At 46.1% G+C, this 71454-nt stretch overlaps 4 protein-coding genes and 1 pseudogene across 4 annotated transcripts; 3 read left to right on the forward strand and 2 right to left on the reverse strand.

Annotated features, from left to right (window-relative positions):
- Positions 1–2648: 2648 nt before the first annotated feature.
- LOC136486539 (uncharacterized) lies at positions 2649–3367 on the reverse strand (annotated as a pseudogene).
- A 6878-nt stretch (positions 3368–10245) lies between these two features.
- LOC136487892 (uncharacterized) lies at positions 10246–10940 on the forward strand. Its single transcript, XM_066484989.1, has 5 exons — positions 10246–10257; positions 10346–10390; positions 10470–10724; positions 10810–10851; positions 10923–10940. Exons 1-5 carry the CDS (start codon positions 10246–10248, stop codon positions 10938–10940), a joined length of 372 nt encoding a protein of 123 aa, XP_066341086.1.
- Positions 10941–27551: 16611 nt separating this feature from the next.
- LOC136487535 (uncharacterized) lies at positions 27552–31815 on the forward strand. The gene is made up of 3 exons (XM_066484654.1): positions 27552–28015; positions 28611–30612; positions 30695–31815. The coding sequence occupies exons 2-3, from the start codon at positions 28656–28658 to the stop codon at positions 31555–31557; spliced, it is 2820 nt and encodes a 939-aa protein (XP_066340751.1). The 5' UTR covers positions 27552–28015; positions 28611–28655; the 3' UTR covers positions 31558–31815.
- A 2814-nt stretch (positions 31816–34629) lies between these two features.
- Positions 34630–36301, forward strand: LOC136487536 (NDR1/HIN1-like protein 13). The gene has a single exon (XM_066484655.1). The coding sequence runs from the start codon at positions 34891–34893 to the stop codon at positions 35788–35790; it is 900 nt and encodes a 299-aa protein (XP_066340752.1). The 5' UTR covers positions 34630–34890; the 3' UTR covers positions 35791–36301.
- Positions 36302–41756: 5455 nt separating this feature from the next.
- LOC136487893 (uncharacterized) lies at positions 41757–44760 on the reverse strand. Its single transcript, XM_066484990.1, has 6 exons — positions 44595–44760; positions 43123–43343; positions 42966–43037; positions 42436–42672; positions 42252–42329; positions 41757–42170 (listed from the first exon to the last, which is right to left on the reverse strand). Exons 1-6 carry the CDS (start codon positions 44707–44709, stop codon positions 41757–41759), a joined length of 1137 nt encoding a protein of 378 aa, XP_066341087.1. The 5' UTR covers positions 44710–44760.
- Between the last annotated feature and the right edge of the window lie 26694 nt (positions 44761–71454).

Here is a 71454-nt window from a genome sequence, read left to right on the forward strand (position 1 = left end):
ATCACATTTGAAAAGAACAACCTTGTAGTCAGTGTATGCCAGTTCTATTATATCTGTTAATCTGCCATAATAATTAACCACATCTTCTGCAATGTTCACTACACCACTATTTTGTGTCGACCTTGCAGCCTCACGACTTAGTGTGTGGAACCTGAAACCATTAATAATATAGCTGTTGTATCTCACACCATGTCTGCTCGGTTTGGCAGCCAAAGCTCGAACTTTTTTAGTGATTCCTAGTCCATCACCTAGGATAACCTGTAGTGAAGAAATTAATTATTAGATCAATTCATTCTATTAGACTCCTCGCCTAATAAGCTATTTCAGTTGTACTACCTTCTGTTCCAACCAGTCAGGGAAGTGCTGGTCTATCAACTTATCGATGGAAGCCAGAGTCAAAGTAGTTGAAGGACACGATTTTCCTTTCTCCTCATCCACAAACTCTCTACAACAATGGATTATTTGTTATACAGTGATGGCTTCAACATAATAAAAATTTAAAATAGAGTCAAGAGAAATTATAGTACACACTTGCGGAATTCTTCAAGTTCATCGCAGTGTCGCAACACGTATCGATGTGCCTGAATAAGAAGCTGGCTATCAAAATGGCTTACAGTAGCTTTTCCAATTGGTTCTCCAGCACTCTCAAACATGTACATATCTTTCATACTGCCTGAAGGTTCGGGATTTCTAGCCGGTCTGTTAAAACGAGTATCTCCATCAAGAAATCTAGAACAAAATGTCATGCACTCCTCCATGCAATACCCTTCAGCAATCGAACCTTCTGGCTGAGCTCTGTTCTTCACAAGCGCTTTAAGCCGAACAAAAAATCTAAATGAAATCATGAACACTTGTTGTTAGTTGAACAAATTATTGACAATAACCCTGCAAAATGTAATTACATACCTCTCCATGGGGTACATCCACCGGTAGTGAACGGGGCCACCAAGTCTAACTTCTTCTACCAAATGCACCATCAAGTGCACTGTCACAGTAAAAAATGATGGTAGAAAAATTTTCTCCATATTACAGAGTGTTACCACAATACTCTCTTGAAGGGTTTGTAGCTCATCAGTATCTATCACCTTCGAGCATAACTTCTTAAAGAAATTAGATATTCCAATAACTATTTCCATGACATCTTTGCTGGGGTAACAAGATCGGAGTGCCACTAGAAGGATGTCATGTAGTAAAACATGATTGTCGTGACTTTTTAGTCCAGTCAATGTACAATCTTTCATGTTAACACACCTAGAAATGTTTGATGCATAGCCATCAGGTGTTCTTAGGTTTTGGAATACTGAACAGAGAACCTCCTTTTTTCTCTAGACATGGTAAAAGGTGCATCAGGCACAGTTTGCTTTCCTTCATTATCTACCACAGGATGAAGATTGTGTCGAATTCCAAGTTCCACTAAATCCAGTCATGCTTTAAGACCATCCTTTGTTTTGGAAGGAATATCCATTAAAGTTCCAATTAAGTTGTCACATAGATTTTTCTCTAAGTGCATCACATCTAGATTGTGCCTTAGTTTGTTCTTTTCCCAGTATGGTAACTGAAAGAATATTGACCGCTTTTTCAACCAATCTTCTGGATTCTTCTCCTTCTTGCCATTGTTCCCATCTTTCTGTTTCTTTTGTCCTCTTTTACGCTTGGATTTCTGATGGCTTTCATCACCTTGCTTTCCTTTCTTTTTTCCTTTGTTATTTCCCTTTGTATTCTTTGTTGTGAGGTCCTTTTTCCCTAAAACAAAAACTCTACCTTCTAACATTTTTAAAATAGAAGTACCACTCATTATTTCAGGAGCAAGTCCAACCTCTACCATGCCATCAAACTGGTTCTTTTGCCTTCGATATATGTGGTTCTGCGGGAGCCACCTACGATGTCCCATATAGCACATCTTTTTACCATTCTTCAGGTGAAATGATTTTGTTGCTGGACCACATGATGGGCATGCATATGTACCACTTGTGCTCCAGCCATATAGGTAAGCTAATGCAGGAAAATCATTTATAGTCCACAACAGTGCAGCTCGCAGAGGAAATTTCTTTCGAGAAGAGGCATCACATGTTTGCACTCCTTTCCATAATTCTAAGAGCTCATCGATCAAGGGCTGTAAGTATATATCAACATCATTCCCCGGAGAATCCGGTCCAGGAATGATCATTGACAACAGTAAGGATGTTTGCTTCATGCAGATCCAAGGTGGCAAGTTGTAAGGAACCAGCATTACAGGCCATGTACTGTGCTTTGAACTCATATTCCCAAAAGGGTTAAATCCATCACTTGCAAGACCAAGGCGTACATTACGAGCATCTGCTGCAAATTTAGGATATCTACGATTAAAATCTTCCCAAGCTTCACCATCCGCTGGATGTCTCATTTTTCCGTCTTTTGTGCGTCCGTCCTCATGCCATCTCATGTCTTCTGAAGTTTTGGTAGTTGAAAATAACCTTTGGAGCCTCGGTATCAATGGAAAATAGCGCAACACTTTCGCTGGTTTGTTTTTCTTCTTAGGTCTAACTGTAGAACCATTCTTCTTAAAATCTTTCCAGCGAGAGCTCTGGCACACATCACAAAAATCTTTCTTAGCTGAACTTCCTCGGAAAAGCATGCAATCTTTGGGGCAAGCATGTATTTTCACATAGTCAAGGCCTAAAGCACGGATGATTCTCTTCACTTGATAATATGTCTTAGGTAGGTCTACATGAGGAGGATATGAATCAGATAGCACACCTAGAAGTCTTGTAAATGATTCTTGTGTCCAGCCATTTAAACATTTTAAGTGATATAAGTTTACCAAAAATGACAACTTAGAAAATTTACACCCAGGATATAAGCTTCTGTGTGCATCCTTCAAGTATCTTTCATATAGATTATGTTCACTCTCCTTAGCATTGTCATCTGCAGGATGCACATCCTCAGCTACAGTTTGTTCCATATCTGCAAATCCTGATTCAACATCTACTACACCTTCAGACATACTTGGTAGTGACTCAAACATTTCATTCCTGAAAAAGGCAGCTTGAAGTAGTTCTTGCATGCCATCTTGTACTGCAGGAGCCCTTGAGACACCCGAAGTAGGCAAGTTTGTAGTGTCAGTTGGCACGTCAACAAATGCAAATTGTGGACTTTCATACATCTCTCCATGATGAACCCAGGTCGTATAACCTTGAATAATACCATCGCATCTCAAATGTGTCCTGACTTCATCATGGCTATGGTTTAATCTGTTTTTGCATTTTTTGCAAGGACAAAGTATCTCGCTATCACGTGGAATGTCTCGGTAAGCGAAAGTCAAAAATTGCTCAACACCATCTTGATATGTAGTATCCTGTCTTGGCTTACTCATCCAACTTCGATCCATGACCCTCTAACAAGGAGTAAGAATGAAATGAAATCAATCAGTTTTTTTCTTTTGCAAGACATGTTCGAGTACGAAAAATAGTACTTGACTGGCAGCAACAAAATTAATTAAGATTATTAGTTTCTATGGTAGATGAACTAACTTCCTTAATTTGAGTACTCAAACTAACCATGATCGAGTCCAACTTGCTCAACCATGACTAAATGAAAACGATGACACAATTTCACATTAACACAAGGCATAAAAATATACAAAGTTTAGACATTTAGTAACAAGAAAGCATATCAGAGGCAGATTAATATCAGTAGTGAATTAAACCATACAATATGAGTTTTGAGAGTCTGCAATTATTCCACTTTAGAAAAAAAGAAAGTCATGTAGAGAGTCTGCAATTGCAAGTTTCCAGAACTCTCTCTGCTGCAGTTACGGGCAATGGAATATTAGCAGGTTTGATTACCCTGTGTTAAGAAGGCTCAGTTTCATGGTTAATTCAATGTGACCCGACGGTATATAATTTGAGCTATTTAGATTGCATCTTCTTTTGCCTTCCAAATTCAATTTGCTTCACAGACACATATTTCCCAAATTCACAAATAATTTTATCACCGGTTTTAATTCGAGCACATGTATCTACTAAGTAAACAGAGTAACAGACACACATATTCACCACTCACCAGATGGCCGCGAGATGCGACGGGCCGATGGCCGAAGGCTACCGGCGGCTTCTGTCGTCCGGCAGGCAGAGGCAGAGGCACAGGTGCGCAGGGTGCAGGGTGCAGGGGAGGGAGCTACCGCAAAGCCGACCCGCCGCCTCTCTGGTGCTCACCACGCTCCTTGTACCAGATCGAGAAGGAAAGAAGCGGCGCCAATCGAGGGGCTCGGGGAGTCCGGGGTCGACCGACGGGGCATGGGCTGTGATGCGCGGATATCCCGTATCCGACACGCACGCCACGGATACAGATAGGCCTCGGATAAGCCATGGATACGTATCCAGGCCATACTCAAAATATTGGATACGTATCCAGGCCGACTCAACCCTTGCTTATTGGGCTCGCCTACGAATAATTTTGTTTTTTTAATTGGCTAAGGTTTATTAATTTAAAAGACCATATAAAATTCAAATAATTCCAACCATAGATCGTACGAATTTTATAAGATTAAATCACGACATTATTCTAAATCAGGCAGCAGTGGAGAAGGAGCAAGTGGTGCAGCACGTATACAATACCTGTGCCACCTGAGCCCACATCTGCGCACATCCAGCAAGATTATGTCAATCAATCTGTTTCCATTGATGATCAGTCTAGCCGAAAGTTAAACAATAACAACTCTGAAAACAACTTTACATTGATTGACAGGTTCTTAGATACAATTTCGAAACCCATGGAGGCCATCAAGATGCTCATTGAGCAGGAAGCCAAGAAGCAGAAGACAAGCGCCGTCCAGAAGAAGGCTGCCGTGGCTCCGGCCATGGAGGCTTAGGCGCTGGTCATGAGGGGATCAAGTAATCTATTTTTGGTATTATGATCTATTTTTGGTGGAATTTATGGAAGGAAAGGAATCGAAGAACATTTTAGAACAAGTCGCTGCAGCCTAGTCAGGTGGCACTCCTTTGCAAAGAAGATATAGAGCAATACCAGTTGGCAACAAGATTTCATGATGGACCACAACAGGAGTAGTTCTAGTATTTGTTGGTCACTGTTCGGTTGGTCTAGTTTTGCGTTTTTTCGGCTTCAGGCTGTTTTTCTAGACTTTAAGTTGTCGTTCAGGTGGGTATTTAGTAGGGTTGTCGGCCGGTGTGCCGTGGTGGCGGTGAGCTTGGTCTCCCGTTGTTTGTTGTAATTCTTTTTTCTTGTTCCTTTTTGCTCGTCTAATAAAAATCCGGCAAATCTCTTGTCGCCTTTCTAAAAAAACATATTTTCTTGAAAATTTTTTTGCTATTTTTTTGAAAATTATTTCAAAACAATATGAATATTGTTGGAGATTAAAACAAATTTGGTGGTACTTCCACATATATTCGTTAACATATATACAAACAATATTCCAAAAACATGAAACCTATTTTGTATGAACGTAATTTCGTATATACGATTGTACTTACATCGTATATGTACATATGCATTGACAAAAAAAACTAAGTGTCAAATCATTGTCTTATTCAATTCGTCCCGTGCAACGCCGGCGCATATATCTAGTCGGAAAAAATTCCTTTGATTTTTAGGGCAGGGCGGACCTAATGGGCTGCACGGGTATGCCCTGCCATACCTGGCCCAGCCCAACTATGACAGTAACACTCTGTAAAAAAAAGGAGGACACTTCCTTCCTTCCACTGACTCGGCGACTCCTTTCCTGGCGCTGGCGGCGGCGGCCGGCGGTCCCCGTCCTCCACCACCACCGGCCGCCCAGCCGGCCCCTGATCCCTGCACGGCTGCGCCCTGCTAGCCGCTTCTGCCGGCCGGCCGCCGCCAGGCACCCGCGGCCCGTGCGGCCGTGCCCGTGCGACGGGGCCTCTGAGGCCGCAGTCCACCGTGGCGCCGTCGGCTTAGGGACCCGTGCCCGCGAGTCCCTCTCCCTCCCTGCCGAAGTGCCGAGCACAACTGGTGAGAGCACTGAGGAACTTGTTCCCCTCCATTCTACGATTGTACTTACAATCGTATACAATCGTTTATAATTACAATCGGAATTTCGTATGAACGTATTTTGTCTTGCCGCCTATTTTATAGTGTACAATTGCAAAAACTTGCCGTGTAGTGGAGGGCTCGAACATTTTAATTTCGCGCCTAAATCACCCCCACGGCGTGAGATTACGGAAAAAACGCATCTATTAACCTCCCCCACTCCTTCCCGTCTCCACATTTGCGAGACCGCAGCACGCGTCAGTGCGGCACACCCGCACCCCAAATTCCTCGACGCCGACGCATCAACTGCCCAAGGCCTGGCTGCTCCTTGGACGGCGCAGGCCATCCGCCGGTCATCGACTAGTCCTGATCTGCCATCGGTGAGCCTCTCCCCTCCTGGCCTTCACCTGATCTCCACTCTCCAGCGCCTCCTAGACCGAGCGACCGGCCAGCCAGTAGCCACAGCCAGAGCCAGGGCTCCAGCTGCCCAGGCCGTCCCCGCCGCTCCTCTCTGCTATTCTGCTTCCGGCAGTCCAGCCTCTGCGAACGCGCATTCGTACCCCGACCGGCAGCCTGGGTGCGGCCGACCGTCCCGCCCCCGCGGTGCCCGGTGCCCCTACTGCCTGCTTCCTGCTGCAGTATTAGATTTTGTCTCTAAAATAAAGTACTGCAGATTCTCTGATTTTCACATCTTAAATAGTTGCCGTATGCATATTTTGATCCATGTCCTTTTTGTCTAGAACACATTTATTTATGATAGATCGAAACATGTACATGTGAATTTAGTAGAATTTCTTTCATGAACATAGGACTCAACCTCAGTTATGAGCTCTGAACAATTCTTATAAAAAAGACAATTTTATTTCTTATATGAAAACATATAACATTGTTTATGATTTTGTTTGTATTTTAGTGTTAAACGATTTTGTATAAAATTGATCTAAATTTACTCCATGAAACATCTATTAACTATATGTAATTATTTGGCTCTACGATTTCTCCAAATTTGTATGGAGTAGTTATTTGACTCCTGGATTTTGTATGGAGTAATTATTTGGCTCTATGACTTCTCTTTATTCGGTTTTGTCACTCTGTGAAAATCTAATGATCCCATTGTGTAGATTACTAGAGCGCAGTCAGCGCTACAAATTTATACTTATCCATCTCTTTTTCCTGTCAGAAAGATTCATGTTCTTCATTTCCCCCTCTGTATGTATGGTTCTCACTGTGTTGGTTCCGTGCGACATCTTATGAGTGCACTATGTGATTTAGGATCAGCATTGAACCTTTTCTTGGTTATCTGTTTGTTGAGCAGCAAACTAAAACTGCTCTTTTGCAGTAGAAATCATGGCAAGAGGACCTCGACGATTAAGAAACTTGCACCTTGAAGCACAAGATGAAAGACATGAGCAACAGGAGCCTGATGATTTGGTAGATAATGAGATTGAGGAGAATTTACAAGGTCCTCCAGATGTTGACAATATATTAGCCCACATGCCAAACCGACGTGCAAGCCCAATCAAGATAATATGTAAGTTTGATTTTTGTTTTGGTGACACAACTAAATACAATGTCAAATAATATAATTTCATACATGTAGGGCCTAATGGACAGGTGCGACAAGTTTTAGGAGATTTTGGAGTCTTAGACTTATCAAAACTAAAAGGAGGAAAGGTAATTGTAGGGACCGATGAAAATGGTGTACCAAATGAAAGGTCAGCCTCTGTTCTTGGACAACACCTTGGTGATCTAGCACAAACACATACATTTGCGCCATTACACATTCAAAGATGGGACAATGTTCTATTCAATAAACACAAGGAACTAATAATCATGGATGTTGAGGTAAATGTAATCTGTACAATGCTAGAAAGTACACTATTGTTTGTTCCAATCATCAACTATTTACTTTTTCTTTGTACAGTCAAAATTTGTCTTTCCTAGACAAACGCTACAGCTTACAAGAGATTGGATCTTAAGAACTGTAAACAATAGGTGGCGAGCCTACAAATCTAAGTTGAAGAAAGAACATTTCAATCCTGAACAGAGATCTCTAGAACAAATTATACAAGGTAGACCAATAACTGTTAATGAACATCAGTGGAGACCTCTTGTTAGCTTTTGGTGTCAAGAAGCACATAAGGTGATATCTTTTTATCTAACATTTACAAGAAATTTGAAAGAAAGTAATGTAACATTTGTGCTTTACAATTTTGCTATGTTTACAGAAATTGTGTGCAACAAACTCTCGGTGTGCAAAAGAACAGAAGAATACGCACACAACGGGGAGGAAAAGCCATGCTAGACTGAAGAAAGAGATGGTGATATATATTCTAACTGTTGTTATGTGTAAAATTCAATGATCATGTAATAGAATTGATTGGATTCTCAATTTTAATATCTTGTGCAGGAAGATCGAAGGAAAGGAAAGGTTCATAGGATAGAATTATGGGACGCTGCTCATAAGAAAAAGAGTGGGAGATACAGCACCAACAAAGTGAAATTGGTAATGGTATATTTTTCTGCTACTTGTGGATTCAATTTGGAGTTATTGTTATGATTATGTGACCTTGCTATATGCTTATTTCGATAGGATGCATCATTTGAGGAATTAGAAAAAAGAAAAGAGCAGAACAATGGTAATCTTTCAGCTAATGATTTTAATGAGGTGTTCAACGAGATTGTTGCTAAACAATTAAAAGCACGTGGGTACTACGATGATAAGTACTGGAGTCAAGTGCAAGTTTCTAAAGGTATTACTCTTGTTACTGAAACTGAAGAAGAAAGAAGGTACCGTGACAAAGTGAATACAATGGACAATAAGATGCAATGCATGAGTGGTGCTATGAAACTTTGGCTTGCTTTTGTGTCACAAAAGTACCCAGATGATGATTTGCTAAAAAGAAAGGAAAGAGCTCTACATGATGAAGTAAGCCTCCATGGGGTCCCTGTCTATGTCTCTCTCTCTTAGGAATGAGTTTATTCATATCTTGTAACTAAGCGTTTGTTTTTTCATTTTTCTGTAGGTTGTTGATACTGAAATGGATGGTCAGACTGATACTGAGCAAGACTGTAGTGATGACGGTACCCATGGCGCATGTAGCGATGATGGCATTGAGATCGACAATGATAATGCGTGCTCTCCAGAAAAATTTGTTCAGGTAACACTAACCTTTCTTCACCCTGCTTGTCTGTGATTCTACATTATTGTAGCTATGAGATGCAGCTACAGGAATTAGAAGGGAGCACAACCCTTATTTCTAATTTCTAAGATACAATATACCATGTAAGTACATTCGAATGTCTTAAATTCTAAGGTTACAAATATGCAGGCCCAGAATTCTAGTCAAGTCAACAAGGATTGTTCCATGCCAGAGTTACCACGTGAGCCAATGGTTGCAAAGGTATGTTAGAAATATACAAGGGGCAAGAAAATTAAGGTCTGCTCTTTTTGGTTGTCCACGTAGCTTCAACAGTGCTTACTGCTGATTGCTTCTCAGACAGCCTGCATTTGTGATTTTCCAGGGATAGTTCTTGCCAAACTCTGCTCACCGATCTGCTCTTAGAAAATAAAACCTTGCAGATTTCAATTCACAAAAACTAGAGACAAACCTGAAAACTAAAACCTTTCAGATTTGAACCACAGATCATAACTCTTTTATTATTTAGTGTAAAATGGTCTCACTGGATGCTTTGTCCTGAAAGAAAGCACAAAATAAATATTCCAATGTATTGCTATTTTATGGTCACATGCAGCAACAATTATTTTGCTGTTATCCTTACTACAGGCAAAAGAAAAACTGTCATAGCAAGTAAATAGGCATGTGACTAAAAGTAAATTTACTTAGCAACTAAATATTCCATACTTGGCTTGTTCAGATAGGAAAGACTGGTGGGAGACTGCAGCTCATAAACACATTTGAAGGGAAATATGCTGCTTCCTTAGTTCCATCTAGTATGTATGATATTTTTTTGAAGGGGTCTTAATGTGAGATTTGGTTAACAATCTTGCTATAGCTCCCAATATGAAGTTAAAAACAATAATCTGATTAAGAACTATTGTATGAGATGTGCTAACATTATGAACTATTCTAGTCATGTACATCTATTTGATTATCAAAATCCGAATTGAGTGCAACATAAACCATGTTACATGTCACAAAATTGATAGTGCAACTATGACTGCAGGTGGCACATATTGAGAATCAAGGTCATGCAGATAAGGGTTCTGAAGGTCTAACTTTTCCACGTGATACCACAATGACCAATATTGTATGTCTATATTTTATATTATTGTAACACTTCAAAGTATGGCTGAACTTGCTAGATCAATGATATGGTTTGATTGTGTCTATTGCAGAGATCTCAAAGAATTGAAGCTCCTGCTTGTAATCAATCAGGATCGGTATGTGCTTGTTTCCTTTGTTTTGAAGCTAAATTAATTACAAGTTTGATGATCATGACTATGTTTTACAAAATGATAGAGCCAACTGGAAGTCTATCTTATTTCACTAAGAAACAATTATAAAATCGTGGCCAAAGGAAAGCTAGTGACTACTGATAGCACTCGAAGCATTGGTGGCACTGTGCTTGGAAAAGAATTTGTTGGGGTTTATGTTGAGACCCTTGAAAATAATGTCAATGGAAACAATGGAGATGAGATGTTACCTAGACCACTCTTTTCTATCAAAACTATGAAAGATGCTATTGGCTTTCTTGTTGCTTGGCCTCGTTCGCATGTAAGTTTTGTTATATTATCGATTTTTTATTTTGTATTTCTAAAAAATATACTACATATCCCTCTAAACACATGTCTCATTGTAGGTTAAAAAAGTTAAGAGTTCAACTCAAGCTGGTACAGCCTTGGTATCTTTCATTCTTGCTATATTGGTTTTATTAGAATTCATGTGTCAACTCAATCTTGTCTTATTTTGCAGCTTGATGGAAACGTGTAACTTGATGTGCTTGGAAAGAGAAGCTACAAGTTTCAGAGTGAACAAGATAGACTTTAGATGTTAGTGAAAAATATAGATATTTGTTTAATATTGCCACTTTTCCTATGCTTCTTTATGAATATGGTTTGCTTCTAAGAGTGCACTTTAATGGGTCATTAAACATTATCTTGTTTTGTAAAGACAGTGGATTTTTCAATGCAATGCCTTCATGATTCACTTCCTCATTATCTAGTCATTCCAATTCATGTGTGTCCAAATTTGTAGAAGTCCCTTTATTTCTAGTAAGAATGTGTAACTATAAATATGGCTATAATAATAATATGCACATTATAAAATGGATAAATATCTTTTTTTAGATGACGTTATAAAACGTTACTATATGATGTTTCTATATTAGTAGACACGAAATATAAATGTGTGTAAAATTGTCTCTATTTTCTTGAAACGCAAAATGATGTTACTAAACAATGTATCTATATTGTTAGACATGTAATATAAATGTATTACTTAAACGTCTCTATACTTCTTGATACACAATTTGATGTCATTACAAAACGTGACAACATTAGTACACACATAATATAAATATATCTATGAGAACGTCTCTACACTTTTTAACACACAATACAACATCATTACGCACCGTTACTACATTAGTACACACATTATACGAATGTATCTATGAGAACGTCTCTAAATTTCTTAGCACATATGAAGCGCTGCTATATAACATAACTACACAAATAACCACGTTATACAAATGTATCTATAAAAGTGTATCAATGTCCGTAGGCATGCAACAAACGTCTCTACAATACGTCTCTTTATCACCTAGACACGCTTAGAGAACTCGTCTCTACAAGTCCTGACACGGTCCATGCGAAGACGCTTCTAACACGCTTTATAAAAACATGCCTACAATCTTGTAGAGACGAAATAAAACGTGTCTATCATATAAATAAAACGTCACTACATGGGGGTATTTCTAGTAGTGAGTCGATGCAACCCTGCTTGTTGAAGAACTCGCCGAATTTCTACGGTACTCCTACTCCTAATGCGATGGCGAAAGCTAGAAAGATTGTGTTAATTGATTGTTCGTGTCCTTGTACAATAACTAGGGTCCAATATTTATACCCGGAACCTAAACATGAATCCTACTCAAATACGACTTATTACAATTCTTGGAGTAAAAGAAAACATTCCTAACTTAAAATAAAATGGACCCTAATCTTTCCCTTTCTATAGAGTCCGTCATATCTTTCCCCGTAGTCCATCAACGTCGTCTGTTGACGTTATCCAAAAAGATCCGATTCCAGTACCGTATCTGAATCAGCTAATATCGATCGTTACGCAACCGATTCCTTGATGACACAATCTCAGAAGCTTCGAGTCCCCGCGCTCTCCTTCCAAAATTTTGGTGTAAACAGCCTGCCCCGACCTCTCCCCCTGCCTTAGTCATGCACCGAGGCAGCGGCTCACGACCTCTCCACCACGACCTCTAGGAATGATGGTAAAGGGACCAAGTCCCGCCAAACGTGCCCGCTCTGACAGGGATAGGTACGTCGCACTGACCTCATAAAGACCGAGGGAAGAGCGGTCACCTCGGTCCGGTCAGACGCCATCCCCGCCATGTCGTAGGGAAAAGACGACACCGCCCAAGCGGTAACGGTCGGTACGATGGCCCACCGTCCACATACGGTTCGACAAGACACCTGTATGTTTCCACCCACTATGGGATGGGAACCACAATGGAGGCCTTGAGGCCTCCTGAACCAATAGAGGCCACGACCCCAGTGCAAGAGATCGTAGCCATAGTCTCCACAAGATGCAAGGCGATCGGCAAGATTGGGGGCGGCTACCAACTCTTGTACGATACCCCCAGAGGACCTGAAGACGATGACGAAGACCACGCTGCGAAGGACTGCTGGCGGACTACCATCGTGCCAACAGTGTTGCCATGATCTTCACTGTAGGCCACACCACACCATAATGCAACATGGGCGTAAGACCATGATGACAGCCACGCCGAGATGAGCACCACAGGATGGCGTTACTTGCAAGCCAGGTTAGCTAGGAACCTCTCTGTATGTGCCCTGGACCCTAACTATATATAAGGGCGGCCAGGGCATTGTCTCGGGACATCTTGATGAATCTCGATGTGGGCATCCTCCCGTTTGGTATCCTAAATGAAACACTACCAAAATGGTGGAATTCCCCTAGTGTTTTAAAATAGTAATAAAACACTGCCACTAGTCATAGCTAGGGATGAAAACGGATCGGATACAGACAGATATCACTGATATTACATTTGTTTTCATATTTCTGTTCGGATTCAGATCCGAATACGGATAGTGTCAGCCATGCCGGATAGGATACGATTGGGTATCGACATCATAAATATACGATTTGAGTATTCGGATATGGATACGGTATTGGATGTTGAATATCTAGATTCGGATACGGACAGATTTGAACCCCTCTAAACGAATTCGGTCTCGAATACGGTCGGAAAATATCTATACCGTTTTCACCCCTAGTCATAGCACATGGAAATCGCATTAGGAGGCATTTGGTAGGAAAAAATTATACTAAATTCTGAATGCTAAAACACTAGGAGAAATTTAAAATTCTGGTTGTGAAAGTATATAGTCTACTAAAACAATTTAAAAATATGTTTGTCTGATATATCTAATGAAAAGGTAGGGGATTTTCTTTTATGGCTTTTTCACATATCTAAAGACTGATTGGTCTTCCCAGTCTGAAACTTGCAGATTCAGATTTTTAGAATCTAAGGTTATTTCTTCTTTCTGTGTTATCATAGAATTCTTGTCCGCATGGCTTTGAGGGCAGACGTCGACACTTATGGTGGCCACTACCATGGAGGTGGGCGCGACAGCGACATACAGTAGCACGCTGGATAGGCTATGTGGGACATGGAGGCGAACTACAAAGACCAAGACCTGCATTATGTCCGTTACTGGAAAAACGGCTTTGGGGGCACGAATGCACACGGCACAGCATGCATGTCCATCGACCATTGCACGTTGACTGATTCATGCATCCTTTTACCTGCGCGGCACTTCAGTACTTCAGCTACTCGCCGGAGATGCACAACACGGTTGTGGTGACTACCATGCCTAATCTAGTGCTATCAAGTAACAATGTCTCCGCCTTCCGCAATCAAAATTGCAATTCGAATATTGTGAACTGCATTTTTTTTAATGTCACCGGGGGATTACTCTCCACGTGAATACATATTGATATAGCCCAAATGGGCATGATGTATGTTTTACAAATGTTTAGAGGGAAAAACAGCAACAGTAAGACACAGCGAATGCAAAGACTACCACACCAACTCACAGGAGCTGTTCGACGAGGAGGTGAATGACGCCAAAACGTAATCATCGTCGGCCAAGCAAGAGCTTGACAAGGCTTTGCCCAAGTCCTGTGCCGAGGGTAACTGCATTGATCGGGCCAATCCAGGAGAAGCATGAAGAAGCAGCAGCAATAGATTCTTCAGCGACGCCTTCAAGAAGAAAATCCTCGTCACTGGATCAGACTGATCTGAGCTAAGCTTTCGCCCAGAACCTTTGACGGTGCTCCCGTAGACCCTCCCGGGTGCCGTTCCTGGACTCGCTCGCGAAAGTGGGAGGCGTGCACCGGCAAGATTCCACACCTGGAAGAAGGCAAGCGTCGGGGGGGGGGGGGTGTTGGCGCAGCCGCCGCCGCCGCCACAGCAGGTGGAGCCGTTCTCAGACTTGCCCGCGATGGTGGGAGGCGTGCACCGGCAATCGTCATTGCCTGGACGAAGGGGGTGCCAGCCGCCGCCACACTGCACAGAGCCATTCGGACTCGCACGCAACAGTGGGAGACGCGCACCGATGTCGCCAACCCGCAGCCACCTTAGACACCGTAATGGCTGACGCCATCGCTTCACCCAAACAGCACTCTGCCCTCCCAATGATTGGCAGAGAAGGCCCTCAACGGCCGGAAGTCGGCCAGAGAGCAGCACAGAAGGGAGGACGTCCACGGTCATGCAGCCCCGCCGTCGGCAAGCCCGCTGCCAAACCTCACGCACTGCGCCGCTGTGAGGCCCCTGCACACGAAGAACACAGGCATGCTGCCCCACCGCCATCACGCTCGTGGCCAAACTGCACGCCCCACGTCGATGCAGAGCCACCCCAAACAGTCCCAAGACGATATCACCGTAGCACGTCCGCCTCGGCAACAGCCGGCAACGCGCCGAAGGCGGCGCCCCTACCCGCTGCCTCGCCGACGCCCGCCGAGCAGCCGTAGCATGTTCAGCTAGCACGAACTTGCTGGCGCAGAGCCTGGACCGGAGCCCCGATGTCCCGACGACGCCCCACGTCGGGGCATGAGCAGGAGGGAGGGAGCCAGCAGCAGAAGCGTCAGATCCGAGCACAAGGCCACTAGATTCGACCGCGGAAGGACTAGTACAGTGCCTTCCATCTGCCCCACCGGCTATCTGAAGTAGCAGGGGATGAGGAGTAGGGGCGTTCACCGGATCCGTCGGAGAAGATGAAGACAGGGTTGGGGGCGCCGGCCGCCGCCGCACGGCCACACCATGTGGATCCAGTCGCCGATGAGACAACGCCCCGGAGCACCAGCGCCACGCAGCCCCCGCTGCCTGGAGCTGATCCCGCACAGAAGGGCTCACGAATGCAGGGCGAGGTCCCCGCCGTCGCCGTCCTTGGGAACCATGCGGGACTCTCGGCAGCTTCCTCTGGCAGCGGCGAGGGAGAGGGATGGGAGGGGTGATTGACCGCGGTGGCGGCTAGGGTTGCCGCCCGGCTTGCCCGTGCGGGAGGGCGACGCGGGGGCTGCGACTCACTCTGTAAATGCACTTGTCCTGATTGATCGTGAACTGCATTTTGTCGCGATCGATACAACAACCCCCTAGTAAACACGGCCCACCAACCGAGAAAAACAAATTTTTTGTACCTTGTGAGTCCGGATATGGGCATCTAATCCGAGCTTTTGATCAACGTTAATGATGGACGAAGAACAGATATGATGTTGGTAGACACGAGTTATTCTAACCCATATGAGCGTGGGTCATGAATCCAAGTTACATACGAGAGATACGTAAGGTCACTAGTCCGAGTCTTATACGAGCAATTGAGGGAGTGCAGTTTGGGAAGTAAAAAAAGCGGATGGAAGTAGAGATGGCAATGGGGCAGGTGGAGCATCTATGGGGAAGATCAGCCCCGCCCCCGAACCCGCTAGATCCCCGAAATCCGACGGGTTTCGCGAAACCCGCAAAGTCTACAATAGGGCAAGGGCAGCGGCAGCCCGGTAGACGGTAGGGGCAGCGGCGAATCGGCAGGGGCAGGGGTAGGGGCAACTGACTGGGGCAGGGGCAACTGGCAGGGTTGAATCGGCACCCGGCGAAGGAGCAGGCTGTGGGTTGGGGGGAGGTGCTGCGCCGGTGATGAGTGCTGACTGCTGTGTGCGGCGACAAGCAAAGCAGGCGAGCCGCAAGCTCCAAGAGGCGAAGGGCAGGGTGCAATGTAGCAGCTGCAGGGATGGTAGGGGCTCAGGCTGGAGGAGATCGACGTGCAGAGGTTGGATTCCAATATCTGCCAAGTGTGGCTGCCTCTGCGGGTCCGTGAAAGTGCATCTAGCCCTTTAGTGGGTTTTGGATGATTGAATGACAACGTGATTAAAGGTCTAACCCGTTTGCTAAGTGTGAACAGGTAATAGGTTATCTCACAGGTACTTAATGAAAAGCCAAAATGATATGTTGTTGTATAAACAATCTAGTTCAAGCACAAGACAACAATGCAAATGGAATTCATGCAAAGGCTTATTTATTGTGAGATTTCCATGTATTATGTGAAAGCAATCTAGTAAAAATTAATTAATGAGACATGAGGGATTGCATAGGGAATGGTCTCATATTTGAAGCTTGCTAAATTGAAATAAAAAAGATAACAATTCAAATGAATGGTTGATTCAACACAAGATGTGACTTGATGGCTTGAGATGGTGAAGATAGCAAGGAAAGGCTTCGAGGTACTAAGCAAGGGTGAAGGGCAAGCGACAGCTTGGCGGCCGAAGAACCTAGCTAGGGTGAAGAAGAAAGTACTTGCATTTAGTTGAGGTACTAATCAAGCTAAGATGGTCATATTGATGTGGAGGATCAAATCTATAATGAAGTATTTGATGGAAGTGACTTGATACATTTGGGATTATTCAAATTTGATGAATGGAATCAAGTCACGTGCTCAAGATGGCTATGCTCAAGTGAAAAGATCAATATCAACATGTTGGCACCCTCACTTGATGAAGATTGGAATACATGGCTTCGGTTCAAAAAGATCAACTCAAAAGGTTTAAATCCGTTATACTTTTAAATTTGAATTAATAGGAATGTCGTACTATTGAGAGGGATGCATCATGTTGATAGATAATGTTTCATAAGTGCTCAAGCCAACCCATGTGAGTTTTGAGTGTTTGAGAGACAAAAGAGCTAACTGATTTCTTGCTGGTCTGGCAATACCGGACGTGTCCGATATTTGCCCAGCAACTATAAAATTATTGTTCTCGGGTTGGTTCGTCGGGAGTTCCGACGTATGTCGGGAGTTCCGACGGTCGGAAGTTCCGGCAATGGTCGGGAGTTTCGATGACTCGCAATTTAAATAACTTGGAGAATTCACTGTGGTGGTCATACCGGACATGTCCGGTATGGACGGCCAGAGGCCAACGGCAGTTTTCAAAAACCTTGAGGGTCGGGAGTTCCGACATGAGTCGGGAGTTCCGACACCTCGAATACTCTAACTCAGTTGCAATGGTTTTCAAATGTACTGAGGGTTGGGAGTTCCGACGGTCGGAAGTTCCGACATTCATCGGGAGTTCCGACGCCTCACATTGTCTCTGTAACTTAGTTACCGTTGGGGCAGTGTAAGTCATACCGGACGTGTCCGGTATGGACGTGTCCGGTATAGCAACGGCTATAAAACGGCTAGTTTTTCTAAGGGGGGCTATAAATACCCCCAAGCCTCCACCTTTGGAGGCTGCTGATCCTGCTGATATACACACTTTTTTAAGCCTTGCCAACTCTCCCAACCCTCTCTTAGTGAGTGATTAATCAAATTTGCCAAATCAAATTGTGGGTTGAGTGAAATTTAAAAAGAGAGCAATCCAACCACTTGAGCACTTGTGCATATTGTCTATTTCGTTATTTGCATTTGTTACTCTTGGACTCTTCGGTCCTAGACGGTTAGGCGTCACCAGAGAGCACCCAAGAGATTGTGGTGTGCCTCGAAAAGTTTGTAACGATCAATTCCGCTGCCTCGGAATCAATTAGTGGAAGGAGGAAAAGGAGTTGGAAAAGACTCCGGCTAGAGTGACCTTCATGGTATCCTCTAGGGCTAACCTTCGCTGGGTTGCCTGCAGCCCCCTCAATGGAGAGTAGGACTCGAAAGAGTCCAAACTTCGGTAAAACAAATATCGTGTCTCAATTCGCATTACATTTGATATTTGTGTTGCTCTAGCTCTTATGCAGGTTCTCTGTGTATATTTATATCTCTAGTAGGTACCTGCAATTTGGTTTGAAGATAGAAATCGAAAGGAGCAAGTTCGGGGCTGATCTGCAGAAATCGTGTATACCGGACACATCCGGTATTCATACCGGACACGTCCGGTATTAGAGCTCTGTGCTGAAAATATTTATTAACAGTTCTAACTTTGTGTTGCAGGGTTGTAGCTTCTAGATACATTCTTTATACCTTGTATACTCTGTGGCTAACTTGTGAGGGGTGGTACTACTCTTTATTTGGAGTTTCCATTTTGGAAACTCCCTTTACTGATCGTTTCTGCATTTAAAGGTGTTAATTTTCAGAAACGCCTATTCACCCCCCTCTAGGCGGCACCCTAGGTCCTTTCAATTGGTATCAGAGAGAGGTTCTCACCTAAAGCTTCACCGCCGTGAGAAAAGGATGTCGACGCCTATCGAGTTGAAGCCGGTGCTTCTCCAAAATGATGGTTCAAACTTTCTATCTTGGTCAATTCATGTACTCAATGCTTTTAGGGATATTAGTCCTCTTGTTGAGCATATTGTAGATGCAAGCATACCTCTTCCTATAGTTGATTGGAGCAGCTACAAAAAATTGCCAAAAGAGGAAGAGATATGCGTGCAACTCAGTGCTCAAGCTATTAATGTCATGTTGAGTACATTGAGTGCAGAGGTTCAAGATGAGGCAATCTTCAATGGACAACCACCTCCGGAGAGTGCTCATCTCATTTGGACTAGACTTTTTGATTTATATGGAAAATCCAAATGTGATGATGCATTTGAGATCGAGTCAATGGAAAGTATGTCCATTGTGTCTTCATATAGCGAAGAAGCCTCACAAGACCTCAAGAGCACTGAGCCGGAGCAAGAAGTGCAAGCGGCACATGACCTATTGTCTGCCTGCACATACCGGACGTGTCCGGTATGCCTACCGGACGTGGTATGGCCGAGGCAACAGAACAGCAAGTAGCTGTTTGCAATGATGCTCAAGCCTGGTGGCGACCAAGTGATGAGTCAACCTCAGTATCTCATGATACTCATCATTTGTGTCTCATGGCCAAGAAAAGCAAGAAGAAGAATAACAAGAAAGATCAAGAAAAGGAGAAAGCACAAGTAGATGATCAAGATGAGAGTGATGTTGAAGTTGAAGACAACTACAACCTTGATCATCTCAACCGCAAGGACAAGTTAATCATCATGAAGATAGTTGAAAAGAATGATGAGCTTGAAGAAGAGATTGAGAAGCAAGAGCAATCACTTCAAAAGCAAGAATTGTTTCTCATCTCCAAGATGGAAGAACTAAAGGCTCTAAGTGAAAGGTATGAAAAATTGTCAATTGAGCATGCTTTAGTTACTAACTCCTCTTCTAGTGTCTCACAACTAGAGAAGGAAAACTTGGAGCTTAAGGCAAGGCTAGATGAACTATCAAGCAAGTATAATGTGCTACAAGCAAACTATGTTCATCTAAAGTGCTCTCATGATGAAGTAGTAGAATCAAACATCATGCTTGAGGTGGCTCATGAGGTTGTGATTACATCGGTAAAATTTTCTCAACCTCTTACACACTCACTCACTAGTACACCATCTCAATTAAATACTTCTTGTACTAATGAGTGTGCTCCTCAAGCAAGCCAATCTTCGATTGAGCTAAATCTCATAGAAAACATAGAGCTAAAAGAAGAGGTGGAAAAATTAAAGAAAGATGTGATTCGGTTGAAGGGTAAGGACAAAGCACAACCTTCTCAAGATAACCGTGATAACATGGTGAAGAAGCTTGAGAAGGGTTCAAACCTTGCTTCCTCCAAAACCCAACAAAAGAATCACATTTCAAACAAGGCCAACACAACCAAGAGCAAGAAACATGGAAAAAGGATGTGCTATGGTTGTGGATTGTATGGACATGAGTGGGCTATGTGTCCGCACAAGAGTTGGGCCGACAAGTGTGAAGCGGCCGAACAAAAGGCCTCAAACAAGTTGGCCAACCAAAATAAAAGTGATGGACAAAGCACTTGTCTCATGAGCAAGAAATTGGGGCATCCTACCAAGAAATGCCCAATGTACAAAGAGGCAAGAAAGGAAGCCCAAGTTGCAACAAGAAGATGCTATGGATGCAATGAGATGGGCCACAAAGTTGATAGATGTCCATACAAGCAAAGCAAGCATAGAGCACACAAAGGCCGCATATGCTATGCTTGTAGAAGAAAGGGGCATCTAAACTATGAATGCCCAAATGGTAACGCTCCTAAGCCAAACACATTCGTTTATAATGATAAGCTTACGAAGACCACAAATGGAGTTAGCACTAGCAAGGTGATGAGTTCACCACAAACTAGTGCTAAAGCCATTTGGGTGCCTAAGCACTTGTTGACTAACCCAAAAGGACCCAACAAGAGTTGGGTACCAAAGTGTGCTTAGGATAATGATGTAGGTACTTGGTGATGAGATGAAGGCTTCGGGGTGGTTGAGCAAGCAATTTGATAATATTCACTCAATCTATCAACCAATCCTTATCATAATTCCTTATATGGTTTGACCCAAAGATAATTCAATGAATATAACATATATTTCATCCTCACCATTGGTAACAAGTACCTAAACCTTATAGGATCGCCGCTTTGTTCATTTCGTGTTCTATAGTTCACAAATAGGTACATTTGTGAAATAATGAAAGTGGCTAATTAGATTCAATTAAAAAGAATTTTTACTTTGCCATATGATGCTTTTAAGGACTCTCTAGTAAAGCAATTCATTTGTTGAGATGCAAGTATACAATAAATACTAGAGCTAAACAAAGAATCACAAGCAGTGAATTAATTGTTTCTGTCCTGCACCTATCGGACGTGTCCGGTATGGCTAGGGAAGAAAGCATTGTCTCTGTTCTGTGCATTCCGGATGTGTCCGGTATACTACCGGACGTGTCCGATATTGCAGGAATCAAAACACAAGTTGGATTGCAACTGAGTCTTTGATCCATATATTTTCTTACATCCTTGTCTTACTCAGAAGCTTGTGATTTATCAAATCTAAGTGATTGTGAGCATCTCTTGAACTTAATTTTAAATATGGCAATTTTATGGAAAAAATAGAAAATTATCTCCAAATTTCTTAATAGAATAAAAGTGCTTGTTGAAAGTCATTCAAATTACTTGAAGCACTTATTTAGGGGGAGCTAAATTTCTATTTTACATCATTGTGGACTAACAAATCTATCTAGCATTCTTTGTAGTCCTTTGGATGAAAAGTGATTTAGAACCTAGCATGATTATCTGACAATCAAGGTCAACATAAAGACTATCTTGCTATTTATCTTCTTAGTGGAATTCTTGTGGGCTCAAGGCAAAGGTATGTGTTTACATATATACATTGTAAGTGCATCTAAGACCCTCTATATGTTAGAATGTGTATTTGTGTGACATAGGAGAGATGTTTTTCAAAAAAACCCTAACTAGCATGAGTAGGTAGTGTGAATTTGAAAAACAATTTGAATCTTGGTCTTTGTGACCTAGCCTTGTCATGTGATGATTATAGCTCTCCTTGATTGTTTGATTGGCTAATCACACATGACATGGCTTTCTTAAGTCCACAATCTACTATGTCTCGCAATATCTCTCTCAAGTAATCAAATCTTGTTTATGCCAAATATTTGGAAAAAGTGATATTTATGGCATTGGATAAGAAAAGTGATGTTACTCAGTTTGGATCAAGATTATATACCTTTTGGACTGAGAAATAACAGTAAAGGGGATTGGAAGAGTGAAAACACTTTTTAGAATAATTTGGGCCAGCCCGCGTATACCGGGCGTGTCCGGTATGCTACCGGACGTGTCCGATATGAGCGGGGCTATAAAACCGAGCGTACCTTTCGGCCCAGACAGACTTGTCTCCTTCCAAGCCAACCGGCCGATGCCCTTCTTCAGCACCTAGGGCGACCGAGACTTTCACCAACAAAAGAGAGAGAGGGAGATCGCATTGGAGAAGGCTTGCATCAAGATTGAAGGCCCGGGGATTTGATTTCACATCGCCTTTTCATCTCTTCTCCAAAGGTACCCTAATCGCGGACCTCGTCCGATCTACATGGTTGATGCTTGGTTTTCAAATTCCTTCGGTCAATATGCTACATTGGTGATATAGAAGCAATGCCCAAAGTTTGGAATCGATCCATGTTGATTTGAATCTAGGAACCCTGGTTAGGGTTGCTGGGCGCCCATATCGGGCGTGTCCGGTATGCTACCGGACGTGTCCGGTATGGCTCAGCAAAGCAGTTCCTCTGCTTTCTTTTGATTCAATCCAATCTTAGAATTGTTTGTTAGGCTTAGCTTCTTTTGTATCTATGTTTTGCAAACTTTTTGACAGTTGTGTGTCAAGATGATTGCAAAACCATGGATAAAAGATTCTAAGTCTAATTGCAATTCAAGAATAAGTTTTGGGCATGTATCTAAAATTTCTTGCAAATCTTTGGATACAGGACAGCAGCCATGAGTGGACGACAGGAGCCTAGGTCCAAGCACAGGCAAGATCCAGCACTAGAAAAGTACAAGAAGGCCAGACAGGAAATGCATCCTGGATTCAAGCCGACCAGTAGGAAGTCTACCAGAGCTGCCTCTAGTGCAGCACCACAGTATGCAGAGGGATCAGGGAGCTCTTCCTCTGACACTGACACTGATGAGTTTAGAGTGGAGTCCAGAGAAGAAAGAAAGAGGAAGAGCACTAACAGAGAATCAGATGATGAAAGCTCAGATGAGGAGCAGGAGATTGAGGAGGAGGAGTCAGTTCCTCCTCTTCAGCACCAGCCTGGTCAGAGTATGCATTATGGTCTCCTTGAGACACGTCTACCCAATGTACCCTCTTATGTTTTCAAAGTTGATTACAGGGGAAAGGGTATGACCAGGAAAGCTAGAGATGAGTGGAGAGTAGATCCGAGAGGCTTACCTAAGGTTCAGTTTGATCACCGCTTCTAGACAGCCTTTCACATGGACTTCTACTTCAGTGTGATTCTCACCAGGAACCCAGTGATTGCCAGGTCTCAGTGGATAGACTGGCAGTACATTAGAGAGTTGCAGAAGGCCTCAGTTGATCATGCCATTACCATCTGCCAGCGCACAGGAGTTTATGAGATCATGGAGTTCCAGCATGACTGGAACACTAAGGTAGTAGCTCAGTTCTATGCTACTCTGTTCGTTGAGGAGGATGAGAGGCGGATGCACCGGATGCTTGAGGGCCAGTGGTATAGTGTTGACTATGATGTATTTGCCGCCCAGCTTGGCTTCTCAGAGGATGATCTCCAGAGGGACAGGATCCACACCGAGCAGATGTTACCTCCTGAGCAGCTCGCCTACATGTATCCTCCAGGTGGTGAGAGAGGAGCAGTGGGGAAGGTTCTAGGTCTTCACCCCACTTACAGATACCTGGACAGGATGTTCAAGAAGACTATTGACTGCAAGGGTGGAGACAAGGGGAACATTGCAGATTACTCCAGGAACCTGCTCCATAGGATGGCACCTGATGCTCGGCCTTTCAGCGTGTTTGACTTTATTTGGTCAGAGATCAGGAGTGTGGGAGAAAGGCCCCTCAAGGACTGTGGATTTGCTCCTTATATCATGTATATGATTAAGCAGGTCACAGGGCACACTTTCGAGTATGACAAGATTCACAAGGCCCTGAAGATTGTTGCTGACTTGCCTGAGATAGGGTTACCTCCAGCAGGTCCAGGAGGAGCAGCAGGTACAGCTGAGGCAGATGCACCTGAGAGTGGTGCAGCAGCAGGAGCTTCACCTTCACCACGTGCACCTCCACGTTCCTCTTCACGCCGTGACAGTCCTCCCTCGCCTATCCGCAGGCTTTTCAGCTCCATATTTGGGATGTGCAGAGACATCCAGACCAGGCAGCAGAAGGAGAGGGAGGCTAGGAGGAAGGATACTCGGACATTGAAGCAGATTGCTTCCAGACTTGAGCTTGATCCTCCTAGGTCTCCACCATTAGATGAGGCAGCTAGTGAGCCTGAGACTGAGGAGCAGCTGCAGGCCAGATATGATAGAGAGTATGCTGAGTTCCTTCAGCGACAGCAGCAGCAGCAGCAGGCACCACAGCACCCTGACACTCTACCACTACAGGCTCGTGTGCCTACTCACTCTCAGCCACGTCCCAGTACTGCAGACGACTATGCTTCTGACCGGTGGAGTGACCTCACTGGTGGCGGCTACTACGGGTCTAGTGGCTATGACCCGTCCTGAACAGGTCAACTGAAGGTGACGACGAGAATAGCAAACTGCTTAATTTGTAGAATTATTTGGAGGTTGTACCACTATATGACTTCAGTGGCTTTCTAGGTTCTATTAGTTGCATACCCTTCAGTTCAAAAGACATACAAATTAGCATCTACAGCTTAAATTCTTCTGCTTAGGTCCTAAGGATACTATGGCTACTCCTTTGATTCAGTTCAAAAAGATGTGTTGATAGCATATACAGCTTTAGCTTCAGCCTTCAGTTATTAAGTTAAAAATGATACTATCGATTACTCTGCAGTTTTTTGCTGTATTTGCTTGCAAATTGTGAGGAGACGAGCACACATGTGATGTATGAATGATGAACGCCTGATATGTTTTAGGGCAAAGATTTGTTTCTGCATTTGCCAGTTTTGGGGGTTCTGATTCATCTTTTTTTCTAATGGTCTTTTTCTTTATACTGGTTGATGTTAACAACCAACCTAGTTGACAGTAATGTTCTTAGGAGATCAGAGAACCATTGTAGAACATTCCCTGTTGGAAATCATTTTTTTGTTATGCTTTTCAGCAAGAATAAGATGCCTCATAGAGTTCGGATCAGTCTTAGCTGTAAGTTTAGTCTGATTAGTATTTGGATTGGCAAGCTCCGCTAGGCTGTGCGGGCGTTTGTGTCAAACAGGTAGCTAGTTGGATTTTGTTGGATGGATTTAGATTTAGGTGAAGTTGGATTGGACTGCATTGGACGTCTCTACTAATTATGACTGGACTGGATAGGAGTGTTGCTTTAATTGGACTTCAGCTGGATTCCTATGTTTGGATTTGGATGTCCATCCATTCCCTAACACTGTCACTGGCAAGCAAAACTCTTGGCGTGGGGCACAGTAATCTGGAGGTATCCAACGTTTGCATTGATTTGTTTCCCATTGGAGTTGGAAGAATACTGTCTGTCAGCACCAACTGCAGAAATATGCAGGGTACTATTGAAAGTAGTTTCCTTGACAAGCTTCTGAGTACAAACAATCATAATTATGCAAGCAATCATCAGTTTGTTAACAGATTTTTCTAAACTTGCTGTGTCGGATGCACTTATCCTCTTTTTTTAAGGAACTGGATGCACTTATCCTTAATGTGATGCTTGGTGCAATGGTGCATTTGGGTTCAGAAAATATTGATTCTATTATAGAATTTCTCCATGCTTACATCAGAGATGTTCTGTTCAACTAATATTAACACACCAGAATATTTTACTTTTCTGTTTATATATACTAAGCTAATAAAGTGCTATCAGGGGAAAATGGCCGTCGGTGCCTTTCCTTAAACATCTACAACAGAAGTTACAGGCTATTTTTGTGACAATGATGACCAGGCAGAGTTTCAGAAATCTTCTACTCTTCTGGGATATGCTGCAAACGTATGTGGTTCAATTAAATTATAATTACCAAATGGAAACTGTGTTCACCGTTCACTGAATTTGACAGAACATCATGGAAGTAGCAAAAGTGTCGGCTCACGAAGACGTCATGTTTGCGGTGAGGAACAAATAAAAAGTCAACAAAGAAAGGGATCAGAAAAGAGAAAGTAATTAACCTGGTGTCCCTTTTCTAGAATATATAACCAATACCACAGTTCCATTTGCTTACTGTAATCACCTCAAAACATGTGGTTACTGAAAGTCGTAAATGTGTACTTTCATATTTCCATCCCTTTTTTTCCCACATCACTTTTTGAAACATTTGTTGAGCTCTCCAGTCCCTTGTAGTATTTTTCTGGCAGGGTATGGAGCAACTTCTGAATTACATTGGCGCTAAAACTAAAAGCCTTTTGGACAACATGTTCGTTTCGGCTTATTCGCTCGTATCTGGCTTATAATCCACGGCTTAAACAGTGTTTTTCTCTCACACCAAACCAGCCAGCAGTACTTTCAGCCATGGCTTATAAGTCAATTCAGCCGAAACGAACAGGCTAAGCATGAACTCGTACTACTCTGCTAGCTATCCTGCCTGGTGCAGATGACAGCCATCGTCCTGGACCCTTTCGGCTTACTCCATATTCGACTTGTTCGGCTTCTTTTTTCAGCCGTAACAGTATTTTTCTCTCACAACAATTCAACAAAAACAGTGTTTTTCAACCAGTTTCAATCAAAATTCTGCCAGCCGAACGGGACCATTGACCGGTGTGCTGACTGAGTTTAGTGTGGATGCAGTTGGTGCTACCTTTTTGTTGAACCCTCCTTTTGATTCTGACACATACATTATAAGTCAGTCAATGTTTCTGTGCTGATACTTCCATTGTAATTAATTCGTAAAAAATGAGTACATCAAATTTGTTAAAAATGAAGATCCCAATCTGGCATGGCATTATTTATAAACTAGCACATCAAATTAGCCTACGTACCATCGATCGATCGAGTGTGAAATAAAAACTTAAAGCGAGCAGAGGCAGGGCAGGCATGGATTCATCCATCCATTCATCGCTGCACCTGCACGCCCCACCACTACCCTCCCCTACCCGGCTACCCCACAAGAAAAGAGAAGCTGACCGCATGCTGCACCATCATTGTACTGCTGTACTGCTACCATCTGTGAACTGGTTGAGATTTCTTTTTCTTTTTCTTTTTTCTTTTCTTTTTTCCTTTTTACCCACTGTATATGTAAAGAAATGTATTTCTTGGTGAAGGTAAATGATCTGGGTTGAGGTTGATGGATGCCATTAATTTCAGTGAGCAGTCCTGCACAGTTCTCGAGGCTGTACTGTACGGTAGGGTATGGTCCCAACTCTTGTAAACTGCAGAGTGCAGGAGCCAGGTCAGAATGGATTATTGGGAGGAAGAAATGAAATGAGGCAGCCAACGAGGCGAGCACGACAGACAGCTACGATTAGGAGGGAGAGGGAGGATCAGTTCAATGGCTGGCTGGCTGATGCCATGATTGCGACCCTGCGCAACTTTCCCTTTCCCCCCTGCTGCAGGCCGCCCGCCCGTAGGCATCGCCGGCACCAGGTCGCCGCTCGCTGCCTTTCCGTGCCGGCCGGCCAAAGCATTTCTGCCGGTGGAGGCGTGGTGTCGCTGCCTCCAAAGCAAAGAATCCTAGTAGAGGAAAAAGGAGACACACACTGCACTGCAGCTTCGTGCTGTTTGCTTCGCTTTATTCCCCTTCCTTGTTCCAGCACCAGCTCCCCTGTCACTCCATCCCCATCCCGTCTTGCTTTCCCCATCCGCCAAACCCATCGCCTGTTGCGGCGTTCGTCTGAGGCATTTCTACTTCCGAGGGCAACTGGGCAAGAACAAGCTCTTCTTCGCCTGCCGCCTCGTCGCTGAGGTGTGCCTGACGCCGTTTCTTGGCTCCTGTTACTGTCGATTTCTGTTTCTTGCGCTGTCTGTGCTACTCTTTTTTTTCGTTTTAACCCCGTAGCCATTGTTGGATGGATCCTTCTGCAGCCGAAGCCTCATGCTTCATTCATGCCCTCGTAGCTCTTCCTTTCCTTCTGTATATAAAGTTTTCATAGTGACGGTTTGATCTGCAAATTCCCGTAGCGGTCGGCTCTTTTACCTGTTATTGGTAGTACCATACCATCATCTTACTGCTAGTTTCCTTTCCCCTCGTTTCATTTGGGCTGATCTCGTTCTACGCATGTACTTATAAATCACTTTACATAGTGGTGCTAGTAGCCAGTTTTGTTTGGAAATCAGTGAACTTAGTTTATTTACATAAGGTTGGTGAATCACTGGTATAATCTGATCAACTTGTTTTTTTTTTTTAAGATAAAGGAATAGCAATCCGGCCTCTGCATCAACTTAGTTTATTTTCTTACACAAATATCAGTTCTTCCTTCCTGCACATTGTTACACAACCTAGTTTCAGTGTCATTGGACAGCATTTCAACACTGATCTGCCTCCCTTTTTCTGCTTCCAGTTTAGATCTGCATCCCAGGCCTGAATCCAAGTCAAGGGGACAAAGATGGCACTTGATGCAGACAACATTCTGCTGCACATCAAGAGGACATTGCATTCTTCTGTCAGGCTTGCCTACCAATCTGCTTCTGACTATCCTGGGGCACTCGGCATCGGCATGCTGCTGCTGTTCCTACACAAACTCTGCCCTTCTCTGTTTACTTTCTTCCTGTCTTCGTCCCCAGTATTCCTGCTAACTGCACTTCTTCTTGGAGCGTTGTTGAGTTATGGGGAGCCAAGTGCTCCAGTGATCAGAGAGGAAGCACTGCAGGGCCAGAAAAAATCGTTGTCCCTTGAATCCAGAACATCCATCACTGAATGTTCAGTGGTTGAGGAGGTTCAGAATGTCTCCGTCACCCACATGTCAAGGAGTTTGTTTGAGAGCCCAGTTGTCTGCATCGAGGAAGCAACTTCTGATAGGATCTTCCATGATACCCACCGTGATGAGGACAGTATTGTCACGTCTGTGTCTGCTGATACCGTTGGCTGTGCAGAAGCTTCTGAACTTGCCAAGAATGAAGTTGTTATTGTGGAAAGAGAGGAGCATGTGAAGGAAATCTGCGACAAGGTTGAGCTGCAGCAGTTTCAGAGAAGCGCTGCTGAAGGCGTTTCAGTTGAAGAGGCTGAGAATGTTGCCATCAAGGTTAATGTGGGGACGAGATTCAAGTGTCCAGTTATGTACACTGGGGACAAAACTTTTGAAGGTGTTTTGCTTATTGATACTCAGTGTGATCAAGGAAATGTGACATCTTTGTCCACCGACACTGTTATTTGTGCTGAACCTTCCGGGTTTGGCAAGAATAATGGTATCATTGCTGAAAGAGAGGAAGAGGAGCATGTTAAGGAAATCTGCAAGCAGGTTGCGCGGCTTCAACAGTTTGAGAGCACCATTACAGAAAGGTGTCACAATGAGTATGAAGTGAACCATCAGTATCAGTTCGGTGAACTCATGAGCTCATGTTGGCAGCCTGTTACGCGACAGGACCCTTGTTCTGATTCTGAGTCAGATCTTACTGAAAGCTCTTCTGATGCATCGATCACTGACATCATACCGATGCTAGATGAACTGAACCCACCTGTAGACTTGGGGACTAGTCACCCTGGCTCAGCCCTCAGAGACAACCTGAACGCCGGCTCATCTGATGAAGATGAAGATGAAGATGACTCAGAAGAGGAGGATGGTAACCTTAGCTCAGATGATGATGTAGAAGAAGAGAAGAGAGATGACGAAAGTAGCTGGAAGGGCTTTGTGGATCCAAACTCTTTGGATACTGATAAGAATGGGAATTTGGAGAGTTTGATGGCACGGCGAAAAGCAAAGAATGTTCTGAAGTTTGAACTTGACAGGAGGTTAATGGACATGCAGGCCGCTGATGCAGTTCAGAAAATAGAGGAGGCGTCACGCTTCCGTGTTCAGGTGCCTTCCATTTCCACACCAAGGCCCGATCCTTCAAATGATTCAGAGGATACAGTGGAGTTACCACAGGTTCCTGATTCAGCGCCATCTGTTCTGCTTCCCTGGAGGAAACCATTTGATATTCCATTTGACCAAATTGTGGACCACGACAGCCGTTTGCAGGAAACTTGGACTCCTCACTCAGGCTTCTTGTCAGCACAGGGTAGGAAACGTGACAGCTTGTATGTAAGGCCGTCTACTTATCCGCGGCATCACAATGGCATAAAACTGGAGAAGTCTGAATTCAGTGAAAAAGATGCTGTTGACAATCACTCAGAAAGCGATTCTGAGCAACCACTTGACAACAATGCCAAGTTATTTGGCTCACTGGAACCACATATTGGTGATGAGATCAAAATACTAAGCGCCGCAATTTCTGATGTGTGTGTGCTAGAAGCAAATCATGGAATTAATGAAGGCAGCACTGATTCCATCAACGGCATAAATTCCTTTTATGTCCAAAAATCAATGTCCAGCACGTCAGATGTGAACGATTCAATTTCTGCAGGTAATATGGGTCACTTTTTGTATTATAGCTACGCAAATTATTTAGTTGCAATATTTACTCAAGTAGGGCTGATAACATGCAGGTAATGAGCAATCGGTATTGTGTTCTCTATCTGAAGAACACAATACTGAGGAACGTACGGTTGAAGTTGAAGAGGAAGACTCCATGAGTGAAGTTAACTCATTATTCAAGTGCCGCATGGAGGAAGTGCTAGTGCAGTCCATTTCAGAGTCCGGCATAGGCCAACCCTTGACGGTTAAACTTGAGCATGAGCTTAGTGATAATTTCTTACACGCCGAACCTGGAATACCTTTGATTGAAGCAAGATCAGTAGAAGATCTGAATTCACAGTTTGCTCAGCTCAACGGAGAAGCATTATTAGCACCCTCTGCTTCTATCCCCAGTTGTGATGATGATCAGCTGATCCAAGACAGGCCAAGTGAAGCGTTGCCCGTGGAAAATGGGGATACTGAAGATGGCCATTCTTCAGACCGCTCGCTTGACGACAGTCTAGTGGCTGTGAAGGTCATCGAAGGTGAAGGTGGACCAAAGGAGCTGCTAACTGAAGATGGTGGGCTTCCTGTTCTAAAAGCAAGCTCGGTTGAGGAGATGAGCTCACTGTTCAGGCACTTGGAAGAAGCAGCAGCAGGGCCAGCACTGATGCGTGCTGGTAGCTCAGAGTCAGAGCACATGTCTGTTGGTCAGCACACTGGAGAGACACAGACTGATGATTGTGGTGTTCTAGCTCCTGATGCAAAGCCGGCCTGGGATGATACCAATCCTACTTATGTGCAGTTAAGCATCGGCGGCGGTGACAAGATGAAGATTCCTGAAGATGGTGAAGTAATCGTGGATAATTCAGCTAAGCTAAACTCGGATGCTGGCACATCTGGATCCGATGACACCAAAGTATTTGAGGCCAAAGAATCACTTGAAAGCGCTTAATCTACTCTTACTGAAGCGCAGGCAGGCAGCTGAAGAGATATGTGGGAGTGATGTTTGATGTTTGATGTTTGATCACAAGGTGCAGTGCAGGTAGCCTAGCTAAATCCTGAAGGTGGTGGATGGGAGACATCATCGTCTTCTCAGATGTATATTTTTGATCTGCGGAGAGAATGGAGTGCGCATGTCTATGTTGATATGTTTTTTTTTCTTTAATTCGTCTGTTCATACTTCTTCCTTTTCTATTCCCCCCCCCCCCCCCCCCCCCCGGATGATGGACAAAATAGGGGTGGTAGTAGCATGGATCGCTGGTTGTTTCATGTGCCGAGTACAGGGTTTTTATACATTGGATTCTCTTCGTTTGTTTTGGTTTCATGTGTTTACTGATGCATAGTACTGCTAGTTTGAGTGGTGAGGTCGTTCCTGATCCAGAAGAAGACATATATAACTGGTAACTGCAGGAGTTGTTGGAAGAAGATGAAGAAAAAGACTGGAGAGGGTAGCTCGTTTGCGCGTTGGATGATGGGTATGGAAAGGTTGGCTCCTCCAAATACAAGCGAACCGCGTGCAGTGGCTGACTGCCTGAACCTCTGAAGGTTTGGTAAGTAGGCATATGTAATGTAATGTAACCGACAGCTCTGGGTAGCTGAAACATGCCTCAAGACTGCAAGTGTATATTATTGTACTAGCATGTGATGCGTGCACATATATATGTACATCGTCTACGCGTTTTCGCGCTTCTGCTCATCTGCTGCTTTGGTTTTGTGCACGCTTCTTGTGGTTATGATATGATATGGTATGAAGCTTGGGATTGGGACCAATTGGTTAAAGCTGACAAACAAGAGAATTGGTCAGTGCACGTTAATACGTTATTATAATAACAGCCCTACTTGTTGGTAACTTGATATATACAATATACACCATCTGTGAGTTCTAAAATGTAGGCCCCCTTTTTCATCAATTTTGTGCTAAGTCACATTTATCTAAGTTTGACCGTGTTCGTAGGAAAAATGTACTGACATTTACAAATACCATGTTAGGCTCATCAAACCAACCATAAATTAAAAGAAGTCTTGATATTGCAATTATTTGGTGTGGTAGATATTAATATATATCTTTGTATAGACACGGTTTATAAAGTTAGAAAAATATCGACTTTGAATGAAATGAACTCGAGGGTCCATAAAATTCAAGAGTTTATCGCCCTGTTCGCTTGGCTGATAAGCCATGGCTGAAAGTACTGTTGGCCGATTTGGTGTGAAAGAAAAATAATGTTCGTTGGCCGAAAAAGTACGGATTATAAGCCAAGCGAACGGGACTTATAAAACTCGGCCATATAACTGAACGAAAAGCGGAAGGAAAATAGCCGGGCGTGGGAAGGCCTGAGAGCACGCAATCAGATAAATAGCAGTGCCTTAAACTGAAACAGGAGCTGGCTCAAGGAGACAGGTTGGTACTCCTGTACCTTGGTAGCCTTAGCCTAGCCTCCAAATGGACTCCACGCAAGCACAGATGACTGAAAGGGAAATGGCGGTGGATAACACCAAGCAGAGCGAGCTGGCACTGCAAATTTGGACCTGGACAAGCGTAACAGACAATTTGTATTGCCTGGACCTGGACAAGCATAACAGACCTGGACAAGCGCGTTGGGCTGATCCAGTTTCAGCTTGTTTCAGTTTGTTTCAGCTTATTCTCTCTCACAAAACACTATTGAATCAGCCAAAATCAGCTAAAATTGTATCAGCCGAACAGGTAAGGTGGTTAGCGGCCGGTTAGGTGTAGTACTATATCCTAGGATGCTAATCTGTACTCTGTTTCTGACTACCGGAGGATGCTAATGTGCACTCTGTTTCTGACCTCTGATCTTAATCTTAGATTCTTAGATGGTTTCCTCTCTCTTCTATTTATTTTTCAGCAGGCCATGTTTGAAAACGTACTTCATTGTCCAAAAAAATGTTTGGAAACGTACTAGCCTCCTCCTCCTCCAGAGTCTGAACTCTGATGAAGTTGGAACAACAAACAAGAGCAGCATCAATCCGGAATTTTTTTCATGTCATTGTTCAGTTAATTAAATATGGGCGTCATCACTTAACAAATGACACTGATGCGTGGTTAATTGTTACACATTATCAACTCTGGATGACTGGATGGACTAATACTAAAATAAACTGACGATGGGAGTAGTTTGCTGAAGGCCGATCGAATTGTTTCTCTGAATTTTTCGTTCTCGTCTGGTGGGTGTGAATAGAAAAGATGCCTCCCGAATTGAAGGAAAGAAAAGCCTGCACGCGTACCTAGATAGACCGGCCGTCTCAGACGACCAAATACGGCCACTGTTTGCACACTGTCACACGCAATAGGGTCCTGTTTAGATGGTAAATTTTTGTAATCTGGACACTGTAAGACGTTTCGTTTGTATTTGACAAATTTTGTCCGATCATGGACTAACTAGGCTCAAAAGATTCGTCTCGTGATTTACAACCAAACTGTGCAATTAGTAAACCAGGCCTAGTTAGCAAACGCCCTAAACTTGACATAGAGTCTGCCTCTGGCACGCATTCACCGGTGATAAAATATTACTAGAATATATATATTTTTTTAAAAAGGTCTGTTTGGCATGAGCAGCTCTGACTTCTTCAGATGATCCCTACCAAACATACGTTTTTCTAGAGAAACCGTTTTTCAGCAAAAAGCAGAGGAGTCAGAGTCATTTTAAAAAAGCCACAATTTATGGCTCCTCCTAAACGGCTGCAAGGTCTACTGTATTTTTTATATATAAAAGAAAAGAAAAGAAAAAACTAAGAAACGAGGAGGAGCGGCAGTGCGGAACCTTCTCTTCTATGGCTTTTTACCAAACCTGCTGGCTTCCATTGTTTTTGTCCTCGAGCTACCAAGTTCGTTATTATTCTAATAAAAAATCTGTCATGATCAAATCACAACAGCTCCCAGCCTAGAAAATTGTTAGAATAATAACGAAGTTGGTAGCACCTGGTCTCGAGAATTAAATGCATATTTAAATTTTGTTTTATTTAAAGCCGTGAAGTATGAAAGAGCGTGAGATGACCGTTTCCCTCGTGTCCTTTTCTTTCCTGCCATCTTTTCTTCTCCTCTTGTTCGTCGTCGTCGGAGTCGGACGCGGCGCGGCCTCCGCCCTCCATTGCTCGATCGCTGCCCCTCAAGCCTACATAAAACGACGAGCGCAACGTTCACTCCCACGCCTCGGCTGCCCCGGCTCGGCTCAGTCAGCGTCTCACCGAGAGCTCACAACCACCCTGCTGCAAGCTCCAGCTGCACCGTCACCCTCCCTCCTCCAGGCTCCAGTTCCACCGCCGTACCATGGCCGACCGCGTCCACCCGGCGCCTCCACCGCCACCGCCGCTCTCCTCCTCCCCACCTCATCAGCCAGACTCCCAGCGCGCCGCCACCACTGCCGCCGCCGGCGCGGTGACCCCGCCGACGGACACAACCCCACTGCAGCAGCACCCGTCCTTCGCGCGCCCGGCGGCACCACCACCGGGGACCTACATCGTGCAGGTACCCAAGGACCAGGTGCTCCGCATCCCACCCCCAGACCGCGCGCGCCGCTACAAGAAGCTCTCCACCCGCCCGGCGCGGCGCCGCGCGCTGCGCCGCGCCTGCTGCTGCGCCTGCGCGGCCGTCCTCCTGATCCTCGCCCTCGCCGCCGCCTTCGCGGGCGCCGTCTACCTCGTCTACCGCCCGCGCGCGCCGGCCTTCACCGTCGCCTCCCTCTCCATCCACGGCCTCAACGCCACCTCCCTCGCCCTCTCCTCTTCCTCCTCCCTCGCCCCGCGGCTCGACGCCGTCGTGCGCGCGGACAACGTGCGCAACGCGAAGGTCGGCATCGAGTACCGCGGCGGCGGGGAGGTCGCGGTGTCCTACGACTCCGGCAGTGCGAGGCTCGCGGCGGGCCCGTGGCCGGCGTTCCGGCAGCCGCCGAGGAACGTGACGGCGTTGGCGGTGTCCATGACGGGCAACGGCGTGCGGCTCACTGAGGAGCAGGCGGCAAGGATCGCACGGGAGCAGGCCGCCGGCGCCGTGCCGCTGCAGGTGGAGGCCACCGTGCACGTCAGGCTCCGCTTCGGCGGCGTGCTCCGGACCTGGACCGTTGACGTCAGGGCGAGATGTGATGTGGCCGTTGATAGGCTCGACGGCGACGCCGTCGCGGTTAACAGAGGGTGCAAGGTCAAGGTCAGGCCGCTCTGGTGGTGGTGGTGATTTGGTTTGGTCGTCGCCGCCGCGCCGACGCTCGCCGGCTGTCGTGGACACTTGGGTTGTGCCGGCTGAACCCGATCCAACGGCTAGTGATCTTCTGCTGCACTTACTGGCAGCAACGGTTGTTACTGTTTACTGCTAGTATTTACTACTGTAAAGTAGTTACTTGCCTGTGAAGATAAATTGATTTATAGGGATTTTTTGGGAGTATTTAATTTGGATTTCAGGTTAATGCAGACAGTAATTCAGTAAGTATTATACTGTAATAACTTTCTCTATACTTTTTTGCTGTATTATATTGTACAAAAGAGGAGGAGGAAATAAATAACCGGAGCAAGCATTTCGCTGTGCCCTGAGGCCTGCTGCTGTGAATGTGAAGATGGAGAAAAATTTTCAGTTCAGTCACTGTCGATGTAACTGGCTGTTGAACCGTAGTGCAGTGCATTTCTGCACTCTGTAGTCTGTGGCCAAAGTCAGTCAGCTCGTGTACTCGTAGTGTAGTTGTTGTCTTGCTTGTGCTGTCACCAACTTATTATGTGGCCAAGTCGCGTCTTGCTCAGCGTTTTATTGTGTGTTTTCAAAAGAAAAAATGTGTCTTTTGTATGAGCTTGGTGGCGTTTTATAAATTTCAAGTTGGGTGCAAAGGATTTTTGCTACGAATAGTGGCCGAGCGGCTGTTTGTCCATGTCTCCATGGCCCTGTGCTGGGGTGTCGCATACTCGCATAGAGCAACCTGTTGCTTCAGTTCTTGTGTCACAAATGGATTTTGCACTAGAACTAAATGTTACTCCCTTCCGTTCTGAACTTTTCATATATATATATATATATATATATATATATATATATATATATATATATATATATGTGTGTGTGTGTGTGTGTGTGTGTGTGTGAAGAAAAAACTACTCTCCCTGTCCACAACTACAATAATAACTCTTAGAGTTGTCTTTAAGTCAAACTTTTAGGTTTGGCCGAATTTATAGAAAAGAACCTAATAATTTATAAGACCATGTACGTAAGCATGGTATGAAAAAAAATCATGTTGTATCTAATATAATGATACTAATTTGGTGCCATAAATATTAGTGTCATTTCTATAAATTCGATGAAACTTTAAAATTTTTGACTTAATACATACTCCTTCTGTTCCAAATTATAATTCGTTTGACTTTTTTTACCCCATGTTTGACCGCTCGTCCTATTATATATATTTTTTGCTGTATTATATTATAATATTGTACTACAAAAGAGGAGCAAATAAATGACCGGAGCATGCATTTTGCTGTGTCCTGAGCTGAGGGCTGCTGATGGAGAAAAATTTCAGGTCAGTCACCGTTGATGTAACTGGCTGTAGAACCGTAGTGCAGTGCAGAACCGGCGGTGCATTTTCTGCACTCTGTACGTACTAGTCTGTGGCCAAAGTCAGTCAGCTCGTGTACTCAGTTGTGTAGTTCTTGTCTTGCCTGTGCTGTCACCAACTTATTATTACCAAGTCACGTCTTGCTTGGCGTTTTATTGTGTTTTCAAAACAAAACAAAACAAAAAATATATTTTGCATTTATAAATTGCAAGCTGGCTGCAAAGAATTTTGCTATGTAGTGCTAATTTTATCCTGTCCTGAAACTATATGAATCTATGATGATGCTAGTCTTCATCTGTCCCAAAGTATCCACACATGTAAGGATAGTAGTATGATATATACCTATGCTAACCAAGATAACAGTGCCCGGGCGGCTGTTTGTCCATGTCTCCATGGCCCTGTGCTGGGGTGTCGCATCGCATACTCGCATAGGCAGCAACGTGTTGCTTCAGTTTTTGTGTCACGAATGAATTTTGCACGTAGTCACTAGAACTAAATGTTACTCCCTTCCGTTCCAAACTTTATTTTCATCGTTTTAGGGTTTAGATACATAATCTTATTTTTCCTATCCACCTAGATATACGTTATATGTGAAAGTAAAAAAAAAAACTACTCTCCTTATCCACAAATACAATTACTTAGAGTTGCCTTTATGTCAAAATTTTTAGGTTTGGTTGAATTTATAGGAAAAAAACACAAAAAAATATGAGTCGATATGAAAAATATATCATGTTGTATCTAATATAATGATACTAGCTAATTTGGTGCTATAAATATTAGTGGCATTTTCTAGAAATTCTAGTTAAACTTAAAAAAGTTTGAAAAGTCAAAACAACTAACAATTTAGAATAGATGGAGTACCCCCCCCCCATATTCCAAAATTTATGGTGTATTAAGAGCATCTCCAAGAGTCTTTCTAAATCTCACTCTCTAAATCATCATTTGGAGAGTCATTTGCATAATAATCGTTTTCTACATTTTTTTTCATTCTCCAACATTTCTTTTATATCTCATGCACACTCTAGAGAGTCATTCTCGTCTTCTATTTTTTGCTAGCGAAAAAGACGGAATAGAAGATGGCTATATTTGAATAACCATTTAGATAAGCTGTTAGAGGGTAGTTTTTCACCAAAATCTCTATTCCTAGCATTTAGAAGAATATGGAGAACCTCTTGGAGATGCTCTAAGATTTGGAAAAAAAAAGATTCAAATATTGGTAAATTTTGACCCAGTGATTGCTCTCTCTCTCTCTCTCTCTCTCTCTCTCTCTCTCTCTCTCTCTCTCTCTCTCTCTCTCTCTCCAGTCTCTTTTCAAACGTTTTATAACAACTAAGGTCTATAAGCAAAGGAAATGTTATGAGGCTGTAAAGCACATGAGCATTCCTGGCCTCCTACACTAGCATAATAAAATGCACCAAAATATAGGTTCCAGATCCCTCTAAAATTCTAAGATGAGATTTAGCTTTCCTTTTTTTAGTTACAGCTTTTTAGAAAATGACAAAATGTTAGTTCATATCTTATATTTCCTCCAAACTCTCTAAACTTTATCCTTTTTCTTTATTTATTTAGGAAATGACAGCCTGTAGCTTAGCACTTAAGGCTCAAAAACCAGCTGGCGCGACGTGAGCGATGAACCATTCAACAAAAGGAGCGTTTTCATACATGGACCCATTACCCTCACGTCACCTACTGATTTTTTAGCCCAAACTGGACTTTTGCTACCGTCTCAGCACTGCGTCGTCATCTGGGATTGTTAAACCTGTCTGACAAAGAAAAAAATAGTGCAACACGTGAATGATGCAATTTATTTTTCTCTATTAGAATTGTATTAAAAATTACTTATTTATGATTATGATTTTATATCACATAAATGACATTAATGGGGTATTATATTGTCTGTTCTGCCGCAGAAAAGGGAGTAATTTGTCTGTAAAAATCATATCCTAAAATAACGAAATGAAATAGCCAGTTTTATTGTGAACGGAGGAGTAAAGAAACGAAATAAGATTTGAGGGCAGGCATATCGCTGATTTTTCTTTTTTCAAAAAAAAAGGAACCTGTCGCGGTGCTCTGGCTCTAGCTAGCTTTAGTTGCATTGCATCAGCAAATTAATATAAGCAGAGCACGTCAAGCAAGTAACTCCAGGGATCAACAAATTAAGCAGCTGTTCTCCATTCATTTTCATAAATATCCAAGTCAGACGCCATTATTCAGGCCTGGAGTGATTATTCATACCAATCTGGAAGAGAGGTCCATTTGATTTGAAGCACAGTGACAATGCACCAACAGTTTTTATATTTTGAGACGTTAAATGATCGATTCGTTATATCTGTTCTGTTTAGTCCATTGGGAAGATGGTAAGGGCCGAGGATGTTATATTTGGCCTATTTAATTTATTATTGGCATCAGGCGTAACTGCTCGGCCCGATTTGTTTAAGTTCTCCAAATAATGTCTTTATTCTGACCGGGACTTGAACCATTTCAAATCACTCGAATAGATGTGTTTTTTATTTTTTTTGCGATCAAAGAATATAGCCCGTTTTTTATTAAGAGAAAAAGAATTACACAACACAACTAAAAAAAATCCTCATAGCACAGATTACAAACCACTAAGCTAGTGATGAGTGACCTAGAATAAACATAAGAACAAGAAAAAGGAAGAAAAGAAAGAGTGACTGCCCTAAATATCCAAAACCTACCAACTGAGCTTGTAAAAATATGATACATCAACACAATGGTTACCTGCAAAATAAACAAGGCCGTGGTGGCTAAGTATCGACCCAGATAAAACAGACAAGCATCTAGCAAAAGCGGCTGCAAAGTAGATGTGTTGCTCACTAGCGAGGAAATTCAGTTGTGGGTTTCGTCTGGGGCTACAAGTACTTCTTACCTTTTCGCTCAAACGTCAAAGTAGAGTGTCATTTTTAGGTTGCTATCGTATCATTATCTTTTCTTGGCGCAAAGGGTGATTCATAAGTTCATTTTTTTGCTGTTTTTTTTTGGTGTATGTGATGTTTTGTAAAGGCTTGTCTCTTTTTTTTTTTAATATAATGATACACAACTTTCTTCAGAATTCGAGAAAAAAAATCTGACTGAGCCATTGTTGAGCTAGACATGTCTGGCCTTGATCAGGGAGTTGAGAAGCCAGTAATTTCTGAAAGCTAGGAAGAGTAACAACGAAGCAAAAGCAAACGAGTGAAAAAAGATCAACACGTAACAAGCAACATGTTCTGAAAGCCAGTGATGATTTATGATACTTGAATACGACGTCAACAAGCAACATGCTCTGATTCCTTGCTCGAGCTCCTTTTTTCTTTACTTAAATATGTTCTCAACTGCCAAACAAGAGTACCTAGGATTGGCTAGCTTCACATAGACTTCCTCGTAAAAAACATAAGTCCATCGAACCTTAACTTAAACCAAACGTTTTAATTCTGACCGGCAACATCTAGAAAGAATACACTCATTCCGCTCTAAATTATAAGATATTTTGGCTTTTTCTAGATAACTAGTATGTATCGAGACATAATGTGTACTATCTAAGTGCGTAGCAAAAACTATATATCGAAAAAAGGCAACGTATCAGGTGCAAACCAACCAACCCGTGCAAACTTGGAAACTACCAATCAGGACCACGAGATGCTGATCCAATGGATGGGGTGAGAGGTGGGATTTTTTTGCGCTTAAGCCCCCTACCCGCCGGCCTTTTTTTTTACGCTTAAGCCCCCTCACCCCATCCATTGGATCAGCATCTAATGGTCCTGATTGGTAGTTTCCAAGTTTGCACAGGTTGGTTGGTTTGCACATGATATGTTGCCATCGAAAAAAGCCAAAATGTCTTATAGTTTGGAAAGGAGAGAGTATCATCTTCAATAAAAAAATAGTTTCCATATGAGAATATAACAATGTGAATACTGTGAGCTATTATATACTACAAAAGTAAAGTAAATAGTCAGTGGCAGTGTTACTAGAGCTTATGCGAATCTGATAGCGGAGAAAAAATTCAGTTAAAAAGTCACCATTGACGACGTAGGTAGCTGTTGAAATGTGTACTAGTACTGTCTCCTGATGTCAGTCAGCTTCGTAGGTGTAGTGCTCGTCTTAGCTTTCGTTTTCCAGCAACTTGTCGCCGAGTCGTGTCATGCTGATTTAGTTTTGCTCGCATTTTCTATTAATTGACTTTCTACAACTGCACCGACGAAAAAAGATGGCAGGTGTTGTCGCACAGTTTCTTACCTTGTCTCTGACGAACAAAGCAAGCAACAAAGATCAAAACAGCATGCCTGAATCTGGAACTAACAAGCGACAAGATAATCCCTTGTTCAAGCTTTTCAGTGCGCTCTAATACGTTCACTAATTCCAAACGAGTACCAGCACAAGGACCATCTACTACCAATGTAGGTTGATCTGATACTGTCACAGGACAGAAGACAAACTCTACGAGTTTGTAGAGGCTATACATATTACGCCACAACTAGAAGTCGCAGCAGCCTTCCCTCACCACACCCAAAAGAACCATCTACTACCACCAGGTGCCACCATCCACCGTATGTACACGACAAAAGAGAGCCTGCAAACTCACTACCTATCATCCATGAACCCTTACCATTCACTTCTTCCTTCCTTTGGAAGCTCTGGCCGCCTTGGATGCTCCTGCAGAAGACGCCTCTTGAGCAGCTTCGACTGCTTCGGCTTTCGCTCTTCTCAAGCTCCTCGCCCTCCTAGGAACCGCCGCCGTTAATGGCCCTGCATTGTGATTATCTTCCACCAGTTCAGCTTTCACTCCCTTGCGTCTCTTCCTCGAAGAACAATCTTCCACCAGTTCAGCTTTCACTCCCTTGCGTCTCTTCCTCGAAGGACAATCTTGCACCAGTTCAGCTTTCACTCCCTTGCGTCTCTTCCTCGAAGAACGGTTGGCTGATGCGGCTCCATCTTCACTAGGCTCGTTTGCATCATCGTCGCCATCGACTTCGCCCTCCTGACGGGGCCATTCAGTGCCACAGCCAGGACAGGCTCTTGAAGCCTACATATGCAAACAACACAGCAAACCTTGTCTTCAAAATGAAACATGAGTAACCAAGTGGACTAATAACTGGGCATCTACCTTCTGCTGTGAGAATTTCTTCTTCAAACAGTACTCATGAATTCTTATGTTGCATCCCTCATTAGGGCAACTTGAAGCCTGTTATGAACACAGAAAATAATCACAGCAACATGAAAAGACTATACAGTGAATTAGAAACAGGAACAAGGCTAGTGAAAACCACATAACCATTGCATATTCGTACCTTGATACAAGCTTCATTGCAGACAACGCACAATGGGATATCATTCCCACGGAACCAGCTTCGAAGATCAAGAAATGATCTGATGCCCAGACCAATCTTGCCTGTGGAGGTGTATGATAGCCAACGATCCCTTACCAGTTCATCAATAGTTTTCTCTTTCTGGCTCAGTTTGAAGTCCGTAATGCAAGATGGAAGGCGAGATTGGCTGTTCTGTGAACCCCCATCTAAAATTATGACCTGGGAACAGAGCAGAGTCAACAACTCATGATACCACATCACAATTCACAATAAAGATTGGCAGTCAGTAGGCATAGTGCTCCCATACCATGCCCCAAAGAGCACCAACAAGTGCATGACATGCTGTAATTATGTGAAACTATTGTAGCCTTAGCTAATTGCTTGTGAAGCATAATTATTTCAAGGTACTCCAAGCACATGACCACTTAGCACAGGCACATATAAGACCATGTGTGGTGAATCAATACATGAAAACCTATGAATCATGTGCCCAGAATGGTTGTAAAACAAACCTGGTTGTCAAGCCGCACATTGAGAGCATCAATACTGGTTATTATGGTCCCATCATTTCCAGCTTCCTGCTTCTAACTGCCACAAGAACCATTGATGGTACAGTTTTACATGAGCATATAAGAAAGTTGACACAGCGTACATAGCGTCAGATTGAACTATACAAAGCAAGCTATCACATACCAGCCCCTTGTAGTATGCAACTTGTGGCACAGAATACTTTGTTCCGAGCTTCGATTCTTCATCGGCAATGTTATTCACTACTCCGTAGTACACTATTCCATCATACTGGTTCATGCATGCTCGCAACTCAAACTGCAGGTATGCTAACTCCTTGTTGAGCTTGAGAAGTGTATCGTTGAACAGCTGCTGATGAGTAGCTGCAAGCCATGGGACGCGATATAAGTGACTGCAGAAAAGAAGCTTGGGAAAAACTGAATTCAGTTAGGTTTAATCCCCTAAAACTCAGTAAAGCACACTTGCATAACCTGTCCTACATATATACGGTTCAGCCAATCAACCAGAGTACCAGAACTCATTCAAAATGCAAAATAACTCTGAATGAGAATTATCTTTTCAGGCCAAAATAACTTTCGGTCCATGTCATCTGAAGTTATCATTTGATAATCAGATGACAGATGTTGTGAGTATGAAGTGATTGTGACAGGCTTATTGTTTGACCATCCATGAAACAGTAAAGTCTGGAAGCCAAGAGCAGTGTCCACTTTTAATACTAGAGGCTACATGCATGGAAGTACTCAAATGGTGAGTTTTTACAGCAACTAGGAATAATAACAGCAGGATCAGACTTGTAAACACCACACAGCATCGCATAACGAAACTAGGATGCAACCAACCATGCTTTTATTTAGATTTCATCAGAACCCACCAATTAGACAGCTAAAGATGCATATACCACATTTTGGAGAAAAAGCACTAGCAACAGAGCAGGTTGGGTTGCTATAGGAGCATTTCTCTGAGTATTTTTTGTCGCAAGTAGAGATAAGTTTGATCCCCCTCGGCCAAATCCTCACTTAACCAGTCTTCCATAACTTGTCCTAGATACATACATGTACATGGTTTGGCCAATCAACCAAACCTCAGCCAAAATACAGATAACTGGAACTCTTCTTCTATCTAGGCCAAAATAAAGTTGGGTTCACAGTCGGGTAAGGTTATTGTTAAAGATAGCCAGACGATGCAAGTATGCAGTGATTATGAATTTATGATAGGCTTATTGTTTGATCATACAAGAAAGAGTAAAAACTGAAAGCAAATATCAGTGTCCATTGTAATGCCAGATTCTAGAGTGCACATCAGTACTAAAAAAGGCAGGAATCAAGGACAATAACAGCAGGATCGGAGTCGCAAACAGCAGGCAGCATGGCATAACAAAACTAGGATACAGCATACAGCCAACCACACTCGTATTCAAATTTCATCAAAACACCACCAGTTAGACAGCTAAGATGCATACACAACATTCCAAAGGAAAAGCAGTAGCGGCACAGCAACAGTCCGGTTGATCTGCTAGAGGAGCATTTCGTCGAGCAGCTGGGCCGCCGCGAGCGGAGATAATAATAAGACAGATGGATGGCCGTGGCCCGTGGGCGAGCAGGCAGATGGTGTACCGGGGTTCTTGCCGGAGATGGCGGCGAAGACGGCGTGGAAGTCGCGGTCGGAGAGCGGGCCCCGGGTGAGCAGCGCCTGCAGCAGGGTGTGGTGCCGCCACGACAGCAGCGCCATGCCCTCTTGCTCGCTCAGCAACCGGTGTCGTCGGGGTCCGGCAACGGGAACGCAAATCGGGGACCTAACCTACTCCGCCGCGGGATGGGAGATGAGAGGTCAGAGTGAGGGAGGGATGAGGAGAGGAGGTGGGTGCGGAAGCGGAATCGGTTTTTGTGGTGGTTTTGGGCGGTGGATTGGGTTTTCGCGGGAAGAGCGAAAGAAGAAGCGCGGGAGCCGGAGGGAGGAAGCAACCAGGGAAAAAAGTCTCCTTTTTTCCAGAAGAAGACTAGAAGAGGGTGCAGATCTGGGCCGTGTGCTCACATGGGCTGGGCCGCATGAGGGTACTTAACGGGCCAGAGTAATGGGCTGGGTCTTTTTCATGTGCCGGAAGTTTCCACCAAACTACTAGCGCCGGCCACGGACGCCCGGGCTGCGCTCCGTTTCATGCGCCCCATGCGAGAGGCGCGTTGTCCAAACGTCATCAACATCGAGAAGAGGAGAGGGGGCGGCGCCCGCATGTGCCTCTGGTTCGGAAGGAACTGTGGTGTGCCCCAGCAGCGGCGTCGTATCGGATGCCCTCCCAGTGCCAGGAGGAGGAGAAACCGAGGCGAGGCAACAGAAGGTGAGGGAGATGCAACGTCCGATCTATTTTTGAAACATCTGAATGCGACACTTGCAACATACGCCTGAAGACAAATGAAACACTTGAAACATGCGTCTGAAACAATTATAAAACAACTAAAAACACTTAAAACCATTGTAAACATACACAACATCCAAACAAAAATACTCGCAACATATGTGTGAAAACACATGCAACATCTAGATAAACACACTCACTACACCACAACACTGCAATAGCATCCAACGTCTGTTGCTAAAAGTTGATATTACCGTTGAACGGTGAGTCGCTAAATCTTGTCCTTGGACCGTCAGTTGCTAATATCAAATCATGCGATGGATGGTTCGTTGTTATAAATATTTTGCTTTTCGCGTTAGATCGTGAGTCGCTATATATAAGTAAGTGAGTCAGATAGTAAGTCGCTAAATACCAATATCCATTGGCGCGATGTTTTTAGCCCGCTCCAGCAAAAATTTTTGGCCCAGAAGTCACATGTAAACCCTAACCCAGACCAAATACACGACTCTTTCTCCCTGCTCCTGCTGCCCCTCCACACGTGCCGTCTCCACCGAATTTTTTATTTTTTGGCCCTTTTTTTTAAAAGTTTTTCACAAATATACCCCTGGAGGTATGCTTTCAAAATCTAGACCCTAAGCTCGGCGCCATCGTTGGTGGCGCCGAGATTACACGTCTCGGCGTCAAAGGGTTTGGCGCCTAGGTCGGGGCCACGTCAGCATCAAAGTAGAGTAGGGGGTGACATGGCAGCCAGCTCAGCGTCATGGATCTTGGTGCCAAGCTTGGCATCATAGATCTTGGTGCCGAGCTTGCCGCCAAAGATCCTAGCGCCGAGCCGGCCTTACAGGTGGGTCCGTTTCCTTTCTCTCCCACTCTCTCTCTCTCGCCCGACACCTCCCGCCGTCGGCGCCGCTCGTCCTCGTCGTCCCCCGCCCCGACCACCGTTGCCGCTCCTAGCTGGCCGTGCGCCCCGCCCCGCCCAGCCGACCGATTCGGAGCTCCGTCCCACGCAGGCCAACGCGGCCGCGCCCCGCTCCCCCATCCCTAGGCGTCGCACACCGGTCGATCGCCCCACCGCCCCGGCTGCCTCACCCCACTCGCCTTGCCGCGGCCGTTGTGCCCCGCCCACCCCGATGTCCCCGCCGTGGCCGCCACGCCATGCCCGCGCTGGTCGGCCTCCCCAACGCGGCCACCGTGCCCCCGCGCCATGCCGGCCGTGTGCCCCACCCCGTCCTGTCCCGCGCGTCGGCCCACCCGCCCCGTCCCGTGCCCCGTCCCCGCGCCGTCCGCGGCCCACGCCCCGTCCCGCTCGCTGGCGAGCCGTGCCCCGTCCCACGCATCGACCAGTCGCGCCCCTAAAAGGTCCTAATGGCTAGAGGGGGTGAATAGACTATTAAAAATTTCTACAACAACACTTAACAAACCGGTTAGACAAATATGAGGCGAAGCGAGTGTTGCGCTAGCCTACTAAAATGCAAGCCACATACCCCAAGTCTAGTTTCTATAGTCTCTATCCACACAATGGCTATGTCACTACACTAAGTTAGTGTGCTCTCAAAAGCTAACTAAAGAGCCACACTAACTAAAATAATAAGCTCTCACAACTAACTACACTAAAGAGCTTGATAACTAGTTTGCGGTAATATAAAGAGAGAGAGCAAAATAGTTATACTACCGTGTCAAGGAATGAACCAATCAATCACAAGAATGAATACCAATGAAGATCAATTATCTCAGAATCAAATGATGACATAATGATTTTTTATCGAGGTTCACTTGCTTGCTGGCAAGCTAGTCCTTGTTGTGGCGATTCACTCACTTGGAGGGGTTTCACGTGCTAATTGGCATCACACGTCAAACCCTCAATAGGGTGTCGCACAACCAACACAAGATGAGGATCACACAAGCCATGAGCAATTTACTAGAGTATCTTTTGGCTCTCCGCCGGAGAAAGGTCAAGAACCCCTCACAATCACCGCGATCGGAGCTGGAGACAATCACCAACCTTCGCTCGACGATCCTTAAGAGTAACAAGAGTAACAAGAGAATCCCACAGCAAAACACGATGCCTCTTCCATTAGACACTAAGTACTCAAGGAAGGACACCAAATTACGTAGTTCCGTCGAGCACACCCCAGGGGAGAACCCGAAAATCCACATTTTTTCATCAGGATCACAAATGAGAGAATAAAGCTTACAATATTTTAGCCATTTCTTACATCACTTTCCAGGTAACATTAGAGTACAATATTTATTATTTATAATAGCGGAATATGAACATGTTATCAGAGTTATGAACAATTTAAGTTAACAGCGGAATATAAACATATGATCAGAATTACAGCGGAAATGAATATCTATTCATAAAATGATGAAGCATTGATATATAAACTATGACAACAGATTATAAAACTTTCATTTAGAAAAACATTTAGTGAGAGTTATAAATAAAAAGCTATGATTATAGCGTAAAGGAATTCTCTCTGAGCCTACCAGGAGGAATCCACACACAAAAGTCAGCTCTAGCATACACCTATCACCTGCAATAGGGGGAAATAAAACCCTAAGTACTCAATTGTACTCAGTAAGACTTATCCGACAGGAGGAAAAAAAAGACTCTAAGGATATGCAAGGCTATCTGGCTTGTGGGTTTATTGCATCTGTAGGAAGCATTACTAAGCGTGCGTCCTTATATTCGATTTTATTAGCAGTCATCATTAGTTCATTAACTAACCATTCTATGGAAGCACCTGTGCTACTTTCAAGCAGGTGGTAAGCAATCAGATTTCCTTTTATCATTTTTCATCTTCCAGTTCTTACTACATTGCTAGACTATAGACAAGCCATACCGAATCGTTCGGTGATTTGCGAATCAATATGCCCAGCTGGGTACCCCGAATCACACGCCCTGCTTGTACCCTAGGCACAAGCAGGACCAACCCACTACCCTCCTACCACGGGGTCTAAGTCCCCATCCAAACTAGGACTCCAAGCCCCCGCCCCTGAGTCCTGGACTCAGCACGGTGCAAGGACCTTCACCAAAAAACCACCCTAATAGTCGGTCAGAAAAGAGTCAGAACCGATGATAAGAGAGTAACAAGTCTTCCCTGCGCTCATACCCAAGTATGTGCTCAGGATAATAAGTCTGTGACCTTTCTAGAACCCAATGCAATGGCCGGTCCTTAACCGACACAGACAGGGGAAACAGTGTAACCAAGCTATGCCCTGTTGGTCGCAGGACACAACCTCTTACACCCACCAATACCCAAACCATATCCCTACCCGGTCTCTATTTTTTCTTTCACCATTATATATTCCAAGTGATAATAATGTAGTAACAACAATAATATATTTCCTATCTTTCGTGAGTGACAGGCAATCACTCAACTTCTATGGAGTCCTGTAGCATAGTAATCTACATGATCCTATCATACTAGTAAGACTCATATGATAAAGATATATATATGCAAGTGAGTTTCATTCAACTCCTTAAAACTTAATGCACAAATATAATTTAAAGTGCAGAAAAGTAGGAGTTATGCACCGGGGCTTACCTGGATAAGATTTAATCAGAAGTTAGCTTTCCATCATGGCGACACGATCTCCAAAAGCACCATTTCTCTAGCAACTCCCGATGACTCCGCGATCCATCGACGTCTCTATCATAATATGTAATGCAAAGACATGATTAATCGACTGCAACCGTGACTCATAAAATACGATTTACGCCTCTCAAGTTAACGGGCTAGTTCTAACGACGACCGTACATAGGCTACATATCCATATTGTCGAATAAGACGTTATTTCCCAACAAATATTTTAGTTATAACAACCCAAGTTGTTTCTTTATACCCAAACCTATCTAGCAAACTAATTATTCTGGAGCTACATAAATTATAGTGAGCAGCTAATAATATTAGTAATTCACTATAAAATTTTCAGAGTCAACAACATCATCGATTTACCACGGAAATTCCTATAAGTTCACGTTTTAACAACACTAAACATTTTAACATAATTAGAGCAACCTTGGAAACATTTTAGAACTAGATGAACCAAATACACTAATAGATAGATCATGATTTTAGGAGCCTAACAAAATTGGTTTCATAATTTTTAGACAACTACATAAATTTATATTAATTTTACAAGTTTACCTTATAAGCTAAATTAGAAATTGCTCTAGAAATCGAAAAGGGCCGGCATCCACGGCCTCGGCCCAATGCGAAACGCACGCACGCGGTCTAGTGGGGGCCGGCGACCCACGCGAATGCTTGGGCCAGGCGGGGCGGGGTGCGCACGCTGGCGAGAGCGGCCCAGGCGTGGCGGCGCGCGGCCCAATGCGGGATAGGGCGCGAGCGGCCCAGCAAGCCAAACACGGACGCGTGCCTAGGCACGGACGGCTATAGGTCGGCAGCGCGATTTGGCCCACGGGCATGGCCCACACGCGATGGCAGTTTTGCAAAAACGTCCCCACGCTTCTACCTAATTGGTATGCTACTGTTCGTATGAGTCACAGCTTCACACCTAGCCCCTCAAAAAATCTTTCATTTACAGTTCTATGTCCTCACCTCCTTCTCCAGAGTAGAGTACACGGGGGAAGCCATCATCGGCGGCCGCATCCGGCCGTGAGGTCACCGGCGGCGGTGGGGAGGCGGCATCACAACTTGCCCGCTGCCAGTCGCACCCGCTGGTGGACGCGGCTCGACCATAGCTAGAGCGTGGAGCCCTAGCCATGCGTGTTGGCGCTCAAGAGGGGCGGCACGGCGATGGGGGCACGCCGACAGCGATGTGGCGGTGCGGGGGAAACGTAGAGGGTCTACAGCTCCAGCGCGGGGCCGAGGGGGTGCGTGCACGCTCGTGAGGGACCAGGCGATGGACGGCGTGGCCACAACGGCTGTGCTCCAGGGCTCGGATGGCTGCGCCACGGTGGAGGGGTAGGGAGGGCAGCGTTGTGGGCTTGCGCACGCGAGGAGCCGGGCGACGGCGCAACAGGCGCGAATGGAGGCGGTGTGGTGCTGCGACCGTCTCTGCCGTAGGCGTAGGCAGTCGTGGCCCGGCGGGGCGCTCTGCGGTGGCGAGGAGTGGGGAAGGGAGGGGTGGCGCTACGGGCACATGGGAGAGGCAGCGGTCTAGAGCGGGCCATGGCAGCTCACGTGCGCTCGCGTGGGGGAGGACCGGCACCGGTGGGCATGAGGCGCGGCGACTGCAGCCTCGGCAGAAGCGTAGGCGAGCACACGCCGGGAGGAGAGGAAATGAGGTGGGTCCAGGCATACCAAGCAAGGAGGGAGGGGATGCAAGCAAAGCAGTACACGGTAGCAGCAGTCCAGCCATCATACTTTAAGGCGCGCTTCGAGAAAGGACATGAGGGAGCATGCGCGCATGGCGCCTATTACGCTCGTTCAGTGTGGCAGCGGCACCAAGCAGAGCAGTCGAGGACAGGGCAAGGCTAGGCAGTGACGCAAATAAATTAGGTGGGTGAGATGAGTGGCCAGCGGCACTCTCGTTTTTGTTTCTATTTCTTTCATATTAATTTTTAAACTAACAAACATCACATTGACACTCGAACAAGCATACCCACATATTCACAATATTCATATCTTGCTGATGATATGATTTTTCCTGTTTATATTTTATATTATTTTAACTTCCAAAAAAATCATTTTCTAAAACAACTTTGTGCATGTACAAGCATAACTAAAGCTCTAAGGTTTTATTATTTAGCAAATTTTAATTTCAACAAATTTTTGTTTATAGAAATTGTTTTTCATGCATAATCAAATAAACAAGCCATTTGCTATTTATTTGCTATCTGGCATTTTTAAGCACCTTCTGCATACTTTTCCAAAACTAGCCCTAAACAACTTTTGTCCATAAGATTATTTAAAAGTTGTTAAACACCGAGACAAGTTGACTAACGACACTTATTTAAAGATCTAGTTCTTTGGCCGTAATCTTAGTGCTAAACGAGCTCGTAACACCAGAGGTGTTACAACCAAACCCCTTAAAAAGAATCTCGTCCCAAGATTCAAAGTAAGAATCGAAAGAGGGGAAAACGCGATTACATTTCATAAATCATAAATTACATGAAAGATTACACGACTTCAAATACTAAACCACATGGGGATTTAGAGATACATGGTTAAGAGCAACCTAATCCAACTGAGACTTAATCCAGATGGCGAGATAGACGAGGGCAATGGAGAAACAACAAGATAATGATTATCCAAAACATAGCGTATGACCAACAGATCCAGAAATAGGAGACTGAGAAGTCAAACATCGTGAACCCTAAGACCGAACTAACCAACGGTAGACTTGAACTCCTTCAACGAAACCAAATCATTTCTTCTTCTCAGATTACACAATCACCTTGGACTGACGAACCTAGTCCTTCAGATGATGACTGGATCTCGTAGCTCTACTCCGAATGCGAGGGGAAAGGGGGATGAACAAGAAGAGCAAGGACCAAAGGCATCTTATAGTGGCCAATGGGGGTGGGGCACAACACAACGGAAGTAGAGGTGGCGTGAATGGGATACATAGATGAGTCATGTTGTGGGGATAAATACGGCCATGGTGCGCTCCCTACGCGAGCAGTAGAGAGGATAAGGAGATAAAAGGAGAGGGTTCGCTCGATGAGGCAGGCGTGCGAGCGGCCATGTCCCCAAAAGAAGAAAGAAGGGAGGGGGATGGGGGTCCGATACGGGGGATGAGGCATGGGAGTCAAGAGCTGACCAGATGTTAGGGAAAAGAGAAGCGCACAGTGCATGAGGACGGCGAGTGCGGCACGATGCCACGGCCATGCGAGAACAGGGTGCTAATGGACCCGACACAGATGGCGTCCGCAGGGCACGCAACGAAATAACCCGGCATGCGTAGTGCGGTCAACTAAACACAGGGCTTGGGACATGACATCCACTCAGGCTTTTACAATCACCCTCGACTACCCACGGCTAACTTTCCTTACAACTCTTCTTTTTCTTTTCCTTCCTTGTCCACAATACGAACCAACCTTTGTATGAACTGAGATCACAACATACATGCTTACTCCAAAACCACCTCCTCTTGTTTACTTTGAGAGAACACTATTTCATCACCCCATTGTGGATTTCCCATTCAAACACCCGAATATTTTCAAGGAGAATATTTTGTAGCAAAAGCGGTAAGGCGGTGTAACTTGGTAAAGGTGCTTGGTTAACGACCTCGATACCAGCGCGTGCCGAGCAGTGTCACCATGTGGCAGCTGTTCCACAGGGAGCCCTCGGTTTCATTGCGGCACCATAAGCTATTAACCAGGCAACTATTACCAACTTACATGCCATGAAGGCGGTGGGGTCATAGACCATAGAATAAGAGGAGTATTGCAAGGGAAGATTCAAACAACAAGGGTTCCCTTCACAACAAGGGACAAGGAATTCAAATCCAACGGCAGATTTGATTTTAAGAGATTCAAGTGTTCTGCTGGGACATCCACAATTAGTCAGTACAATGTCCTATGTTATCCAATCACGACTGGTTTGCTAGCATCTGAATGGTAACTTCTCTTGTAACCCTCTTAACATCATCCTTGAAAACCATAAGCACGTCAAACGAGACTTAAGGTAGATGGATGCAATAAACACCGCAAAATAAACAAAATGCACATTCCAACCATCTTATACGGGTACATCATACATGCATTCACTCTCCCCTTCTCAATACATCATTCACCTACGGTTCGACGATCACAACACTATGAATAAAAAACAACGGCAAGAGTACAATATAGGAGAACAGCGATGAAAAGCACTACTACTACGGGTACATCATCCCAAGGCAACTAATCTACTCTAGACCACGCATCTTCATTCCTAGGCTCGACAGATTCTTCTACCGCCCTAGCTATGGATCTGCCTCCTCTCTGGGCAACGGTTGAGTGAGAGGAATCAAGGGTTATACTTCTAACACTTCCGAGGGTGGAGGTGTTGGCGATACTACAACACCAGTTCTCCTTTCTGGCGGGTGGACAGGGATTCCCTCCACGATCAAGGGATCCTACCGTTCTACAACTAGCGTCCTCTGCTTGGCCCTGGTGACAAGGTAGACCTGACCTAGTTGATGGGCATGCCGATCTTTGGCCTCCTTCAGGGCTTCCGATATGGCAGTCTCCCAACTCTCAGCAGCTGCCGCACTGGCATGCGCTTTAGCAAGTTGCACCTGAAGCATCCTAGAGAAAATCTCAGCTTCCTCGGCTCGCTGGAGGCACGTCCTCATCTCCAAGGCTTGCTGGTCATACTGCTCATCCAGAGCAAGCAGGTACGTGGTCAAGTGCACCATGGTAGGACTATCTTCTTGCGCATCCCGCCCTTGCAAAGCCTCCATGCGAGCCCTCCATGCCCGTTGATTCTTTTCCAAAGGTGGAAAGAACCTAATGGGGGTATGGGCAATGGGTTCTTCATAGATCTAGCAAAGGTACCGTAAGGCTTTGCGGGCCACAACCTGGAAGGTGTTAATGAAGCAAAACCTAGTTGCGGTCACATTCTAGGCTTCAGTGAGGTCGAGGAACTCTTCACTCTTTCCAATGTAGATGGTAACCTCAAACCGCTCGGTGCCATGCTTCTCATACTCATGGCCCTCATACTCAGGATGATCTTTGACTCTAAGTTTTTGTAGGGTGGCATGTAGGATTTTGGGAAAACCCTCAACGTTCAGGCACTAACTACTAACCTAGGCTCCTGCCATCTCTGGCAGTGGGTGTGAGGAAGGACTGAGCGAAAAGCTTGCTCAAATGAAAAGCTAAACGAGCTAAAGCGTGCCGAGTGGTGGTACCGATGGCTAAGCCAGGCCCTGCTTATAAAGGCAGAGCGGTCAGTGGTTCTAGCACAGTCCACCAAGGTTCCTGTGTGGGATCACTTACGAATGAATCAACCAAAATTCCACGCGTTCAAGGCGAGCGATGTCCGAGTCCATTACTGACTAGTATGTCTGCAGGGCAAGTGTCTGACAAGAGTGCAGAAAAGAGTATAGGGAGATGTGGGTCACGACCGATGTGAACCACGGGTGAACACGGAGCACGAAGCCATAGTGTAGAATATAACTCTAGAACAGGAACGAGTCAGTCGTGCATAATACGACACGCGTGACACCTATGGATAGTGTGTTTGCAAGCAACATGAGTGCTACAATGCACAAACAGGATATGCATGAATGCACATCCTATATGTCCTTCCATTGTTGCCAACATATAGGGCAACCGTTCTTAGATTTTTGGCACAACGTTCTCTCCCTGTAGCTAGTCGATACTATCGGACTATGCTCAGGTCTGTGTACCTATAGAAAAATTGATTAAGTCTACCTAAGTCAGCAGAGTGCCATCTATCCTGGATACATAACCATAGTAATAGAGCTACTTATATAACTTCGCATACAAATGTCCTATTCTCTTGAAAAGAATTTGTTGTCAATTTTTATTTTAGAAAAGGTCTTCGAAGCTTTATTTACTCATTTGTGCTCTGATACCACCTGTGGTAGAACCGCCTAATCTAATGCCTCCCAAGAGTACTCGTCTTCCATTAGACACTAAGTACTCAAGAGAGGACACCAAATTACGTAGTTCCGTCGAGCACGCCCCAGGGGAGAACCCGAAAATCCATATTTTTTCATCAGGGTCATAAATGAGAGAATAAAGCTTACAACATTTTAGCCATTTCTTACATCACTTTTCTTGTAACATTAGAGTACAATATTTATTATTTATAATAGCTAAATATGAACATGTTATCAGAGTTATGAACAATTTAAGTTAACAGCGGAATATAAACATATGATCAGAATTACAGCGGAAATAAATATCTATTCATAAAATGATAAAGCATTGATATATAAACTATGACAACAGATTATAAAACTTTCATTTATAAAAACATTTAGTGAGAGTTATAAATAAAAAGCTATGATCACAGCGTAAAGGAATCCTCTCTAAGCCCACCAGGAGGAATCCACACACAACAGTCAGCTCTAGGATCCGCCTGTCACCTAAAATAGGGGGGAAATAAAACCCTGAGTACTCAATTGTACTCAGTAAGACTTACCCGACAGGAGGAAAGAAAAGACTCCAAGGATATGCAAGGCTATCTGGCTTGTGGGTTTATTGCATCTACAGGAAGCATTACTAAGCGTGTGTTCTTATATTCGATTTTATTAGCAGTCATCATTAGTTCATTAACTAACCATTCTATGTAAGCACCTGTGCTACTTTCAAGCAGGTGGTAAGCAATCAGATTTCCTTTTACCATCTTTCATCTTCCAGTTCTTACTACGTCGCTAGACTGTAGACAAGCTGTACCGGATCGCCCGGCGATTCGCGAATCAATGTGCCCAGCTGGGTACTCCGAAACACACACCTCGCTTGTATCCCAGACACAAGCAGGACCAACCCACTACCCTCCTATCATGGGGTCTAGGTCTCCATCCAAACTAGGACTCCAAGCCCCCGCCCCTGAGTCCTGGACTTAGCGCGGTGCAAGGACCTCCACCCAAAAACCACCCTGACAGTCGGTCCAGAAAGAGCCGGAACCCATGACAAGAGAGTAACACGTCTTTCCTGCACCCATACCCATGTATGTGCTCGGGATAATAAGTTTGTGACCTACCTGGAACCCAATGCAACGGCCGGTCCTTGACCGACATAGACAAGAGAAACAGTGTAACCAAGCTATGCCCGTTGGTCGCAGGACACAACCTCTTACACCCACCAATACCCAAACCATATCCCTGCCCGGTCTCTATTTTTTTCCTTTCACCATTTATATATTCCAAGTGATAATAATGTAGTAACAACAATAATATATTTCTATCTCTCGCGAGTGACAGGCAATCACTCGACTTCTACCAGAGTCCTGTAGCATAGCAATCTACATGATCCTGTCATACTAGTAAGACTCATAGGATATATATATATATATGTATATATATATATATATATGCAAGTGTGTTTCATTCAACTCCTTAAAACTTAATGCACAAATATAATTTAAAGTGCAGAAAACTAGGGGTTATGCACCGAGGCTTGCCTGGGTAAGATTTAATCAGAAGTTAGCTTTCCATCATGGCGACACGATCTCCAAAAGCACCATTTCTCCAGCAACTCCCGATGACTCCACGATCCATCGACGTCCCTATCATGATATGCAATGCGATGCAATGCAAAGACGTGATTAATCGACTACAACCGTGACTCGTAAAATATAATTTACGTCTCTCAAGTTAACGGGCTAGTTCTAACAAAGACCGTACTTAGGCTACATATCCATATTGTCGAATAAGGCATTATTTCCCAACAAATGTTTTAGTTATACAAACCCAAGTTGTTTCTTTATACCCAAACCTATCTAGCAAACTAATTATTCTGGAGGTACATAAATTACAGTGAGTAGCAAATAATATTAGTAATTTACTATAAAATTTTCAGAGTCAACACCATCACCGATTTACCATGGAAATTCCTATAAGTTCACGTTTTAACATCCAGTTTGTTGCTGCTCGTGTTATTAGTACCAAAAAAGGTTCGTAGTAGGGGGTACAAATGGTCGAGAGTGGGATAGGTCCCAATCTCCGATGGAAGGGTCGAAAGGATGCCAAGAGCTTGGTTGCTGCTTGGTCGTGTGTTGTGTTGTGTATCAAATCGACCCCCCCCCCTTTAGTGGGGTGTCCTGCCCTCCCTTTTATAGACCAAGGGGGAGCAGGGGTTACAGATAGGAGAAAGAGGAACAAACCAAAGGTAGAGAAGGTCCTTTAAAGGTGCCGGGTCTTCCTTTTCCCTTGAGCCTACCTTGCTGACATGGCATATCACGCCAGGGATAGCATGTTTCACTGATCCTAATAGGGTCGAGCTCTGGCTTCGTTTCAGCAAGTGGTCACATCCCATCCTCCCCCGGTGGATGATGTGGTGTGTCAGGGTGCCAAGGTGTGACTCTACGGGGAGTGGATGGGGAAGTGACTATATGCCTGTTACTATTGAAGACATGAGTTCCCTCTTGGATTGTAGTGGTTGTCGTATGCTCATGTTAAGATCCATGCCCGAGGGATGATGGTAGCGCCCACAACACTGTAAGACCAAAGTCTGCGCCTACAACACTGTTCGGGTTCTGCCATGCCTGGAAGGGCTTAATGCACATGTCCCGTCGTATCCTAACGTTACTTTTCTATAGGCATGCAGGGTATGGTCCTTGGTACTGCAGTTGACTCGAATGTCCTGTCTTACCTCATGCTCGTCATCATGAAGGAGCAGGGTGTAGTCGTCGGGCGAGGTGGAGCCAATCCTCAGCCATCGGGCGAGGCGGAGCTGACCCTCAGCCATCGGGTGAGGCGGAGCTAGCCCTCAGCCATCGGGCAAGGCAGAGCCAGCCCTCAGCCATCGGGCAAGGGGGAGCCTGCCCTCAGCCATCGAGCGAGGCGGAGCTAGCCCTCAGCCGTTGGGTGAGGTGGAGCTAGCCCTCAGCCATCGGACGAGGCAGAGTCTAGCCCTCGGGGGTCGGGCGAGGTAGAGTCTAGCCCTCGGGGGTCGGGTGAGGCAGAACCAATCTTCCATCGTTCGAGCAAGAAGTGTAGTAGCATTCTTGTCTGACCAGAAGCGTCAACGTTTGATGGTTATTAGCTCCACCTCATTAGATACCCCAGTATTAGGTCCCCGACAGTAGCCCCTGAGCCCTTGAGTGATTCGAATAGAATCGCCTAGGGGGTATTTTGATTCGTCAGAGGGTGCGCGTGAGCGCACCCATAGGGTGTAGCCCCTGAGCCCCTAGGTGATTTGGATAGAATCGTTCGGGGGGTATTTTGATTCATCAGAGGGTGCGCGCGAGTGCACCCATAGAGTGTAGCCCCCGAGTGATTTGGATAGGATCGCTCGGGGGGTATTTTGGACCCTTCGCGGGTATGACTATGAGCTTTGGTGTTTTGACAACTAGGTAGCTTAAAGGAAACCCTGGTATCCTGTTCATGGGGATTCGTCTAGGGTCAACTCGGTTGGGACTCGATTGCAGATCGAGGCTCCCTTGAGGCTCGTGCACCTGAGTTCTGGCTGCTCATGGGCCCATCCCTCATTGGGATGGTCATTGAAACTGTTGGGCCAGCCCTTCAACTCCTGGGTCTAGGCGGGCTAGAGAAATGCTTTTTGACCCGTATCCCCTATGTGGGAAAAGAGTCCTGGTCTGCTCGGGAAGGCGAAACGTCTAGCGTGATTTTGGTGGGAAAGGATAGGGATCGTGGGCGCATATCCCGTGATGTGATGTTGTGGCGTATCGTGGTCGTGGCAGACTCGAAGACCTAGGTGGGCGGTTGCTCTTCTTGCATCCGTCGCCCCTATAAAACCAAAGGGTTCGCCCCTAGGGTTCTGTACTTTGCCATCTTGCCTTTACATCTACAACTTCTGCCTCCAAACGCCTGAGCCTCCCGCACCCGCATCGCAGCCGTCGTCAAGCTCGCATCCACCCTCCTCCCAATTGTTCAATGGAGCCATGGTGTAGATCCGACATCACCCCTTAGTGCCTGGAGGGCCTCATTCGCTGTGGCCTCCTTTGCCCGCTGACCACCGCCAAGGAGTGGCGGCTGCCCAGTAATGAGGATGAGCCATCGCCGCTCGAAGGCTATGTGGTGTCCTTCACTCGCTTTAACGAGCGGGGGTTCGCCATCCCCACCCATAAGTTCCTTTGAGGGCTGCTGGATTACTACAAGGTAGAGTTGCAGCACCTTACTCCCAATGGGGTCCAGCACATTGCGGCGTTCGTCGCCTTATGTGGATGGTTTTTGGGGATTAGTCCCCACTTCGAACTATGGCGGCATCTCTTCGCCGTCAACCTTTTGAAGAAGCGGGTCGGGAAGCAAGAGCTGAGCGTGCCAGTGGGATGTGCCAGCATTCATCTCCGCAACAATTGGGTGAACGAATACCTGTTGATGCGTCTGCCGACCTTCAACAAGGGGTGGCATTCGCATTGGTTTTATGTCAAGGACGATGTTGCCACCCCCTTGCCAGTGTTCTTCGGGCGCATCATCGAAGAGGTCCCGGAGTCATGGAAGTGGGGTGTCCTGGACAAAGCCAAGAAGAAGATCAAGGACCATCTCGCTACCCTCCAAATTCTAAAGGAGAGGGGCGTGAAGGGATCGGGGATTATCAGTGCCTACCATCATGGAGGGTGGTGCCACTGATGAGCCACGCGCTTCCCCTATACCTGATGGGGCCCGGAGCATCGCTTGAAAGGACAGCGCTTGTCGACGAAGTGCTCCCCCCTCTGAAGTGGCGCAGTGCATCAAGGAGGCGACGGAGCCTTTGAAGGACAACACCGGTGTTGTCCTTGATTTTGTGTATCCAGTGCTGGGGCATCCCCCAATGCGGTCAGCACCGGGGTTCATCGACTTCGTAAGTTCTCTTTCCCCGTGCCTCCTTTTTACTTGAATTCCTGACACCTTGATGCTAACCTCAGGATAGCAGGACCAATCGAAGTGACTCATCTTCTCAGATAGCCCAGCTCCGCTACCGAAGGACCCGCTCATGGCGGCTGGCGAATCGCACCGTGATCGAGTGGGATAGGAAGATGAAGGAGGTCAAGAGGAAAAAGATGCTACAGAAGCAACAAGCACGGGAGTGAGGAGAGGAGATAGATAGTGACGATGTTGATGACGACGATGAGGAGTATGACGTGGTAGTTGCCGATGTGGAGTGGGATGTCCTAGAGGGCGAGGATATGTTGATAGGTACCCACTTGTCCACGCAGGGACCCTTCCCGTTCCATGCGGGGGAAGTGAGTCTATGAAGCCGGTGGAGATGGGCCAAACCATCGGCCCATCCTTTGGACCAATGGGAATGGGCGGATCTGCCGCCATGCTCGGGGTGCCAATGGAGGGGGCGGCTCCACTACCGCGCCCCACAAGCTGATAGGGGCGGGCGGATCTACCACCATGCCTGAGATGCCAACAGAGAGGGGTGGCCCCGCCGCCGTGCCCTCGGAGGCAAGGGAGACGAGCCCCTTTGCCCGAGAGCAGGGGATAGGCTCGAAAGGGTCCCGCCCAGATGAATTGGAGCAGCAATCTGGGGGTTTGTCCCCAAAATTTTCCTAATGCCCAACTGCGCCAGCGTAAGTCACTGATTCCTCTATTTTTTTCTATTTTTCAGTGTGACCTATGCCTTTTAACCTTTGTAGAACCTTGAGATGGGGCCGCTCTTTGGTGCTGGCGCCCAAGAAGAGCGTTGCTCTTCAGGTAGGATGGGCGCTGTCGGCCGATGTTGCTCCTATTTTGGGCAAGAGCAGAGCCAATGTTGCGGTCTCATCAGTCGGTCAGACGCCGCCTGCGGTGGCACCCATGCCCTCAGCGGGTCAAGCAGGTGCCGGGGCTGAAGAAACGTCCTTAGGGGTCGCTGAGCACATGGTGGTGGAGGTGATTCCGCCACCTATGTCGGAGCGGACAGAGCTGCCGCTCGTGCTTGTGGCGCCCTCCGTGGTGGGCGTGGCGCCACAAGCCGAGGCCACGGCATCACAAGCAGAGGTGGCTGTGACCATGACAAGCCAGGCATTGCCGGACGCAGCCACAGTGGTGACCAAGGGAGCGACACAATCCATGCTACCGACGGCCTAGGTGACAGCACCTTAGGCGGGCCGGACGAAGGGGTATACGGCTAGAGGGTCCCTGAGCATCATGGCAGTGGTGGAGAGGACCAGCGGGGGGTCACCCTCAGCCCTGATATCGGAGGGCAGCCGCTCGCCCATGTGGGGTGAGCCACTGCTCTAGTGGATGGATCCTCAAGATCCAACGTAGACTCTCTTCTCACTCGACGATGCTACCGAGAGCATAGAGCGGAAGAGTCTCGATGAAGGGATCTTGGCTATGATGGATGTCCTGAGCTAGGCTAGGGGCATCCTGCATGACATCATTGTTCCCACTAGCCAGGTATCCGCTTGATCTCCCCTCTCGCTTTCTTCTTTCTTCATGTATTTTTGACATTGGTCTTCTTTTCAGTCCCTCATTGCTCGTAGCCAAGAGAAATCCCGGTTCCTCCATGAGCAAAAGGTGGAATGGGACCATCTCACCAAGGAGGTCCGGCTGCACGGAGATGTGAGCGCCTAGCTTGCTACCGCCCAGTAGCGGGAAGCCGAGGCGCATTGAGACACGGAGGAGGTCTATGGTATGTTCTAGGATCTATCGGCGAGGGTGCAGTAGGATGAGGAGGCAGCTGCCAGGGTCTAAAAGGAGTAGGATGAGCTGCTCTAGAAGGATGTTGAGGCCTGTGAGCGGGCTATTGACCTCCTGGCTAAGCTGGAGAGGGAGCGGGATCTCAAGCTAGAAGCCGAGGAGAGGTCCACGGCTCTGCAGCAGAAGGCGAATCTAGATGCCAAGGTGGTTGCCCGGCTGCGCAGGGAGCAAGACGAGCTGCACCAGACTACAGAAAGACTCCGCTCAGAGTGTGGCACAACCCATGAGGAGCATGACTAGGCTATCCAAGAGCACGACAAGGCGCATCAGGGGGTTAGCTCCCCCTGAGCGGATCTTGGAGCTGCGGTGGCTCGAAGGTTGGAGGGCGAAAGCATCTCTGCTGGGCTAGGCACGTAGCTTACTGAGGTGTGGGGGATTCTTTAGGCCGAGAGTGATGAGCATGATCTCCTACGTGCTGTCGTCGGGGTGGTTTTCGATGACCTGGTGGTGGCACGACCAGAGAAAATCGGATCACTTGCGGCCTGTGCCGTAGATATTATAGCGCGGGTTCGCTAGCTTGAGAAGAACGCCTTTCACACTGGGATCACCTATGCCTTTGCTGTTGCCCGCTCTCATTATGATCAGGAGATTAACTTGGAGGTAATGAGCCTTGGCTTTGCGCCTGGCTATGAAACCTCTGAGCTGGATGAGATTGAGAAGGCGATGACTCCTATTGCGTGAAACCTAGCGGACAGGCTAAAAGACATAGTTCTCCCCCCTGAGGAGGTAGTTAGTCGAATGAGTTTGATAATCATTTATCTATAATCTATGGACAAGTGTTGGCACTTTTGTGTCCAAAAATAGTTTTGTAATTTCATTTCAGAATTTTGTTTTGTTTGTCTGATCTTACTTTCTTCCCTTTTGCATTAGAGAAAAAAGGTTTATGCGATCTGACCCTTCCATTTATTAAGACCACAGGGCCTGAGGTGTGTAATGGGGAAATTTCGATTATGCTGGTGAGCAAAGTTATCATAGCCGTCGGGGCATGGGTTTTTTGCAGTCTTACTAGGCATGCTCATTTATCTGTTCCCACAAACCTTGTCGCTAACCTTAACGCAAGGAAGAGGTCTGATGCAACTATTGTTTTGAAAAAAAAGGAGGTATTCATACCTTTATCAGCCCCCGAGTGAGATCCGACCCCTTGCAGTCGCTAGGGTCGGATGTTACTAGAGACCGAAGCGAGGGTAGCGAACTTACTCTTGTATTCGAACATACCCCTTACTTAGGATTTTAGCGATCGTTCTATGACCATGCGTTTGGTCTCATTACTAGCCTGGCCTTCCCCGTGCCCCCATGCATGGCGAGGATTTGGTCAAGGGCTGGCTCATTTTGTGACTGTTGCCCCATCCGCGGTTTTCGCAACTAGAGGGGTTGAGGAGTCGTCGTTTGCCTCGACGGCTCGAGGGACGCGCTTGATGAGCTTGCTAACGGGGATGTTCAAATGGAATCCAGTCTCGTTGCTCATGATAGGGTCGGTAAAAGCCCTTAGGTGGTGTTCCATTGCTCCGTAACCCGCCTTCCAACAGATTCCCCCTCAATGGGGATTCTATGGACTCGGCTAGAGGTTGGATTGAACTAGAAGGTTGAGATAACCCTATCCGCCTCAATGTGGGTTGGGCAAAGGCCGCTAAGGCTCATCTGTGTTTTCTCCCCTGGCTCTTATTTGATGCGAGGCGGCCTCGGGCCCTTCATGGGCCAGCCTTCGAACCTCGGTCTCTCGATCTCAGATCGAGTGGCTCGAGCCCCCGAGCCTCTTGGGGTCTGATAGGGGTCGGCTGTGTTTCGCGCATCACCCCATCCTCAGTTTCTGCAATGGGAGGGGCTGAGCTGACGACACTTGCCTTGATGGCTCGAGTGTCGTGCTCAATGAGCTCGCTAATGGGCATGTTCGTGTGGAATCCGGGTCCATCATTCGCTGATAGGGTCGGTAGAGCCCCCATGTGGCATTTCACTACTTCTTAACCCGCCTCCTGTCATATGCCCAAGCCGTTCGATAGGCTTAGGTGGCCCGTTGGCCTCTCCTCGATGGAGATTTTGTGGGTTTGGCTCAAGGTTAGAATCGAACGAGAAAGGTCGAGATGTCCCTGTTCGCTTCTGAGCGGGGTCGGGCAAGGCCGCTGGGGCTCATCTCGGTTTTTCTCCCCTGACTCTATTTGACGTGAGGTAGCCTCGAGCCCTTCATGGGCCGGCCTTCGAACCTCGGTTAGTTGCCCCTCATATCGAATGAGGCGGGTGCCGCTTTGTGACTTGACACGAAGCATTGAGATGCAGCGATTGCATATGCAACGTTTGGATGTATGGGATTAATGTATGATTTAACTGAAATGAAAGTGGGGGTCGGTAATGTTACCTTGGTGGCATGAGCAACGAGAAACTCTTACCGGACATGTCCACGTGGGGTTTGGGTCTGACGTTTACGATGGGGCCAGCGTGACCTGTATGAGCATTGCAATTTTTTGTTTCTATCTCTACGGTGATCCGAGCTGTTCGATTGACTTAGGCGACCTGACAACTTCTCCTTGAAGGAGATTCTATAGGTGGACCCCTCCGAACCCTTCTCGAGAAGGCAGATGCTAAAGCTTAGGGTGCAGGGAACTGTGAATTCGATCATGCTAGTGAACAAAAACACCGTAGCCACCGGGGCGTAGGGTCTAGCGGTTCATCCAGTTTTACTCAAAGTTTTACACCTACACCCCGTGTCTCTGGTATTCAACGTAAGGAGGGGTCAGGCAAAAAGGATGTCTAAACAAGTAGACACTCTCGGCAGCCCCCGAGCAATGTCCATGCCCCTACCGTTGCTGGGGTCAGAGGCTCGGTAATGATATTAACACGCAAAGTAAGTAAACAGAGGTGCTTATCTTTCAGTGGCCGTTCATTCGTTGTGCTACTTGGGCCGTCCGATCGACCTAGGAGGCCCGTTGGGCCCCCTTGACGGAGGTTCCATCGTTGGGTCCTTCCAAGTCCTGCCTGGGGAAGCGGAGAGTCGCCTACATGCGGGTGCGCCCTGATTCTCACGCCCGGCGTGCCGTAGTGGTGGGCCGTGCCCAGGCAATGTCTTGTTTGACCAGGCGATGTCTCATCAATCAGAGCGTGTGCCATCAGTCCAGGCACGTCCCCTCGAATTCCTATCAGCATTGATTTCCCATCTACATTGAATAGGGGAAGGGAGAGGGTTTTTGTCCCAACCTTTCGCCTTTCTTCCGCTGCTGCATCTCCTCCTTAAATAGGGGAGGGGGAGGGGGTTCTCATCCCCATTCCTTCACCTATTATTGAGCTGCTACCTCCTCTCCTTCTTCCTTTTCACCGAATGCGTTCATGCATCGCAGCGGTTCCTAAGTGACAGAGGGTAATGCCGGGGAGAGAAAACTCACAGATCTACTCATGAATCCAGAGCATGATGTCGAGCTGGAGGTCTTCCAACATAGATGAGATGGTGTCGGCTGCCTTCGTCAAGAAGGGGCCGCTTCCGTCAAAGGAGGAGGCGCACTAGAGGGTGCTAAGCGTCGTTGGTTTTATCGTCGTCCGTGAGGCCTTCGTCGGGATGGAGCCATACGGGAAGCTCTTCTAGTGAATCTTCTCCAGGCGAGTCTTGTTGGTGGGGAAGCCATCTAGGACTGCATCGATGGGGGGCTTTGTCCTTGTGGCCGCTCAGATCAGCCAATTCATGAAGCTTGATGAGATGTCAGAGACATCCTTCAGCCATGGTGGCCTTTCTTCAGTGGGAAGCGCCCCCCATCCAGGCGTCGTTGTCAGGGTTGCAGTTGATCATGATGGCATAGTCCCTAGACGCCCCAGCGAAGGTGCCGTGGTCACCGACGTGGTGCTCGATGTTGCAGACGATGGCACCCTTAGGGATCCCTCGGAGCGGTAGGACATTGCCGATGGAGAGCATGGTGCGGCGACCGTAGTAGTACTTAGAGTAGAAATGGTCAGTAGATGTAATCGTTTAATTTGTGGGGGAGCCCCCGTGTGAACTATTTTATGTATTCATGAATACATCAGTCCCTTTTCATGATGAATTCACTTTGTAAGCGATGAGTTTGTGCAAAAATGAACATGTTCTCAAATTTTGTTATGGCAAACAGCTTTCTAGCTCTTCTCCCCCTTTTTGGCAAAAGAGGTTTGATGCCTTCCGACCCTTCCCATAGTTACGATCGTAAAAGACTCGGAGTGCGGGTGAGTCAATTCTGATCACGCTGGTGAGCAAAGAGATCATAGCCGCTGGGGCGTGGGTTTCCTGCAGTCCAACTAGTTATACTCAGATTTTGTCCTAGAAATCCTAGCCCTTAGGTCTTACCATGAGAAGAGAGGAAAAACACAGAGAATGTTTGCAAGATAACATAGAGAATGTTTTTGCAAGGTAAATGTGCGCATACCAGCCCCCAAGTGAGGTTTGACCCCTCGCACTTTGCAAGGGTTGGATGTTACAAACAGATCAGGGATTTTTTTATGACAAAGACTGATAAGGGAAAGTATATGTTTATTTAAGGGTAAAAACGACGTAGCTGCTCAATGTTCCAAGCGTTGGTGAAGACCTCGCCGTCGATGGTTTTCAACTTATAGGCGCCTGGCCGGAGTACTTCCGCGACGACGTATGGCCGCTCCCAGGGTGGGGAGAGCTTGTGATGGTCTTTGTTGCTCTGCATGAGGCAGAGAACTAGGTCCCCGATGTTGAAGGCTCGGTCCCACACTCGTCGGATGTGGTACCGACACAGCGCCTGTTAGTACTTGGCTGAGCAGAGGAGGGCGACGTCATGAGCTTCGTCTAGCTGGTCCATGGCGTCTGCATAGGATGCCTCATCTCCCTATTCATTGTATGCTCTGATCCTTGGTGCTCCATAGTTGAGGTCAATTAGGAGGATGGCCTCGAAACCATAGACTATGAAGAAAGGCATGTAGCCGGTGGCCCGACTAGGAGTCGTCCTTAGGCTCTAGAGCACTGTAGGGAGCTCGATGACCTAGCGTGCGTCGAACTTGTTCAACCGGTTAAAGATCCTGGGCTTGAGGCCCTGTAGGAGCATGCCGTTTGCACGCTCAACCAGCCCATTCATTCGGGGGTGCATGACGGTAGCCCAGTCAACCCGGATGTGTTGTTCATCGTAGAATTAAAGGAATTTCTTGCCGGTGAACTATGTGCCATTGTCCGTGATGATGGAGTTCGGTACTCCAAAGCGATGGATGATGTCGAGGAAGAACATCACAGCTTGCTCGGACTTGATCACGGAGATCAGCCGAGCTTCAATCTATTTTGTGAACTTGTCTATGGTGACAAGCAGATGGGTGTAGCCCCTAGGCGCCTTCTTGAGAGGCCCAACCAGATCGAGCCAACAGACCATGAAGGGACACGTGATGGGGATCATCTGGAGTGCCTGGGCTAGGAGGTGAGTTTTCTGACCATAGTACTAGCACCCTTCGTAGGTGCGTACGATCTGCTCGACGTCGGCTACTGTAGTGGGCTAGTAGAAGCCCTGTCGGAATGCGTTTCCAACTAAGGTTCTAGGTGCGCGTGGTGACCGCAGACCCCACCATGGATATCGCTCCACAGAAGCTTCCCCTATTCGATGGGGATGTAGAGCCGTAGGATCCCGGTGTGGCTTCATCTGTAGAGTTCGCCCTCTACAAGAACGAAGGACTTGGCATGACACACGAGCCGTCGTGCTTCTGTTTTGTCCGTCGGCAGCTTTTCATGGAGGAGATAGTCAAGGTAGAGTGTTCTTCAGTCATCTAGAGGGTCGGGCTCTATCGCTGGATCCTCTTCAAGCTCCATGACCTTGGGGCCGGACGGAGCAGTCGGTTGGTTGGCCCCCGAGGCTAGATCGAATGGACCGTCGTTGGCCCATTTCGACCATTCATAGCGTACCGAGGGCTTGTGTTGGTCACTGGTGAAGACACCCATTGGCACCAGTTCTCGACCAGACATCGCATTCACAAGCGCATCGGCCGCCTCATTGAGACGCCTTGGGATGTGATTGAGTTTGAGGCCATCAAATTTGTCCTCCAGCTGTTGGACTTCTTGGCAGTACATAGCCATCTTGGTGTCGTGACAGCTAGACTCCTTCATGACTTGGTTGATGACCAGCTGGGAGTTGCCCTAGATATCAAGGCATTGGATGCCTAGCTCGATGGCGATGCATAGGTCGTTGATGAGTGCTTCGTACTCAGCCACATTATTGAATGAGGGGAAATGGAGACGAACCATGTACCTCATGCAAACCCTGAGGGGAGATACGAGGACTAGCCCTACACTGGTGCCCTTCTTCATTAGTGATCCATCGAAGTACATCATCCAGTACTCTTGATCGATGACCGTCGGTGCTGCTTGGACCTCGGTCCATTCTGCGATGAAGTCAGCCAACACCTGAGACTTGATCACTGTTCGGGAGGCGTACGTGATGCCTTGATCCATCAACTTGAGTGCCCACTTTGTGGTTCTTGCCATGGCATCCTAGCTCTAGATGACCTCATCGAGGGGAATGACATCACAACCGTCACGGTGTGTGATTCGAAGTAGTGGCGTAGCTTCCTCTTGGTGATGAGGACGGCGTACAGGAGTTTCTAGATTTGGGAGTAGCGGGTCTTGGAGTCAGATAGTACCTCGCTGATGAAGTACACCAGGCGTTGTACCTTGAGGGTGTGCCCCTCTTCTTCCCGCTCCACTACTAGGGCAGCGCTGACCACTTGTGTGGTGGCTGCTATGTATAGCAGAAGGGATTCTCCATCAGTTGGAGGAACCAAGATCGGGGGCCTTGTCAGAAGCAGTTTGACCATGTCAAGTGCCTCCTGGGCCTTGGATGTCCACTCGAAGCGGACATCTTTCTTTAAGAGTCAATAAAGGGGGAGACCTCATTCGCCGAGGCGCGAGATGAATCGGCTAAGTGCGGTGAGGCACCCTATGATTCGCTGAACCCCCTTTATGTTCTGAATCAGGCCCATCCTTGTAATGGCTGAAATTTTCTCTAGGTTGGCTTTGATGCCACGCTCAAAGACAATGAAGCCAAGAAGCATGCCCCTTGGTTCCCCGAAAACACATTTCTCAAGATTGAGTTTGATGCCATTCGCTCAGAGTTTTGCAAAGGTCTACTCAAGATTGGCAATGAGGTGGTCAGCTCATTTGGACTTAACTACGATGTCATCGATGTAGGCCTCAACGGTCCACCCAATTAGGTCCCCAAAGCATCTGAGCATACAGCGCTGGTACGTAGCCCCAGCGTTCTTCAGTCCGAATGGCATTGAAATGTAGCAAAATGATCCGAAGGGGGTGATGAAAGACGTCGCAAGTTGGTCAGACTCTTTCATCATGATTTGATGGTAGCTGGAGTACGCATCAAGGAAGCATTGGGGTTCGCACCCCAAGGTAAAGTCAACTATTTGGTCTATGCGTGGCAAAGGAAACAGATCCTTTGGGCATGCCTTGTTGAGACCCGTATAGTCAACACACATCCTCCATTTCCCACTCTTCTTTCGCACAAGAACAGGATTAGCTAACCACTCTAGGTGGTACACTTCCTTGATGAATCCGGCCACTGAAAGTTTGGCTATCTCTTCACCGATGGCCCTATGTTTATCCTCATCAAAGCGACATAGGCGTTGCTTCACCAGCCTAGAGCCTGGGTGGATCTTTAAGGTATGCTCGGTGACCTCCCTCGAAATGCCTGGCATATTCGAGGGTTTCCACGCAAAGATGTCTTTGTTGTTGCGAAGGAAGTCGACGAGCGCGCTTTCCTATTCAGAGGAAAGCGTGGTGCCAATGCGTACCGTCTTGCCCTCAGGGTTGTTGGGGTCTATGAGGACTTCCTTAGAGCCCTCAGCCAGTTCGAACGACCTAGTCGACTTCTTGGCGTCGGGCGCTTCTTTGGTGACATCCTCCCTAAGGGCGGTGAGTTCCCCAGAGGTGACAATCGTTGTGGCGTGGCCGCAGCACTCAACCTCGCACTCATAGGCCCACTAGAAGGAGGTACCAACGGTGATGACCCCATGGGGGCCCGACATCTTCAGCTTGAGATATGTATAGTTAGGGACGGCCATGAACTTCATGTAGCATGGATGTCCCAAGATGGCGTGGAAAGATTCGGGGAACCCAACCACCTCAAAGGTGTGGGTCTCAGTCCTGTAATTGAACTGATCCCTGAAGGCGACGGGCATATCGATCTACCCGAGTGGCATGGCCTGCTTCCCAGGCACGATGCCATGAAAAGGCACTCGGGTTGGGCAGAGGCGTGTCCGATCGACGCCCATCTCGTCGAGCATCTTGGCATACATGATGTTGAGGCCGCTGCATCCATCCATCAGTACTTTGGTGAGTCGCTTTGGGCCAACGATCGGGTCAACCACAAGCAGATATCTCCCTAGGTGCGGGACGCTATCCGGATGGTCAGCCCAATCGAATGTTATGGCGAACTCTGACCACCGGAGGAAGGCAGGCGTGGCCAGTTCGGTCGTATATACCTTACGGCATGTAGAGTACACGTGGGGAAGCTATCACCGGTGGCTGCATCCGGCCATGAGGTCACCGACGGCGGTGGGGAGGCGGCATCACAACTTTCCCACTGCCGGGCGCACCCGCTGGTGGACGCGGCTCGACCAAAGCTGGAGTGTGGAGCTCTAGCCACACGTGTCGGCGCTTGGGAGGGGCGGCATGGCGATGGGGGCGCGCGCGGTGGTGATGTGGCGGTGCGGGGGAACGCAGAGGGTCTATAGCTCCAGCACGGGGCCAAGGGGGTGCACGCACCTCGCGAGGGATCGGGCCATGGATGGGCGACGAACGGCGTGGCCATAGCGGCGGTGCTCTCAGGCTTCGGTGGATGCATCGCGGTAGAGGGGTAGGGAGGGTAGCACTGTGGGCTTACGCACGTGAGGAGCCGGGCGATAGCGCAATAGGCGTGATTGGAGGTGGCGTGGTGCTGTGGCCGTCTTGGGCCACAGGTGTGGGCAGTCGTGGGAAGCCCGGGCGCTCTGTGGTGGCGAGGAGCGGGGAAGGGAGGGGTGGCACTGTAGGCACATGGGAGAGGCAGCGGTCTAGAGCGGGCCATGGGGGCTCGCGTGCGCTCGCGTGGGGGAGGGCCGGCACCAGTGGGCGTGTGGCGCGACGACTGCGGCCTCGGCAGAAACGTAGGCGAGCGCACGTCGGGAGGAGAGGAAATGAGGTGGGTCTAGGCATACCAAGCAGGGAGGGAGGGGATGCAAGCAAAGCAGTACATGGCAGCAGCAGTCCGACCATCATTCTTTAAGGCGCTCTCTGAGGAAGGACGCGACGGAGCATGCGCACATGGCGCCTACTACACTCGTTCAGTGCGGCAGCGGCACCAAGTAGAGCAGTCAAGGATAGGGCAAGGCCAGGTAGTGACGCAAATAAATCAGATGACTGATTTAGAGTAGGGGGAAAGCACCACCGTCATACCGCGCGAGGTGGGTGAGATGAGTGGCCATCGGCACTCTCGTTTTTGTTTTTATTTCTTTCATATTAATTTTTAAACTAACAAACAACACATCGACACTCGAACAAGCATACCCACATATTCACAATGTTCATATCTTGCTGATCATATGATTTTTCCTATTTATATTTTTTATTATTTTAACTTCCAAAAAATCATTTTCTAAAACAACTTTATGCATGTACAAGCATAACTAAAGCTCTAAGGTTTTATTATTTAGCAAATTTTACTTTCAACAAATTTTTGTTTATAGAAATTGTTTTTCATGCCTAATCAAATAAACAAGCCATTCGCTATTTATTTGCTATCAGGCATTTTTAAGCACCTTCTGCATACTTTTCCAAAACAAGCCCTAAACAACTTTTCTCCACAAGATTATTTAAAAGTTGTTAAATGCTGAGACAAGTTGACTAGTGACACTTATTTAAAGATCTAGTTCTTTGGCCATAATATCAGTGGAAAACGAGC

The sequence above is a fragment of the Miscanthus floridulus genome, chromosome 10 (assembly GCF_019320115.1).
Source record: "Miscanthus floridulus cultivar M001 chromosome 10, ASM1932011v1, whole genome shotgun sequence".
Lineage (NCBI taxonomy): Eukaryota > Viridiplantae > Streptophyta > Magnoliopsida > Poales > Poaceae > Miscanthus > Miscanthus floridulus.

Excerpts from the sequence above, each read along its gene's own strand:
- LOC136487892 (XM_066484989.1), top strand. Across the intron at positions 10,391-10,469 it reads CTTGTAATCAATCAGGATCG|AGCCAACTGGAAGTCTATCT; the intron begins GTATGTGCTTGT and ends ACAAAATGATAG. Across the intron at positions 10,725-10,809 it reads TTGCTTGGCCTCGTTCGCAT|GTTAAAAAAGTTAAGAGTTC; the intron begins GTAAGTTTTGTT and ends GTCTCATTGTAG.
- LOC136487535 (XM_066484654.1), top strand. The coding sequence starts at position 28,656 with ATGGCACTTGATGCAGACAACATTCTGCTGCACATCAAGAGGACATTG. Across the intron at positions 30,613-30,694 it reads GAACGATTCAATTTCTGCAG|GTAATGAGCAATCGGTATTG; the intron begins GTAATATGGGTC and ends GATAACATGCAG.
- LOC136487893 (XM_066484990.1), bottom strand. The coding sequence starts at position 44,709 with ATGGCGCTGCTGTCGTGGCGGCACCACACCCTGCTGCAGGCGCTGCTC. Across the intron at positions 43,038-43,122 it reads GTGATAGCTTGCTTTGTATA|AAGCAGGAAGCTGGAAATGA; the intron begins GTTCAATCTGAC and ends TGTGGCAGTTAG. Across the intron at positions 42,171-42,251 it reads AGAAATTCTCACAGCAGAAG|GCTTCAAGAGCCTGTCCTGG; the intron begins GTAGATGCCCAG and ends TTGCATATGTAG.
- LOC136487536 (XM_066484655.1), top strand. The coding sequence starts at position 34,891 with ATGGCCGACCGCGTCCACCCGGCGCCTCCACCGCCACCGCCGCTCTCC.